At 43.6% G+C, this 72,089-nt stretch overlaps 1 protein-coding gene across 2 annotated transcripts; it reads right to left on the reverse strand.

Moving 5' to 3' along the window:
- Window positions 1-14,647: 14,647 nt before the first annotated feature.
- Window positions 14,648-58,575, reverse strand: cdc25b (cell division cycle 25B). 2 transcript variants are annotated; one of them, XM_069923531.1, is made up of 16 exons: window positions 58,200-58,575; window positions 56,666-56,739; window positions 53,278-53,329; window positions 47,616-47,657; window positions 47,010-47,040; window positions 45,907-46,020; window positions 44,967-45,077; window positions 42,045-42,170; window positions 35,376-35,462; window positions 35,110-35,286; window positions 33,758-33,859; window positions 28,255-28,317; window positions 27,402-27,500; window positions 25,401-25,531; window positions 17,365-17,482; window positions 14,648-16,729 (listed from the first exon to the last, which is right to left on the reverse strand). In XM_069923531.1, the coding sequence occupies exons 1-16, from the start codon at window positions 58,388-58,390 to the stop codon at window positions 16,589-16,591; spliced, it is 1,659 nt and encodes a 552-aa protein (XP_069779632.1). In that variant the 5' UTR covers window positions 58,391-58,575; the 3' UTR covers window positions 14,648-16,588. The 2 variants fall into 2 exon arrangements, with proteins under 2 accessions (XP_069779632.1, XP_069779633.1); XM_069923532.1 differs by lacking the exon at window positions 28,255-28,317.
- Between the last annotated feature and the right edge of the window lie 13,514 nt (window positions 58,576-72,089).

The following is a 72,089-nucleotide window of genomic DNA, read 5'->3' on the forward strand; positions in this document are numbered from 1 at the left end:
TAACTCATGTCCTCTTGTTTCATTCTCTCCTACTCGTAACGGAAATAGTCTATCCACATCCACTCTGTCTATCCCTTTCATAATATTAAATACCTCTATCAAATCCCCTCTCAACCTTCTACGCTCCAAAGAATAAAGACCTAATCTGCCCAATCTCTCCCTGTACTCTAGATGCTTAAACCCAGGTAACATTCTGGTAAATCTTCTCTGCACTCTCTCTACTCTGTTTATATCCTTCCTATAATTAGGCGACCAGAACTGCACACAGAACTCTAAATTAGGCCGCACCAATGCCTTATACAATCTCAACATCACTTCCCAACTCCTATATTCCATGCAATGATTGATAAAGGCCAGCATACTAAAAGCCTTCTTCACCACCCTATTCACAACAGTTTCTACCTTCAGGGAACGATGTACCGTTACTCCTAAATCCTTCTGCTCTTCTGTATTCATCAATGCTCTCCCATTTACTACGACCAATTTCTTTAATAAATGTAGATTATAAAATTATAGCAAAAGTGTTAGCAAATCGGCTTGCTAAATACTTACCTAAGTTGATACATATTGAACAAACAGGTTTTATTAAGAATGGGAATGCATCAGATAATATTCTTTGGTTGATAACATTGGTCAATGCATATCGAAAGCAGCCCAACCACCCAATGGTGATTGTGCTGGATGCAGAAAAAGCCTTTGATAGGGTTGAATGGGATTTTTTTTAATTAACGTGTTAGAGAAGTTTAAATTGTCCTTTTTTATTGGATGGGTTAAAGCTTTATATACAAACTCAATTGCCAGGGTGGTGACAAATGGTCAAGTTTCTTTGCAATTTAAATTGACACGTTCGACGTGACAAGGTTGTCCATTGTCACCAGCCTTGTTTGCATTGGCTATTGAACCGTTAGCTCAGACAATAAGATAGAATGATAAGATAAGAGGGATGAGGGTTATGGATGTTGAATATAAGATTAATTTATTTGCAGACGATGTGTTGATATATTTGACAGAACCAAAACAGTCGTTTCCACAGTTACAAGAATGCCTATTGCAATTTGTAGAGCTATCTGGACATAAAGTTAATTGGGATAAGAGTGAAATCTTGCCAGTTGAAGAAGGTGATTACTCAGAATATAAAAATATCATAAAATTAAAATGGTCAGATAACATTAAATATTTAGGAGTAATTGTAAATCCTGATTATCAATCTTTATATAAATTAAATTATGTTCCTTTATTAAAAAGGATTAAAGTGGATTTAATTAAACAGAAAGATCTTCCGTTAACCTTAATTAGTCAGGTAAATTGTATTAAAATTAATATTTTTCCTCGATTTCAATATTTGTTTCAGTCGATACCACGTTTCCTTTCAAAGGGTATTTTTTAGGATTTAATAAAGTGGTGAGGGAGTTTTTATGGAAAGGTAAATTACCTCGATTAGCATTGTATAAATTCACATGGAAATATGCATTAGGTGGACTTCAGTTACCTCATTTACAAAATTATTACAAAGCAGCTCTGTTGAAATTTGTTAGCAGGTTGATAGACATGGATCAACCCCCAAGATGGGCAAAAGTGGAGATGGCTTGTATTTCTGAAGTTGAGGTACATCAATTTATATTTCAATGGAATATGAATTTGCTGTGGGAATGTAATATGCCGGTATTAAAACATTTGTTAAAGGTCTGGACTAAAAGAAATATGGTTTTAGGATTGAAAGGTAAATTATCAATTTTAACTCCATTATATAATAACCATTGCAGTATGGCAGTCTTCAGCTGATCCCAGAGGGTTTCAGGGGATGAGTCCGTGAGGCAGATTGCATCCTCGAGCTTTGCTTTGAGGTTTGCCTGGAAGTTTCCTCTCACTTCTAGTTGCCCACTCAGAGCCAGCTCTTCAGCGCCTGACGTCCTGTTTCGCAGAAACTGCCAAAATGTTTGGCCTGGAGGTCAGCCTGAAGAAAACTGAGGTCTTCCATCAGCCAGCTCCCCACCATGACTACCAGACCCCCCACAGCTCCATCGGGCACACAAAACTCAAAACGGTCAACCAGTTTACCTATCTCAGCTGCACCATTTCATCGGATGCAAGGATCGACAACGAGATAGACAACAGACTTGACAAGGCAAATAGTGCCTTTGGAAGACTACACAAAAGAGTATGGAAAAACAACCAATTGAAAAACCTCACAAAGATTAGCATATACAGAGCCATTGTCATACCCACATTCCTGTTCGGCTCCAAATCATGGGTCCTCTACTGGTATCACCTACAGCTCCTAGAACGCTTCCACCAGCGTTGTCTCCGCTCTATCCTCAACATTCATTGGAGTGACTTCATCACCAACATCGAAGTACTCAAGATGGCAGAGGCCGACAGCATCAAATCCACGCTGCTGAAGATCCAACTGCGCTGGGTGGGTCACGTCTCCAGAATGGAGGACCATCACCTTCCCAAGATCATGTTTTAAGGGATTTTAAGGGTATAAAGACATTGCAGGATTGTTTTGAGGAAGGACAGTTTCTTTTAATCAATTGAGGGAACAATTTGATATATCTGTAAATTCTTTGATTGAGTACTACCAACTTAGAGCCTTGGTAAAAGATAATTATGGTAAAGAGATGAATTCACCTATATTGACAAAATTTGAATCTTTGATTTCCTCTATACCAAAGAAAGATTATATTTCAGTTACGTATCAAGTGTTACAAGATAGTATGGATAAACTGGAATGGGAGAAATCAAAGCTTAAATGGGAAAATGATTAAATGTATATTTTTCTAGAAGATAATTGCATGGATATGTGTTATGATAAGTGTAACTAAATTGACACTACAGCAGTTATATTTAACTCTGGAGAAATTGAAAAAATATGGTTTTCGTAATTCAGATTCTTGTTTTAGATGTGGTTTATGTACTGGAACTTTTTTACATGCTATTTGGTTTTGTGTTAAAGTACAACCATTTTGGGAAGGAATTAGGTTAGTTTTGGAAAAATTATATAACATTAAATTACCATTAGACCCATCGATTTTTTTATTGGGTTATATGGTCTCTTTGAGAGGATGAGGATTGGATAAGTTTCAAATTGCATTTGTACGTTTAGTGTTGTCTGTAGCACGAAAATGTGTACTAGTACATGGAAAGATAATATAGAGATTAGTATAATACGCTGGCATAATGAATTGAAAGCTGGTATTATTATGGAAAAAATTACATATAACTTGCATGACAATTATTCTTTTTTGTTAATAAGTGGTCTCCTTACTTGGAGTATATGTATTTAGATATACTTTGATTTATTGTAAATATTTTCCGTTTTGTCTTTTTATCCATATCTTTGGCTCTCCTTAAGAAAGCTGGCTGTTGGGGTGAGTGGGTGGGGTAGGATTTTTGTTTTATTTTTTATACTTATACAAAATTGATTTCTTTTTGTTATTGGACTGTATGTTGTTTTTTTAAAGATCTATTAAGTAAAGTTTTTTTTTAAAAAAGGGATGTAGGTGCAGCTGTCTTTCCCAATGAGAGCATACGTCTCACCTTTCTCGGCTAAGATCAGGTCCAGAGCCATCTTGGTTCTGTGTCATACTGCAATCATTTCCCTAGTTATAGCTGCTATTTGACTGCATTTGTTAGGGAAAGGGCAGTGCTGTTTGCCAACAGCTCAAATGGAGCTGCTACAATTGATGATCTCTCATGAATTTCTGACTGTCCCATAGAGGGGGTAAGGCATCATCCAAACCCTCTTCTTCTCTGAAATAGACCATCGCTGTCCATCCAAATAGGGATGGTCTCATAATTGGGCTAAGATCCTCAAATTGGAGACCATAGGAAAATTGACCCCTATACCACCATCATCACATGGAGAACACTCTTTTGTGCCCGAAGACCTCAAAAACTGCCAATGTGTCTTCGTCCGAAGAGGAACACATGGTCAACCTTTTCAGATGCCCTCCGAAGACCTTATAGGTTACTTAAACTAGGTTGACCTGCATTGAGGACATTGGAGGGAAGCCGGTCTTTCACTATTCCCACTGCAGCAGCCAATAGCCAATCGCAGAGGTCGACATCCTAAAAGACAGACAACCTTTCTGCTGGTTCGGTGGGGTGGGGGAGGCATCTAGCAGCACTATGGCGGCACTAAAACTCATGGGAGGCATCAAACCGGCCATGTGACATCAGTGTGTAATGATGTCAGCATGTGTTGAGAGTGTGATTCTGGCTTTTAAAAGGTTGTGTGAGTGATGAAGAGGAAATCAATTTGATTCACTCCAGAAAAGCATTGTGTGGTTATTTCATCATGTCCACTGTGATTCTAGTGGCCACAGAACTATGTAAACCAAATAGCAACAGCCATTGCTTATGGCCAGGTTGGTCATCCCTCTGGTTTGCAGTTTCCCCAGAGAGCCAGGTGTAGGCTCGAGCGTCATACAGCCAATAGATTCCATTCATCAGCCGGGGTAACGCACTAACAGATGTGCTACTAGTTGAGCAGCTATTTCCCAAAAAGATCGTATCACCCTTCTCCTGGAAGTTACAGTAAAATTCAGCATCCATTTTGCCATCGCTAGAAATCCCGTGCACCCACATGTACAACTAGTGGGCACAATTCACTTTATAATGTGTATAATTGTAGAGCTCGTCGAAAGAATCAAAGACTTGTTGATCCAAACCAAGGCTTTTATTAGCAAAAGACAGGGGCTCTTCACAGGTGGCCAACCAATCCGGAATGATCCGACCTGGCTAGGGACACAACCCTTTAAGGCCCAGACAATAGGTGTGGCTTAGCTCTCAGCCAATCGCTGTAAGCACAGTCTAGATACTGTAACTATATACACTATGTACATTGGTGATAGATCTGTACTATCACAATAATCTATAAAGAATCTGAGATACCATCCCTCAAAGCATTGAATCGTTTTCTGTCCTCCGGCAATTACATGCCTCACTCTTTCATGGGTAATTTGATAAAGCCCAAGCCAAAAGTAATTCACTTTTATTAAGCAGGACTACCAATATCAGGATCATACTGTTACCATGCAGTGGGAATTTGGTACACACCCAACACTGTACCCTACTTACTATCTTAGGAAAGTACAAACACAGGAGAGGAAAGTGTTCTCATCTCCTTTCTATAGAGGGGGAATGGTTGTTTCAGGGGTGGCATCCTGAGGGGGGTGGGGGTTGTTGAATTCTGAGGGACATCATAGGTTTTATGATTTATGTTTAACAATTGTGGACTCTGCATTGTGATGGTTCCATCCCAAGGAGAAAAGGAGTAACAGGAAGCTCATATTGGTGTTTAGTCCATTTAATCTTGCTTTGACCTTGGAGCGCCGATCCGTTTAGTTGCTGAATCAACCTGTGGTGTCCCTCAAGCTTCACTGCCATAGGGGTGGTGACCAGGACTTGGACCTTCCACCTCAGGCCCAATTTCTTGCATTCCCAGTTCCATGTAAGCACGTAGTCCCCTGGCTGAGTGGAGTTTATGCCCTGGACTTCAATGGCTACTTTCTGTTGTTACGAGTCCAAAGAACCCCAAATCCCAGCAGCAATAGATATTCACCATGACAAGTAATTACTTAAACAAAAGTTGTTTTTAATTATCTTTAAACATGAAAACAGAATCAAACTTTGACTTATCACTGTTAACTTAACTAACCTAACTTAACCCCCTTCTAATTCTAAGTGCACGTGTATGGCTAAATTTAAGAAAAGCTCTTTAGTTCACAGTTCAATCTCACTTCTCCTTCTTCAAAGTTGACTGGTTGCAGGCAATTCTTATACTGTGCACAGAATTTAACATGTATAAAGTTCACCAGGTTTTGATGCTCGAAAGGTAAATGTTTACCGCTCAGATAGGTTCTTGTAGGTTTGCACAGAGAGATGTGTTTTTCCAGGATTTCCACAACTGAGGTACCACTATTAGTCACCTCAATGTCTCCCTGATGAAACTTGCCCCATCAGGGTTCTCCAGATGATAATCTCTTTCTTTCAGGCTACCAAAGAGTTTCTTTCTGTTCCACTTATTACAAGAAAACATCAGACAGATAGCACTTCCAGCCACCTGCCACTCTAGAGCTTCTGTTTCAGTTCCAACAAGCTTCTCCTGGCTTGTTACAGTTTTCTGTGTCACATCATCAAAGACTCCCTTCTGTCTCTCATTATCTGAGATTCAAACTGCCAGCAGCATGCCCTTATCTTTCTCACTTGCAAAACCTCCAACCTTCTCCAGCAAACAAAAGGAATCAGTCTTTTGGTCCATCTGTTGTTTTAGGTAAACAAGAACCTCTCAATGAGCGAGCACTTTGTAGAGAGGTCAAAAGCCTTGCAAAAATGTCCAAAACAGACAAGCTGGCTCTGGTTGTTCTTCCAAGACAATAGTCCATTAATTTCATGATATCATTTCAATTAGCACCTACCTGTGAAACGTGCATAGCATTCTCCATAGTTTCTGTAAAGTCACTGAATATGAATTCTTCAGTATTTCAAATAAGATCTGTTTTAAAGTGTGTGCATGTATGTAACCCTCTCTAATTTTACTAATTTATCTCCCAAAAACATTCCCAAATATTCCATCGCACTGTGTTTCCATGATCTGTAAATGTAAAGCTGGCAGGATATCGGTCAGTTTCTGTATGTACTCAATCATCCTCTCACTCAAGGCATTTAGATCAAGAACAACCTCCACATTTTTCTCTTTCTAACCCCCCCCCCCCCCCCACCCACCTAGACAGGGTGTGCAAGGCATATTACCTGTACTGGTGTTAGTCCTGTCACTGAGTGAGGAGTTCCCATAAACTTTTCTCATTTACTTTTAATAATTAACCTTTGAAAATATGGGATCAGAAAGGAATTAAAACTGTACAAGATTGTTATGAAGCTGGTCATTTTATTTCCTTAAACAATGAAAGAAAAATATGAAATACCGCAAAATACCCTTTTTTGTTAATATCAAGTTAAAACTTTATTATTGGATCATTTTGGACATGCTTTAAAGATACCAAGGCAGTCAAAATTTGAAATTCTACTTATGGAAGGCAGGAAGAAAAAAATTGTATCAGAAATGTATTTGTTATTACAGAATAAAATACCTAAGATAGATTTACACAAGTCTAGATTAAAATGGGAAAAAAATTTGGGAATAGTAATTGATCAGGAAGACTGGAGAAATTTATGTAAAGATCATATGACTAAGATAATTAATGAGAGATTATAGATTAGTTCATTATAATTTTATACATCAGTTATATTTAACTCTTGAAAAATTTAATAGATATGATTTAATTTCTTCAGCTTTATGTTTTAGGTGTCAAAGTAGGTTCTTTTTTTTACATTCAACTTGGTCATGCGACACTTAAACCTTTTTGGATGCGACTTAAGGTTTGAGAGAAAATTTAGATTAAATTGAAGATGGAATTCTTTACCTGAATCTTTTTCAAATGCAGTGATAACAGTAATACCTAAGAAAGATAAAGACTTATTGAAGCTGGAATTGTATAGATCTATACACACACACAGACACACATCAAATGTTGATTATAAAATTGTAGCTAAAGTTTTGGCAAATAGAACAAATGAACACTAACCCAAACTGGTTCATTTAGATCAGTCTGGATTTATTAAGAATAGATATTCAGCTGATAACATTAAAAAAATGATTAGTTTAATACATTGTGCTCAAAAACAAATAGAACCGGCACTAGTTTTGTCTTTGGATGCAGAAAAAGGTTTTGATAGATTAGAATGGAAGTTTTACAAAAGTTTCAATTTGGGTCAAAATTTAATAATTGGATTAAAGCTTTATATAGTAGTCTGATGGCCAAAGTAGTTACTTAATGGACAACTTTCTTCATCTATTCCTTTAACACGGTTGGCAAGGCAGGGTTGTCCCTTATCTCCTGCACTGTTAGTTTTAGCAATTGAACCATTGGCGCAATGGATAAGACATTATTTTTTATTAAGTAATGTTAAAATGTTGGGTTTGAAATTGAGATTAAGTAGGTATAACATAACATAACATAACAATTACAGCACGGAAACAGGCCATTAGGCCCTTCTAGTCTGCACCGAACCAAACATTGCATTTTTGAGATTAGCTTCAGCTCTAGCGAGAAACTGTATAGCGATCATATAGAAAAATGAGATCGATTTAAGTTTGCAATGACAGCATATGGAATTGAGATGAAGCATTCCATTGGAAAAGATAACAATTTACGTGATAAATTATTTTTTTTTAAAAATCGGAAAATGTGGAGCTTTAGTTGGATTATACGAGTTTAAAGTTTTGAACATTGTTCAGCACATTGTGGTGTTGTTACCCTATTCCATTGCATTTAATTATGTCATTGATTAGTGTATCTCCTTTCTTTCTTTTATATTTTACAGTTGGGGGTAATAGGGAGAGGGAGGAGTATTAAAGTGGAAGGAAGGGAGTGGAGGGGAGGAGTGATTCGGTATATATCTCATTTTTTTTGTATGTGAATTATTATATTTGAATGTAAAGTGGTTTAAAATTTTAAATAAAGTATATAAAAAAAGTGAGAAATTCTCATTTCAAACAGTGCCTATGGAAAGACTCTCATTTCAATCCCATTCCCTCAGTCACTTTAGCAAGATTTATCTTTAATGTTCCGTTGGCTTGTTCCACTACCCTTGCTGCCTGTGGGTGATGGACACAGTGAAATTGCTGCCTGATTCCAAAATGTTGGAATATTTCCTCATTTATCTTAGCCGTAAAATGCAGCCCATTACCAGAATTTATGGTAACTGGTAAACCAAATCTAGGGATTAATTCTTGCAATATTATCCCCACCATTATTTCTGTGGTTGTGTTTACTGCGGGTACAGCATCTATCAATTTGCCGAAGATCCATCATTATTAAACAATATTTATAACATTGGAATCTGGGTAACTTCAATGAGGTCGATCTGTCTGCTCTGAAATGGCCTTTGTAGCATGTTGTGTTACTCCCTTCGGGCATAATGTCTTTCCAACATTGTTTCTTCTGCAGATGTTACATTCTGATACCCATGTCAGGGCTTCTTGACAAAATTTTTGTTGCCACCATGTTTGCTTGGCATTTTTACCATTCCCTTCTTACTCAAATGTGTCAATGAGTGTATATAGGTGAGTGAAGGTAGGAAGGCATCAGGTACACAAACTTGTCCAAGAAGGGTGAGTGAAAGACTCACCATCGATGGCACACCACTGTGAAAGTTGCATGGCAGGGGCATCCCTTTGCATCTGTTCTACCTCCCCATGTCAGGAATAGCCAGTCTATTGACCATTGGTCAGATTCGTCAGAATCTGTGATGAATCCCGGCTCCTCAGCCTTATAGGCCTCGTTTACTTCTAGGGTCACATGCGATGCACCTCCCCCAGGAAGCCAAGAAGGGACTGTCCTCTAGTGGTGTCCTTTGCTACCTCATCCACAAAGGCATTCCAGAGGGTGATGGGATCGGCACTGTTAGCGTGGGCGTCACATTTAATGACAGCTAGGGACATGGGAAGGGAAATGGCCCGTAGGAGATTCTGTGCAAAAAATGGATTTAAAAAAAAGTAAATCGGGGTCCCTGAGGATGTCAGGTATCCAACCCAAACACCCTGTCCATGAAGCCACAAGGCCCCAAAGTCATATGCCACCCCAAAGGCATATCAGGAGTCTATGTTCAGAGACTGACCTTGTCTGAGAACGCAAGCACAGGTTAAAGCAAATAACTCCACTTGTTGGGCAGAGGTGGGTGCTTGAAAGGCTGGTGCCTAAAAAAAAAAGGTACCTTTACACTAGGATATCCTGACTTCTGGTCAAACCCATCCACATAGGCAGATTGATCCACAAACCAAGGTTTGGCTCCCAGCAGAGGGGTGGCCTGTAAATCTGTCCTTGCTTCTGTAAGTAGTTTGTTCCTGTTTGGAACATCTTGTTTGGTTGGGGGATGGGTCAGGAAAGCCAACAGGTTGATAGCCGAACAATGATGGAAAGAATGGCGGTAGAGGTTGGAAAGAAGTTAAATCTTGTAATGGCTCAGCCTGACCTGTGGTGGTGTGTCAGTTCAGATGTCAGCATGGTAGCAAAAGAGTGTGAGTGTAAACCTGAACTGATTGGTGAAGAGTGGTATTTGCTGGAGCCATCACAATGGCATGCAAGACCAGGATTATCTGTACACAGCAGGAGTCCCTGGACTACCAGGTTCAGTTTCACTAGGCCCTTTCAAGCTGCCGTGTAAAATTTGCCCGATAAGCACCCCAGTTATGCAGCAGTTAGAAAGGTTCTGACCCGGTCACCGCCATCAGAATCCAACCAGGTCCCTGACCTACCTCAGAGGTAGTCAGCGAACCCAGTTAAATTTACCTAGGTCACGTCCACAGGTGATTTGAAAATGAAAATGGCTGACTCGCTTCTTCCGGTGACGTCAGTACTTGCGTGCATCACTTGGCAGCCAGCATCTGGCAGTACGTTACACGTCATTGCAGGGGAAAGGTTCCTTTAAATCACCAGGTTGCCAATTTAATGGGTAGATCCCCTGCAATTTTAAAGGTGCTTCTAGCACATTTACCTGAGTAATCGCACCCAGGTCCCAGAAGGGTGTTGCAGTTTAAAAGAGGCTACTGACATCCCCATGATACTAAGTGAGGACCACCATAGCACATCCTCTGATTGTTACATATAGCTGAAATGGGCAATCATATAATGGGTGTCCTGCAGCTGGGTGCTGATGCCCAGGGCTGCCTTTAAAGCCAAAAAGGAAGTTTGGGTGTAAAATAAAATCAAATTATGTGGAGCATTTGGTGAAGCTAAGGGAGATAAATGTTTGGTGTGGAGCACAATGTCGGGTATCTATTGTTAGCAGAAGTTTACCAACGTCAAAAAGACACACATTTGTTTTGGGGTCTGCAGGCATTCAAACCTTGCAAGAATCTCCAGACAAGAAGGAATCAAGTCACCTATATGTGGCACTCAGAGTGAATCTGAGGAATTTAACTGCCCCCAGGTCACCTTGTGTTGAGGGATCATGTATCCCCAGTTGTGGAGTGGTTTTAACAGACTTGGTTTTCCTCATCTCTTGGACTAGCCACATACTGCATTACAGTTGATCCCCTGGGGAGTCGATTCTTCCAGCTGTCATTGTAATATCTTGGAAAATAAGGTAGGTGAATGCACAAAGCCCCGTGGCAACCAGATCTACTGCTGTCCCTTGTAAGAGAATGCAAAAAGATATTGAGTGTCCGCATGCAGTGGGATTGCAAAGAAGGCATGTTGCAAATCTACTACTGTAAAGTTAGTGTTCACTGGGACCAGACAATATTGTGGCAGGGTTTGGAACAATCAGGTGAATGATTGCCACCACATCATTTATAGCACACAAGACCTGCAAAAAACACCAGCTGGTCCTCCTTGGCTTGGGAACAGGGAACATAGGAGTATTGCAGTGATTGGCAACGGACTAAAATCCCCTGGGCCAACAGGGACTGAACCAGTGGCCGAATTCCTTCGCCTCCGGTTTTCGTGGGTATTTTGGGATATCTGGAGCACAAATGGTCTTTCCCACCTCATATGGAGGGGGAGACGATAGCTGTCCCATAATTTCATCAGTCAAGTATACTCAATGTTGGGTGACAGTTCCTTAGACTATCATCACCTGGGGCCACAATTCAACATTCCCTTGCAGAAATGTCTGGGGTTCACAAGAACTTAAATCAACTCGTCAGAATCTGATGAATCCCGGCTCCTCAGCCTTATGGTCTTCATTTACTTCTAGGGTCACATGGGGTGGGCTAAGCCAGAGTACCTTGGTTACTAGTGCCATTCCAGAGGGACCTTTAACCATTCCATGGATCTGGACTTCAACCTGGCACCCTTCAAAGCACACAAACTGATCCTCTTCCTTCCTATCTACCCCCGATGGATCATAGCAGAGAGCAACGTGGGGTTGGGAATGTTGAGAAAGGTAAATGACAGCAGGAAGTCCACTGGCCACCACTGGGGAGGCATTAACGGCAGTTTGTTAACATAGACCCCTTTGCGCAAGCAATTTCCAGTCCAACTCCCAATTGTAAGTCTCACCCAGCCAGGTTGCATCCCAATCAGTGGGTTATGGAGAAGGGTAGGCAGTGTATCATGCTTCCATATTCTCCATTCCTCTAGCCCAGAAAGGCAGATGGTTTGGACACTGAAAACCCTATGGTTCCACAAGCTCCTGATCCCGGGTTGAATAGAGTTGCTCCAGTATTAAATCAAAAATGGAATTGGGATTCCCTGTCCTTTCATTTCCATTCTCCCTTTGTCATTAGGGGAACATGGGGGGTGGAGATGGATCCTGCACTGGTCATTGTCTGAAGGGGTTCTGCTTGCCTGCCATGTGGGACATTCCTTAGGCTAGTGCCCTCTCTCCCCCATGCTTGAAACAGTTATTAGTAGGGCAATTAGGGTGGCAGGCCATAATCCTCCCTCATTTTTGGTCATTCCTTTGGTTTATTTGCATCAGGGGCCTTCTTCCCCACTCCTCTACACCCTGGGGACAGGTGGCTGTGCCCTATGAAACAAGACCTGACTCTTACCCTCCCTGGCTGCTTCTCTGTCATCCTAGAATCTGACCAATTGGGACAAGTCATACATTGGTTAAAATTAAGAGTCAGATCGAATGGAGAGGAAATTCATACTTAATGTTACTGGTTCTTGTTCCCTGCCACTAGGTCAAAAGCCCAGAAGTGTTGTTGGTCTGTTAAATCATCTGCCCAGTCAAAACTTCTGCTTTAATATAAACTAATCTCATCAGGGAGTCTGTTAAATCATCTGCCCAGTCAAAACTTCTGCTTTAATATAAACTAATCTCATCAGGGAGACACTGCATCAATATGGTATTAAACTGCATTGTCATTTCCCCATTGTTATAGATCTGGTCACCCATGCATGTCCGATAAGCAGTTGTAAATCTCTCCCCACAATCCTGCACCATTTCCTTAGGAAGGGGGCATCACTCAATCACCTTACTCATATCTGTTGGGCACTTCAGGCACTTGGGCAGGCCTTCAAGTATGCACCGAACATTCAGTGTTGCGAGTTCGGACTCCTATCTGGAGCATTTTGGGCTATAAATAACATTTCTGGTTTCCAAAAGGAGTGCATACTTCCACGGCATCGTGCTGGTTTGCCTGCCCTGTTCTGCCTTTTTGTCTTCAATTTCCTCATTTGGGGCACATTCTCACTTCCACTATTCTCTCTTTTACTTCATCTGAGAGGCGGGGCCATCGCAATGGGGCAGGCCTCTGAACTGGAGGTGGGAATCCCAACAATTTCTCTTCATCCTCAAAGGGTTGCTATGCCCCCAGGCTTCCTTTCCTTCAGGTGCGTTAATTTATCCATCATCTGGTGCCCTCGTCTCCCCGTCTGTTCTCTTTTTCTCTGGTTTATTGTACCAGTCACACTGACTTCAATACCTGCCAGGTTTCCTGGTTCCCATCCTGAGTACATACCACTCTCTCCAGCCTTTATTTTTTGACTCTTCCCACTTCTAGTGGGCCTCCTCTTTCCATTTCTCAAACCATTTTTCGCTGTAGCTTTTTCCTCCAAATTAATTCTTCTGCCGCTTCTAATATTGCCTGTGTTTCACATTCCCCCTACAAGCTATATCTCATTTCCTAATTTTACTCAAAACCACTGACAAATGGGAATCCTGACCATGGTTCAGATACAAATAACACTTTCGTTGTACCCCCATCACTTTCATTCATAGTGTGTCCCATCTCCCTAGCCTGACTTCCAAAGTGATTCTCATTTTAAAATTTACCCAGGCCAACAAATTTATGCGACAAGCAAAAATTCTATTCTTACATGGTCTTCACTCTTGGGTTCTTTATCGGATCTCGGCAGGGAACCATATCAACCTTGGATGAGGGACCACAGTGTTCCTAGGCTATGGAGTCCAGGCTAAAGGGTCCCGGAGGCGGCACTGTGCAAAGTCAGTTTCTTTGCGGCCTCTTACTTCATCTGTGGCAATCATCCCAGCGAGATCCTGACAACTAATCTGGTAGTCAGCCCACATTAACAGCAGAACCACAGAATACATCAGCAACTTTAGATTACACTAGTACAAAGAGTACACCTTGCACTGAGCCTTACAGCATTTGGCCCACCTTGTATGGTTCTTTTGGTGGTGCACTTTCCACAATTTTATTACACAGGTGGTTGTTTTGAGGTGGATTGTTCCTGTTTTTTTTTTTCAGTCCTTACATATTTAAGGTGATGTCTTGGTGTTTTGTTTAAGGTACATCATGCAGCCTTGATTTCGGTCTTGTCCAATACAAATTCTTTAGCTGCAGGTCTAATCAAATCTTTATCACAGAGGAAGCTTCCCTTAGTTTTTGACATTCCTGTGTGATATATCTGCATCATTTTATATTAATCGTAGTTGTCTATCTGCAAGACTAACAAATCTGTCTATACAAGGCAGTGGCTGCTTCATGTTGGTTTTCCCTTTACAGGGGTTGGAGGTTAACTGGGGAGCATAGGCTCATGGGCTGAAGAGGCCTGTTACTGTGTTACATTTCTAAATTTAAATTAAAATGTTATAGCACAGGTTTCATGGACAAACCCAACAGCAGGGATACAAATGAAACTGGAGTCTGACAGTCAAGAGACGAATCTTTCCTCATCTGTAGCCATTTATTTCTCTGCACTTGTGCAGCTTGGCTGGATTAGATACATCTTTGCACAACATACAATTAAACCACTTATTACAGCCACATGCAAAACACACTAACCACAACTCCCACCCCTTGCCCCACTCAATTTGCATCGTTTTCTTATCAACCTCTAAGGCAGTAATAACCAATGTACAAAAGTGTTTAATGTCTTTTGGATCACTGAACAAAGGCAGTACAAAAACAAATCTACAACTTAACATGGTAGTATATTATAATGGCACAAGTTGGGGATAATTGGTCAGCACTGGGCACTTACTCTATAAGTAGAATACGTTGGTTTAGAGATGAAGAACTCATGTGCTTAAAAGATCAAACTACCAAGATGTCCCCATGGGGTCAAATCAGGAGAGCTGCAAAATGACAAAAACAGTAGATACACTAAAAAAAAATTAACCAATATTTTGGACAAATTTTAAACAGCCACTGCTGTTAAAACCAGGCTGTTGTGTCAGTGGGGAAACAACTTCTGAAATTCAGACCTGTCAATAGCACAATTTCAATCAACTCCATATTAACCACAATCCCACAAAAATGAGACAGGTTCACTTAATACAGATGAAGCAGGAAGGAGATTCTGAATGAAGGAACTTTTTTTAATTCGTATATGATAAAAGGCTTTGCATTAAAGACTTCAGTGCTCAGAGCCATAACCAGAAACTCTGGAGAGTCAACGCACACCACTGTACAAATTGTGTATTGAATAGAGCATAGTCTCAAGGTTTCCTTCCTCTCCAATTCAATCTCCTATTTCTCCTTGATTTTTCTTTCCTGTGGTACATGAAAATGAACTTAATATCAAAAAAGTTATGAAAGTGGAAATTTAGAAAGGATGATTTTGAATTGTCCAAAAGCAGCAAAATCCTACATGAAATCCACGACTTACCCTGGTACTGAAACAGCAAGGTTTACCACATCAACAATTTGCTGCATCCTTGTGCAAGGCCAGGAATTGGGTATGCAAAACCTCAGCATGCTTATTGACCTGATTGAACTAAAATCAAATTTTAAAAGAAATGCCAAGCACAAAGTGTTCTACAAGGTTTTTTGCCCTCTTAAAATGGTCTGTTCCAGGTGTTTAGAATATTGCAAAATATTGATGATTTTAGTTTCAAATGCAAGGAATGAAGCTCAATTTTAAGTGCTATTAAAAATGTAATGATAGTTAAAGAACTTAAACAATTTGCCAGATAGGAAAAGTTAAACCATCATGTGCTTGACAAAAATAAGACTAGTCACTTAATAGGCAGGCACAAAGTAGAACAGACCAGTAGTCTCAAGTGAAAGCTGGTCTGATTACTTCAACCCATTTACAAGAAAAAACGTTACTATTCACAATTCAAGGAATGTGGAATTGCAAGTTAACAGTGATCTTAAAATCTTTTTTTTATATAAAAAGGTTACAAATCCAATTTATTGCAGTGGGCAGATTTACATGATCAGAGATCATGGCCACCAAGACCAATCAAGTCTTCAATTATTCATGCAATTAGCCCAAAGGCCTCTAGTATTAGAAAGTGACTGGTTCTGGAATTAAACGCACATCACAAGTGCAGGGGATGTGTGAAACAGCCAATGAGAAACCCATCGTTGATCAGCCCTTCCGACAAGTTTACACAATTTCCATCAACTGGGGCTATATGACAACATGGTTGTTAGATAATCAACATCATCCCAAACACAGGGCTTGACTGAAATAATGTGGTCCCTGCCCACGTCACTGATTCAGTTTGCAGAATGATTGTACTGGAACACCGCTGAAGAAACTTGGTCTTGCGTCCCAAATAACAGCAGTATCCACTGCTGACAAGCAGGTGTAAATGTTTGGTGCAAGGAACTAGCCCGGGAGTTCAAAATGAAGGAACCTCATCTGTGGTAAGACCTTCATAACTTCTTAAGCCGGCTATACATGTCTCTCTTGCTTCGTTCTCCTGCCCACGTCCTGCTCTTTAAGCGAAATTTCCGATAGTCATCTTTGAAATCTTCGTGATTCATTGGACGATAACCCTGAGGCTCGCAGTACAACTAAAATTAAAAAAGGCGATATTGTATTTAAACCTTGTTTAAAAAAATAAACACAATTAGAAATTTTAGACAGTTTATAATCAGGAAAAAACAGCAAGTGCTCCTCCTATTATCAACATCACTTTTGTAACTAACCACAAGGGGAGACAAACAAGTTAACACCTCATCATTCAAGACCACAACAAAAAAAACATTAGCACTACATGAGCATGAATGTGGAACTTCACAAGTTCAGCTAAACAACGTGTTCATATTGAATTTTCCATTTTTACACAGCCTATTAATTTGGCATTGAATATGTAGCTTTCCATTGATGTAGAACTAATCTCAACTGCAAAGTCAACACAGCAACAACAAACAGGACCAGGGTTTGAATCCCATGCTAATCACAAGGAGTTTGTATATTTTCCCCATGTCTACGTGGGGGCTCCTGTTTCCTCCCACTGTCAGGGTTGTAGATCAATTGGGGTGAACGGGCTCGTTACCATGCTGTTATGTCTAAAAAAAGACTGCCAGCCACCCAAGGCTTTTGGAAGGCAGCTTCAGTAATTCACCATTGGAAAGCAAGTTCAGTCTTATTGAATCAAGTTTGCTGGTAGTAAAAAAATAAATAGATAAATATAGAAAATTCTTACTTTAAATTTTGGAAAGAATTCATTGTAGCCCCCTTTCAGAACATAGAGCTCTGGGTAGTGCAGTTTTGGGTAGTCTGTCCCATTCACCTCCCGGTCCTTTTCTCGTAAAAAACGGCACCTGAAAGGCATGCTCAGTTAAAGTCAAGATCCAAAATGATTTGTTTTTAACTCATTATATAGCTTTCATTTGTCTTGCATTATAACTAAGCCAAATTAGAATGTTTATCAAAACACTCTTCCACCCATCTCTGATCAGGCCTGTTTCACTGAAGCCTGTTCTCTCAATTGCAAATGGCACACTCTGCCCAAATTAGTTACCCTGAATGTAATTTGGCAAATTTACCCACTATACCCATTTTCAAACATAACTTTTAAGCACCCAGTTCATTTTGGTAACCAAATTCTCCAATTTTGTATTTAGAAACTCACCTCAAATCGGTACTCTTCCTGGAGGACTATGCAGTTAGGGGGGGGGGGGGGGGGGGGAAGCAGTCAGGATAAGAAAGGCAGCACTGGCTCTACCTCTGGCACAGGGTCAGCTTCTGTAGCCCAGAAGGGTAGGGAACAGAAGAAGAGGAGGGTGATAGTTATGAGATTCGATGGTCAGGAGGACTGATAGGTTTTTGTGGACATGATAAAGACATCCTGAAAGGAAGGGTAAGGAACCAGAGATGTGGTACATGTTGGTACCAATGATAAAGGGAGGAAGTGGTCCTAAAGGATGAATATAGGGAGTTAGGTAGGGAACTCTGAAGAACTGTAAAGGGAGCAATCTCTGGATTATTTCCTGTGCCACGTGATAGTGAGGGCAGAAATAGAATCAGGAGATTGAATGCGTGGCTAAAGGGGTGGAGTAGAAGTCAGGGATTCAAGTTCTTGGATAACTGGGACCTTTTTTGAGGAAGGTGAGACTTGTACTGTAAGGACGGGTTACATCTGAATCCCAGAGGGACCAGTTTCCTAGCGGGGCATTTTCTATGGCTACCGGGGGGCTTTAAACTAATATGGTTGGGGGAAGGGGTCCATGTAAGGAAGCAGAGAGTTATTGTAGTAGAAGGGAAAAGGATTATATTCACAAATTTTGGGGGTGGAACAGCAGTTGATTGAGGAGGAAAGGGATAGATGCTATGATGGGGAAGGGAGGATGGTAACAAATGATTGTGTGGATGGCAGAGGGGGTGAGGCAGAAGATAGGATGTGGGAAGTCTCTGCAATGCATTTACTTCAATGCAATGAGTGTTGTAAGGAAGGTGGATGAGCTAAAGGTGTGGATAGACACTTGGCAGTATGATGTGGTGGCGATTAGTGAGACGTGGTTGAAGGAAGGTTGTGACTGGCAGTTGAATATTCCAGGATTTCGCTGCTTTAGGTGTGATAGAATTGGAGGTGTAAGGGGAGGGGGTGTGGCATTACTTGTCAAGGAAGATATTACAGTGGTACTGAGGTGTGATAGATTGGAGGGCTCGTCAAGGGAGGGGGTGTGGGTGGAATTAAAAAATAAGAGGGGAGGTCACGATTATAGGGGTGCATTCTTTCTTTGGCTTGGCTTCGCGGACGAAGATTTATGGAGGGGGTAAAAAAGTCCACGTCAGCTGCAGGCTCGTTTGTGGCTGACCAGTCCGATGCGGGACAGACAGTGCATTACAGACCACCAAATGGGGAGAGGGAACTCGAAGAGCAAATGTGTAGGGAAATAGCTGAGATGTGCAGAAAGCACAGGGTGGTGTTAGTTGGGGATTTCAATTTTCCTAACAGAGATTGGGAGACACAGTCAGTGAGTGGGCTGGATGGCTTAGAGCTTGTAAAATGTGTAAAGGATTGCTTTTTGCATCAATATGTTGAGGTACCCACTAGAAAGGGAGCAGTATTAGATCTACTGTTGGGGATTGAAATAGGGCAGGTGACAGAGGTGTGCATTGGGGAAAACTTCAGATCCAGTGATCATAGCACCATTAGTTTCAGCTTAATTATGGAAAGGGATAGGTCAGGTCTGAAGATGAAGGTCTTTGAGTGGGGGAAAGCCAGATTTGAGGAGATGCGAAGGGACTTGCAGGGGTAGTTTTGGATTACCTTTTCTGGAAAAGACATTGAGGAGAATTGGGAAGCATTTATATGTGAGATTTTGAGAGTGCAGAATCTATGTTCCTGTCAGGACAAAAGACAAAGCCAAATATTCAAGGGAGCCATGGTTTTTGAGAGATTAGGAAGATGGTTTGGGATAAGAGGGAGGTCTACATTAAATACAAGAAGCAAAGGATTGATGAGATGTATAGATAATACATAAATTGAAGAAAGAATCTTAAGAGCGAAATTAGAAAGGCATAAAAGGTATGGGGGCTATAGCAAGTAGGGTGAAGGCAAATCCGAAGGGTTTTTACAAATATGTGAATAGTAAAAAAGTTAAGGATAGAGTGAGGAACCATACGAGATGGGGAAGATATTGAATATATTCTTCTGTGTTCACAAAGGAAAGATATTGTGTAAGTGAGGCAAAAGGGTTAGTTATGGAAAAGATAGGGATTAGTAAAGAGGGGATTTTAGAACTTCTGGGGTGTATAAAGGTAGACAAGTCCCTTGGTCCTGTTGGGATTTTTCCCCAGGTTCTTAAGGGAAGTCGGAGGAAATAGCAGAGGCTATTGGTCCTGACAGTGATTTTTCAACGGTCACTGGAGGAGGGTGTGGTGCCGCAGGATTAGCGGGTTGCAAATGTGGTTCCGCTGTTTAAAAAGGGCGGAAGGTGTAGGCCAAGCAACTATAGGCCAGTAAGTTTGACATCGGTGGTGGGGAAACTAATGGAAGGAATTCTTAGAGATAATATGTACAAATATCTGGATAAGCAGGGATTGATCAGGGACACCCAACATGGGCTTGTGAGGGGAGTCATGCTTGATGAATCTTATTGAATTTTTTTCAAGAGGTGACCAGAAAGGTTGATGAAGGTAGGGCAGTTGATGTGGTCTATTTGGATTTTTAATAAGGCTTTTGATAAGGTTCCAAAAGGAAGGCTAGAGAAGAAGGGATTAATATAGAGATAGTCAGATGGGTTCAGGAGGTGGCTGGAAAGATAGGCACCAAGAGTCATGGTGGAAAACTGTGTCAGGATGGAGGCTGGTGATGAGCGGTGTGCCTTAGGGAATCAGTGTTGGGTCCTTTGTTGCTCGACATTTATATTAATGATTTGGATGACGGGGTGTTAAAATGGGTGAGTAAATATGCAGACGATACAAAAATAAAGTTGTGGATAGTGAAGAGGGTTTTCATGGACTACTGAAGGATTTGGACTGTTTGGAAGGTGGGCTGAAAGGTGGCAATGGAGTTTAATTTAGATAAGTGCGAGGTGCTTCATTTTGAGAAAAATAACTAAAATAGGACTTATGCAGTGAAGGGGAGGACATGGAGGAATGCAGAGGAACAAAGGGATCTTGGAATAATGGTTCATCATTCCTTGAAGGTAGATTCCCATGTAGTTAGGGTGGCGAAGAAGGCTTTTGGTATTCTGGCCTTCATAAATCATAGAATAGAATACAAGAGCTAGAAGGTGATGTTGAGACTGCTTAAGGCTTTGGTGAGGCCAAGTTTGGAGTATTGAGTGCAGTTCTGGTCTCCAAATTAAAAGAAGGATATAAATAAGGTAGAGCAGGTACAAAGAAGGTTTACAAAAATTTTGCCTGGATTGCAGTATCTTTAATACGGAGAAAGATTGAATAGACTGAGACTTTATTCCCTGGAGCGTAGAAGGTTGAGGGGTGATTTGATAGAGGTATTCAAAATTATGAAGGAGATCTTTCTCGTCTTTGGCTTGGCTTCGCGGACGAAGATTAATGGAGGGGTAATGTCCACGTCAGCTGCAGGCTCGTTTGTGGCTGACAAGTCCGATGCGGGACAGGCAGACACGGTTGCAGCGGTTGCAAGGGAAAATTGGTTGGTTGGGGTTGAGTGTTGGGTTTTTCCTCCTTTGTCTTTTGTCAGTGAGGTGGGCTCTGCGGTCTTCTTCAAAGGAGGTTGCTGCCCGCCGAACTGTGAGGCGCCAAGATGCACGTTTGAGGCGATATCAGCCCACTGGCGGTGGTCAATGTGGCAGGCACCAAGAGCTTTCTTTAGGCAGTCCTTGCACCTCTTTGGTGCACCTCTGTCTCAGTGGCCAGTGGAGAGCTCGCCATGGAACACGATCTTGGGAAGGCGATGGTCCTCCATTCTGGAGACGTGACCTACCCAGCGCAGTTGGATCTTCAGCTGCATGGATTTGATGCAGTCGGCCTTTGCCATCTCGAGTACTTCGATGTTGGTGATGAAGTCACTCCAATGAATGTTGAGGATGGAGCGGAGACAACGCTGGTGGAAGCGTTCTAGGAGCCGTAGGTGATGCCGGTAGAGGAACCATGATTCGGAGCCGAACAGGAGTGTGGGTATGACAACGGCTCTGTATACGCTAATCTTTGTGAGGTTTTTCAGTTGGTTGTTTTTCCAGACTCTTGTGTAGTCTTCCAAAGGTGCTATTTGCCTTGGCGAGTCTGTTGTCTATCTCGTTGTCGATCCTTGCATCCAATGAAATGGTGCAGCTGAGATAGGTAAACTGATTGACCATTTTGAGTTTTGTGTGCCCGATGGAGATGTGGGGGGGCTGGTAGTCATGGTGGGGAGCTGGCTGATGGAGGACCTCAGTTTTCTTCAGGCTGACTTCCAGGCCCAACATTTTGGCAGTTTCTGCAAAACAGGACGTCAAGCGCTGAAGAGCTGGCTCTGAATGGGCAACTAAAGCGGCATTGTCTGCAAAGAGTAGTTCATGGACAAGTTGCTCTTGTGTCTTGGTGTGAGCTTGCAGGCACCTCAGATTGAAGAGACTGCCATCCGTGCAGTACCAGGTTAGGGGGCAAAAATTTAGGAGTAATACAAGAGAATGCTTCTTCACTCAGAATGGTGGCTGAGTGAAATGATCGACCAGAGAAGTAGTTGCCGCAGGGTCAATTCTCTCATTTAAGAGGAGGTGAGATGAGTACATGGATGTGAGGGGATTGGAGGGTTATGGGCATGGGAGCAGGTAGGTGGAACTAGTGGAGTTTCACGTAAATTAGTGCAGACTAGAAGGGCCGATATGGCCTGTTTCTGTACTGTAAATTCTTATATGGTTTTATGTTATATGGTTAAATCTGAGCAAGTTCACCCTTGTTTTTCACTTCAAACCATAAAACCTCATTTGAGAAAGATCACATTTCTTGACTTAACATTGGTTCAAAATCCTCCAATGAGGAATTTCAAGCTGCCTTGAAGCACATTTCTAGAATAGCCACATCATACTTGTGTCTGTGGCCTTAAATCACCTGGCTTAATTTAACGTACTCGTGTTGTAAAAGAGGCAAGTGCTGCATTGCAAGAGGATAAGGACCAGTCCAGTGAATATGCCCATCTCCCCAAAAACTGATCCTAATATCCTAGGAATCCAAGTCTCTTTCAGCACTGTACACTCAAATGTAGAGCACCAGATTTAATAAAGCCAGAGGACTTGCTTCCACCTTTCCAAAGAGCAGGATCTTGCATGTGTTGAAGAGATCCCTCTTGAACTGGATGTGAAAGCAAGAAAACAACCAACATCCAAAAACGATAGAATCATCTTCATTTATTGCTTTATAGCGGTGGCTACACCTGCTCCTGCAATAACACACACACAACCAGACGGGTTGAGCTCAGTGAGCAGACTAGTTCATTGCAGGCTGCTGGGCTGCATTTATACTCCCTGCCCAGACCTGGCCTGAGAACTGTGCTGGAGGACGCTGACGTCACCGGGCATCATGTGGTCCCCCAGCGCGGGTTTCTGAGCCCTGTGCTGGAAGGAAGAGAATGCCCCCCCCCCCCCCCCCCCACCACCACGGCGCCATTTTGGCCTGCTGGCCCGCCACGTGCCTTACAAACGGGGCTGGTTCGCCTGCCTTGTGGTGAGCCACCACATAGCCCCCCCCCAGGACTGGCGCCATTGTCCTTTTTCGCCAGGCGGCCTCACTTCTTGGGCTGGGCAATGACCATGGGCTCGGTGGGATCGAGGTGGGCTGGCTTCAGCTTGTCTATGGCAAACAGTTACCGCCTGCCGCCAATGTCCAGCATGAACAGAGCCGGAACACTGTACGACCTTGTACGGAACCTCGTACAGTCACTGCAGAGATGCCGCGGTCGGGCCCTGCCGAACGAAAACATACTCCGCGGAAAGCAGTTTGCCAGGAACGTGAGACGGCCGGGTGCCACGCCTGGGCGGCGGTGGGGGGGGGGGTTGAACGAGTCCAAGTGTGCCAAGTAGTTTGTGCGGCGACCACTGGGGATTGTGAGGAGCATTGACAAACTCACCAGGTAGTGCCAGCGCATGCTCCGTAGACCAGCTCAGCTGATGATGCCTGCAGATCTTCCTTGGGAGTGGAGCGGATGCCCAGGAGCACCCAAGGCAGTTCATCCACCCAGTTGGGGCTGGTGAGGCAGGCCATGAGTGCCGACTTAAGGTGGTGGTGCAGACATTCGACCAGTCCATTGGCTTGTGGGTGGTATGCCATGGTGCAGAGCAGTTGGATCCCCAATCTGTTGGCAAGCTGTGCCCAGTGCGCAGATGTGAACTGGGTGACCCGATTGCTGGGGAGCTGACCCGGGACGCCAAACTGGGCGACCCAACATTGCAACAGTCCTCGGATCTAGCATCAGGAACACCTTGGGCCAGCGAGTGGTGCGGTCCACCATCGTAAACGATTGCCCCGGGAAACAGGTAAGGGCCCGACTATGTCATTGTGAATGTGGCTGAACCATTCCCGAATGTGCTAGAACTACTGTACTGGTGCCCTGGTATGCCTGTGTACATTGGACGTCTGGCAATCGGTGCATGTTCTGGCCCAGCCCGTGATCTGCTTCCGCATCTCATGCCATACGAATCGTTCTGCCACCATGCAAAAATTGCATTCTGGTGGGCGGAGCAGGCGGCTGAAATATGCCAGTGGCTTCCAATGTCCATTCACCTGCTGCTCCAGGACGGCACTGACGGCTGTGGCAGAGGCATCGACAGAGAGTGCCATATGCAGGTTGGTGTGCGAGCGTGGACCTGATGGACGGATGTGAAAGGTAGTCGATGTGATAGAAGACCTGCCTGCACCACTACTGGGGAACCACTGGCCGTGGGGTGACCGAGGAGATATTGCACAGGATGGTGCCATCGCCAATCGGAGTTAGGAAGTCTTGGAACCGCAGGTCCTTGATGGCGGTCTTGAAGGCCCTTGTCTCATCAGATTCCTGGTCCCACACGAGCTGGTCAAGGCCAGGCGTCAGTGCGCAGATGGCCGATCACAAGAGTGCATCGGCAACCATTGACCTTCCCCGCCTTGTGCCGAATGTCAGTGGTAAACTCCGACACGAAGGAGAGGTGACGCTGCTGGCGGGCCGACCAGGGATCCTTTGCCATCGCGAGCGTCTGGATGAGGAGTTTGTGGTTGGTGAAAATGGTAAAAGTCCTCCCCTCCAGAAAATAGCAGAAATGCTGCACCGCCAGGTACATGCCCAATGACTCAGTCAAAAGCACAAAAATTGCATTCTGGTGGGCGGAGCAGGCGGCTGAAATATGCCAGTGGCTTCCAATGTCCATTCACCTGCTGCTCCAGGACGGCACTGACGGCTGTGGCAGAGGCATCGACAGAGAGTGCCATATGCAGGTTGGTGTGCGAGCATGGTGGCCTTTGCAAGAGCATCCTTGGTGGCCTCGAATCCGGCACAGGCTTCTGGGTTCCAAGCAAATGTCTTGTGTTTGGCTGCAATGAGGGCAAATAGTGGCTGCATGATGAGCGCAGCTCCCGGGATGAAGCGGTTGTAAAAGTTGACCATACCCGTGAACTCCTGCAGTCCCTTGAGGCTGTCCGGGCATAGGAACTCTATTACAATTAAACTTGCATACATGTCCACGTTGCCTTACAGCTAGACTTTTTAAAAATCACACATAAGTAAATAAATGTTATAAATCAGTTTTTGGGTAACCAACAAGCTCATTAAAAAAAAAATAACACAAAAGTGAAACTTACATTCTTGGACCCCGCTCAGATGAGAACTCACAGTGGAAAATAATAATTACTCTTTTTGCCTCATCAACTGGAACAATGGGTTTCTTCAGAAAATACTCCATCTCATCCTCCATGTGCAAATTAAGGGCACCCTGAAGGAAAAGGTAAAAAAAAGTTTCAAATGCTCAAGTGTCAAATGCATTTTTTTTCCTATTTGTAGGACCCAAGCATCTAGTATTTATTACATCCCTAAGTATCAGAAAAAATAACAATTTAAAAAATAAAGTCACATTATTTGAACAAATTTGGGAGCTGTACATGGAACGTAACAGAGAGGGCTTGCCTCGGACCTCAACCCCCTAAAATGATAAGACAAAATGACTTGATCCAGTGTCTAAAAGTAGAGGACACATTTTTCTTGTTTATTTTCATTGTGTTAAGATATTGTTTGATGGGTTTATTGTATTGTATATGTTGAATGTTTATTGGTTTTGGAGGGGGGAGGGAAGGTAGGGGGGAAAAGGGGAGAAAATGACACTGTATATTTAAGAGGGAAGTGTTTGTATGTATTTTGGTTGATATGGTTCACAGTGTGAAAAAAATTATCGTCATGAGATTCGGTGTTTTAACAGCAGCGTCACAGTGCAAACATTCATATTATGAACCATCTTGCAACACTAATAAAATATAAAAATAGTGCACTAAAAATAAGGCAGAGTCTTTGGTTCATTAATTATTCAGGACTAATGTCAGCAGGGAAGCTGTCCTCGGGCCATTGAGTGCTCATCTGGAGGTTCCTGTACCTTTTTCTCCCAATGGGAGCAGGGTGAAGAGGGCGTGGCGTGGCCTGGGTGGTGGTGGGGCCTTTGAGGATAGAGGCTGCTTTTTTTAAAGACACCACCTCATGTAGATGTCCTCAGAGTGAAGTCTGGTCCCTGTGATGCCACAGGCCTCTGCAGTTTATTCTTGGCCTGAGACTTGGCGCCTCCATACCAGACAGTGATGCAGCCAGTCAGAATGCTCTCTAGTGTACACCTGTAGAAGTTTGAGTCTTCAGTGACATACAGAATATCCTCAAGCACCTCAAAAGTCTAGCCACTGGCAGGCCTTCATGATTGCATCAATATGGAGGCCTTGGAGATGTTGACATCCAGGAATTTGAGGTTCTTGACCCTCTCCACCATTGAGCCCTCGATGAGAACTGGGCCGTGTTCACCTGACTCCCCCCTGAAGTCCACAATCATCTCCTTGGTTTTCCCAACATTGTTGAACCCAAGGTTGTTGACGTGACATCCATCTCCCTCCTGGACACTTCCTCATTGGTGTTTGTGGTTCTACTATCAACTGTGGGGTCATTGGCAAACTTGTATTTCAGGCGAGGGCAGCACACCACCACATAGAACTTGTGCAGACCTTTGTGTTCCCAGCTCAGACACTAGTGTAATTTACAAAATCGGGAAAGGGACAATACTTGGGAGGGAAGTCTTCAGAAGCTGTAACCTGCTTCCCTTCATGGGAAAAGTTATGGTTTCAGGTTGTAGCACACAAATCAATTCTTCCCAAGCAGAACCAAACATCAATTCACAGCACACATCATGATCAAATGGCTTAGTCCACAGCCCAGGCATCATTAGTACTTCCTGAATTAGGCCTTGAAGGCAGAAACATACATGTGTGTGTGTGTTCTAAAATATAGCGCATCCAATAAGATGGTGGTGACCAACATCTGTAAACAAGCTTCAGGACATCAAACTTTTTTAACCAGAGAGATTTGTGGTTCACTTCTCAAATCGGTGCAAATTCAAGCCAAACCTCGGCCTGGCCAGTTAGAACTAGTCCTTTGTTGAGTGTGAAAGAGGATAGAAATTCCAAATGGATATCAGCTTGTAGGCATCTGCTGTAAAGTTCACTGCAAGGACAAGTGGAAAACACCAGAGATCTGGAAACAGATGCAGTCGTAAATACTTGCTGGTTGAAGCAGAGGTTTCAGTATACAGTAATAGTCATGCTTGCTGAACCTACCTTAATATGTCCCCCATCATATTCATATGGGTATCGGCAGTCAAAAAGCAGGAAACGCTCCACAACTCCATCGAATGTTCCATTTACCAATTGAATCACCTGAAATGCAGCAAAATATTTCTTTCACTACTCAAAGCTCAAGCACTGTAACCTCACTTGAAGGCTATGAACTCAAATACTCAGCCATCTACAGGACTTAAAGGCAGAATTAGGCCATTGAGCCCAACAAGCTTGCTCTGAATCGCATTCCCATCCTTTTCCCATAACTTTTGATGCATTTATCACACAAGAACCCATTAATCTGCTTTTAGCTAGCTCGATGCTATTACAGGGTTAGTGACCCAGGTTCCAATCCAGCGATGTCTGGAAGGAATTTTACATTCTCCTCATGTCTGAGAGGGGTTTTCCCTGGGTGCTCCAGTTTCACCCCACTTGTGCAGGGGCTGTAGGTTAATTGGGCATGTTAGTGTGCTATAATTTTTTGTAAAAAAAAAAATTAGATATACCAAAGGACTGGGCCTCGACAGCAGACTGGACATCAAATTCCAGATTCACCACTGATGGAAGTTTTTCACCCATCCTAAAAGGACACCTTTTGAATCTGAGAACGTGCCGCGGGTCTCTCCCACAACAGGAAACATCTCCACATCCATCTATCTAGCCCTTTCATCTCTATACCCACGATTGAGCTCTTTCAAATGTTTCATTGAGATCGTCCCTCATCCTTCTAGAACTCCAGCGAGTACTGGGCCCAGGTCATCATATGCTCCAACAGCATTTCAGAACAGGACAAGGTAACATCGGGGTAACAAGGGTTTTACTCTTCTGAATGAGTGAGTCTATTGGAACTTACCATCTCTGGTGTTATATATTGCAGCTCTTGGTGCCTTCCTTCTACTGTAGGCAATATATATGGCTGTAAAGCGAACCACCATAAATTAAGGGAAGTTATGGCAACAGATCTGTACAATTACAATAATTATTGGCGCTCCCTGGGATTAAAAACATCCCCCCCCTCCCGACCCCAACACCAAATTTCAATCTCACCAAAATACCAATTGCATGACATTTTGGTAATTACTTGATAACTGCACAAACTGCTTTTTCAAAATTCTAAGATCAGAAAGACTTGTCCCTCCCAAATGCCAACAGCTGCCTTTTTTGAGTCAGTTCTGAAGGCACTCCAACACTGCTGGGTAACAAGGTTCAGGATTCTGACCCACTGGTGAAGAAACAGCAATACATTTCCCAGACAGGGTGGTGCTTTCATTGTTTGGCAGCCCAGTGCGATGTGGCTGCACAGAAGGAAATGTAAAATTACAGCTGAATAATTAACACCATTTGTACTCAAGACAGTCCAATAAACCAATAATTCTTTAATGTGATTACATGAAACCTGGTTTGTCAATTTACACAACCACAGTAAAGATGGAACTAGATTAACCCTCCACACCTCTCCCGTCCATAGACCTATCCAACTTTTCCCAGAAGTTCAATCCACACCCCCACCACCCTCTGTGTGAAGAAATTCCCCCTCAGTTTTCCCCTTGTACTCTCAATCCATGTCCTCTTGCTTGAATCTCCCCCACTCTGTGGAAAAAAACTGTCCACATTGACTATCTGTCCCCCTAATAATTTTGAATCCCTCTATCAAATCAACCCTCAACCTTCTACGCTCCAGAGAATAAAGTCCCTGCCTGCTTAACCTTTCCCTGTTAATCAAACCCTGAAACCACGACAGCATTCTCATAAACCTCCTCTGAACTCTCTATTCTGTTTATATCCTGCCTGTAATTTGGGGACCAAAACTGCACACAATATTCCAAATTTGACCTCACCAATGCCTTATACAACTTCAACAACATCCCAATTCTTGTATTCAATACTCTGATTTACGAAAGCCAACATAGCAAATGCCTTCTTTACCACTCTATCCACATGTGATTCAACTTTCAGGGAATATGTTCCATGAATCCCAAATCCCTTTGTTCCACTGCACTCAATTGTCTAACAATCATGTCCTATTTTGATTGGTCCTACCAAAATGTAGCATCTCACATTTATCAGTATTAAACTCCATCTGCCATCTTGCAGCCCACTCTTCTAACTGTCCTATATCACCCTGTGAGCTTTGATAATCTTCTTCACTGTCCACAACACCACCAACCTTTGCATCATCTGCAAATTACTAATCCAATTTGCCACCCCATCATCTAAATCGTTGTTATCAGAGGACCTAGTACCAATCCCTGAGGCACTCCACTAGTCACCAGCCTCCAATTCAACAATTTTACACCACTAATCTCTGGCATCTCCCATCCAACCACTACTGAATCCATTTCACTACTTCGTCATTAATGCTTCCACCTTCCTTACTAACCTCTTATGGGGAACCTTGTCAAAAGCCTCACTAAAGATCCCTCAACCATTTTTGTAACCTCCTCGAAAAACTATAAGATTTGTTAAACATGATCTGCCCCATAAAAAAACATCTTGACTACTCCAAATCAACCCCTGTCCTTCCAAATAGTTGTATATACCTACCTTTAAGAACACTTTCCATTAATTTACCCACCATGAGACTCAAAGGCCGATAATTAGCAGGTCTACTTTTGGATCTTTTTTTGAACAGCGGGGTGGCCCTCCAGTACTCCTCTCGTGGCCAGTGACTTTTTAAATATTTCTGTCAACGCTCCCACTATTTGTTCAATAACCTCCCTCAGGGTCTTAGGGAATATTTTGTCAGGACCTGGAGATTTATCCATCTTTATCTTTTTCAATATAGCCAATATACCTCCTTATTAATCTTTATATTATCCATGAGCTCCCTACCATATTTCTTCACTTCATCTGGCTCAATATTCTTTTCCTTACCTATAGAAATCCTTTGGCTTTATTTTTTTTTTACTTTGACTGCCAAAGCAGCATCATCTCTCCTTTTGGCACTTTTAATTTCTTAAGATTTAAAAAAATACACTCAAGCAGTTCATCTGTTGTACACATCCCTCTTCCTCCAAACCAAGTTTCCAATATCTTTTGAAAACCAAGGCTCCCTACAATTTCTAACCTTTTCTTTAATCCTCACGGGGACTGTGCTCACAGTTTCTCCCTTGAATATCCTCCATTTATCTGCTACATTCTTCCCTGAAAATATCTCATCTCAATCCACACCCTCCAGATCTTTTCTCATCCCCTTGAAATTTGCTTTCTTCCAATCTCGAATCTCAACCTTTGGCCCATCTCTATTGCCCCCTCGAGTCAGTTCTTCTATGTATGGATTACGAAAACTTTCCTGAACACAAACTCTACCCCATCCAGGAGTCTTACTCTTTTGGGCATCCCAGTTAATGTGCAGAAAGTTGAAATTTCCCAAAACTACCACCTTGTGTTTATTGCACATGTATTCAATCTCCTTACAAATGTGTACCTCTAATTCCCTCAGCCCATTTGGTGGCTATAATACACTTACTATCCACAGAGCACCTATTATCTAGCGGTTAGTAAGAGATTACTTCAGGAGGTATGAGGGGGAGGGAAGGTTAAGAACCTCTTCTAGACAGAATTCTGGCAAACAAAGCCAAATTTAAACATTTAGATACAACACTGAAGATGCTTCTGATTATCTCAATGCGCAGATGTCCAATCAAAACATTTACATTAACTCAAGTTGGCACGTCAGCTAATATCAAAGGATTTTTGTTTACTTAGCACCATCTTAGACCTGGGCCATGGCAAAAAATACCTTCCTTGTCAGTGCCAATAATTTGGTTTGGGCATCAATTTAAATTTGCAAGTTTCTAAAGCAAAAACTTAGTGGTTTGAACTTTTCAAACATACCATATATGGCATTCTGACATGCCAAGCACTGTACTTCAAAACCAGTGACATTTAACATAGCACACATTTGTTCAGTACAACATGATGACTGATTAACATGGGTGACTAACTTTAAAAGGGAATGACTCAGATGCAGACACAGAGACATGAGAGACCATCCACTTTGGTGGAAATAAAAGCAATGTAGCTAGATTTAAAAGGAGAGTGTTTGGATAATATTGATGTTTTCAGGGTACAAGGGTCTTTCTTCGCAAGTCACTGAAAGCCAACATGCAGAGCAAAGGAGGATAGACCCAGCTTTATACAAAACTAGAGCATTCCTACGAAACCTTTCGTAAGCCAAAATGGTGTAAAGAGACCCATTCACTACTACTGAAGGCTACTTTTGTAAAAGCAAACGCGTTTCTTCATAAAAAGAAATTTTTGTAAAGCCAAGTACTTGTAAAACAGGGTATATCTGTACTTGCCTTCATTACAAAAGGACAAGCTCAAAAGCAAAGACTTTCTGCTGTAATGGCATTGGGTCTTTATGAGACCGCACCTGGAGTATTGTTCAATTTAGACTTCCTTGCTCAAAAAGGAAGCATTTTCCAGAATGGGAACATGATGAAAATACCACCTCTTATCAGCTCCTCCTGTCAGTCATCTCTCACCCTTCCTAGTTTCACCAATCACCTCATCCACCTCTTCTACTGGCAATCTCTCCTCTACACAGTCTTGAAGGGTTTCAACCCCACAGATGCAGCAGTTACTTTTTAGGTTTCTGATTCCAGCATTTGCAGTCTCCACTATGAAGGTTTTCTGCCTCCACTGCAAAGCAGTTTTACTCACCACATTTGTACCAGGGGCCCACCTATCCATGCCAAAGCATGCCACTTGCCTCCAGAGAAGCTGCTTTTAGTTAAGGAAGAGTTTGCCAAGATTGAGAAACTAGGCATAATTCGTAGGTCTGACAGCCCCTGGGCATTCCCATTACATATGGTCCTAAAACACAATGGAGGTTGGTGACCATGTGGAAATTAGAGGCAGCTTAACGACACAACCATCCTGGATCGTTATCCGATACCTCATTCATGATTTCTCATCTAAATTGCAGGGAGCGAAGATCTTCTCCAAAATCGACTTCATGCGTGGCCATCACCAAGTACCGGTAGACCCGGAAGACATTCCAAAACAGCAATAATTACCCCGTTTGGGTTGTTCGAATTTTTACAGATGTCATCCAGATTAAAGAATGCTGCTCAATCATTTCAACAGGAGATGGACGCTTTAGGACATGGTATGACCAATGTCTTCATTTACCTCGATGACATTTTAGTGGCTAGTGCATCCAAGGAGGGATATTTGGAACACCTTCAAGAATTTGGACTGACCATCAAATTGGATAGATACATTTTTGGACAAGAAATTATCGATTTCTTGGGGCATAGCGTTACTCCAGAAGGCATGACCTCACTACCATCCAAAGTTGAGGCTACTACCAAATACTTAAAACCTGCTACAGTCAAAAGCCTATAGAAATTCTTGGGAATGGTAAATTTTTAACTGTTGGTTTCTTCCAAGAGCAGCTCACATCATGAAGCCTCTTTTCGATTTACTGTCCGGAAATGCCAGAACTATCCATTGGACTGAAGTGGGAAACAATGCCTCTCGAAGACAAAAGATTTGCTGACTCTTGCCAGTATGCTCAGCTACCCAGTTTTAAATGTAGCCACTGCCCTTTCTACAGATGCTTCAGATATGGCCGCAAGAGATGCACTTCATCAATATATCAACAGGCAATGGAAAGAGTCAGGATTCTTCAGCCGTCATCATGAAGCAGAAAAATAGTGCTTTTGGTAAGGAGCTTTTGTCCATTTACTTGTCTATTCGACACTTACATTATTTTTGTGGAGGGCAGAGATTTTACTATGTAAACTGACCACATTTGCATTTTTCCAAGCTCGCAGAGCCCTGGTCAGCACGACAACAGTGGCAATTATCATTCAATCCAGAATTTTCCACAAAAATACTACATATTTCCAGAAAACACAATGATGATTTGAGATGATTCGAGATTTTGTCTCTAGGTCAAGGTATTGACTACACAGCTTTGGCTGCAGCCCAAGAACATGACCATGAGACCAACGCTCATCTGACTGCAATCATGAACCTGCAATTGAAGGATGTCCAGTTTGGAGTCAATAGCAAACTACTCCTGTGATAGATCAACAGGACACCTACACCAGGAAGGCAGACTTCCCAGAAAACTATCAGGTGAACCAACTTTATTGCTACAGGCAGTGACGCTTAGGAACATCAGTCCTTATGAGGTTCCAAACTTCCAGCAAACTAGATCTTTGAAAACAGGTTTAAAGCTCATCAGGCAATAGATTAAGGATTTAGGACAGTTTAGTCAGGGAGAAGCCAAGAAGATTATGATAGGTCAGCAACAGTGTGAGAGGTTGGCTTCCCAAGCATTGGCTTTTGCACTTAATATCCAAGAGTCAAACGCCAGGAAAGATAAAGAAGTTGGTTACCTTTGAGAAATCTCCAATCATGCGTCGGCTGTCGTCAATTGCAAGCACTTTTTCAATTTTAGTGTCACAGAAAGACTTGGATCGCAATAATGTGTGCTGATTCTATAAAAAGAGCAACACTCAAATCATGAATGGAGTTAGCCCAGGTACCCATTATATAATTCAGCAAGTTTTCATCACTCTTCTCCCACCTCCCATGGGAGGGAGAGGAGGCAGAGTATGAAAGCATATCATCAATTTTAAAAAGTTTCTTCCCCAAAGCTATCAGGCTACTGACTGAACACAGTTGTGTCAGGACGCTGTTCTTGCTCGATCCTTTCATTAGATCTTGAAACTTGGTGCTTGTTACACAGTTGTACAAAATACTAGTTGGACTGCTCACGGGATGGTTAGTACAGTGGCGTGGCACTATTACAACAGCAGCCTGGGTTCAAATCCGGCAGGTGTCCAGCAGTTTGCACATTCTCCTCAGGTCTAGACTTCCTCTGGGTGCTCCGGTTTCCTCCCACCCTCAAACATGGTTTTAGCTTAATTTGACTGTAATTGGGCCGCACCAGTTTAAATGGCCTAAAAGCTGCTTCTAACGTGTCGCAAATAAAATTTTAAAAGAAATTAAATTCAAGAACATTTCCTACTTAATATGGTCTAGTGTAGCAAACATCAACATGTTGGCCACAAAATTACCAGTGATTTTAGGCTCTTTTCACCCCCCACCCCCCCACCCGCAGGGTAAACATTATATATTTAATGAACAAGGTTTTACTTCTTTTAAGCATCACTATTTTGATGCAGCACAAATCTTTCAATCCAAACTCTTTTTGAAAAACTTATTTATCCCAGACAATTTTCACAGGTCAGAGCAAATCCAGGCCTGGAAATTGCACTGAGGAGTCAAGAGGGAAAAGACCCATCTGGCTCAACATCCTTCAGGTCGGGGATGAGCAGTGGCAATGCTAGTAGAGCTGCGGCCTCAGTTCCAGCAAACCGGTCCAATTCCATCTGTGTGGAGTCCGCAATTCTCCCCACGATTGCATCGGTTTCCTCTGGGCATTGCGGTTTCCTCCCCGCGTCCCAAAATAGTGGGGGTTAAATTGCACCCAGCATTATGGCGAGGAGTCTATGGGGAATAGAGCAAATGTTTGAGGGTTGATGTAGATTTGGTGAGCTCGGGGATCCAGTTCAGTGCTCTCACACTCACGGATTGACCACTGAAGCGAAGCTGTCAAAGGCCACCAATTCAAAAACCGAATCACAGAAACAAACACACCACCTCCAGGTGCACACGTTTCTGGAACTTTACTCCTGCTGTATCCCGCTCAAAAATGCATCCAAATCCTGCCACTTTTCCTTACCGTTTGATCTCCACCTGCCCCCTCAACAGTTGTGCCAGCGAGACTCCGCCTGCGTTTATTCTTCACGGGTGTGTCGTCATCATTGCGTTGATCCTGTCGCTTCAGGACGGGTCTCAATTCAAAGGCTGACATAGATGACTTGAAGCTGATCTCACAGGATTGTCTATCAGGAGCCCCCTTGTATTTAAAAAGGATATTTTATTCAAAAATTGCAAGTCCATCTCTTGAAGCATTAAAATCTTTGAACCCCACCACAACAGACTCACGTCACTGCCATTTTCCAGGAAGTCCGTCCTTGTCACGATTGGAGCATTCAGCAAACTTGCCATGCTAGAAGGTACGTCGGCTTCATTCTGCCAGAAGAAAAGGACAAGGTGACATTGGAAAGTGGCACGGGAACACTGCATCCTTTCTTTCCCAAAAGAATGGCAGGTCCTTGTAAGGTGGCAAGCATCACCTCTCAACCAAGATGTCGAGTAAGCCAATGCAAAATCTAACACCCAATAATCACATCGTACACATTGTGCAATGTACACAGCGCCCTCCATAATGCTTACTTATCCAATTTACCACCCCTACTTCCAGATCGTTAATAAAAATAACAAACAATAGCGGACCCAGGACTGATCCCTGAGGAACTCCACTAGTCACCGGCCTCCAATTGGACAAACAATTTTCTACCAGTACTCTCTGGCATCTCCCATCCAACCATTGCTGAATCCATTTCACTACCTCCTTATTTACACCAAATGCCTCCACTTTTTTTCCTAACCTCCTGTGGGGAACTTTGTCAAAAGCTTTACTAAAGTCTAAACAGACAGCATCCACAGCCTTCCCTTCATCAGTCTTTTCTGTAACCCCCTCGAAAAACTCTAAGGTTTGTTAAGCATGATCTACCCCTGACAAAACCATGCTGACTACTTCCTATCAATCCCTGTTCTTCCAAATATTTGTAATTGCCATCCCTCAGAACACTTTCCATCAACTTATCCACCAGACGTCAAATACACTTTTCCTTCATTTTCCCCTGTGCTCGTTTTAAATTTGTAATCAAACAATTTACATGTGGTTAAAGTGCATACTCAAGGTTATTTGCACATATTTTGGTTTTACCATGTAGAAATTACAGTTTTTAATACGTCATTTCAGGGCACTGTAATGTTTGGAACATGAGACTTCACAGGTTTTTTTTGTGAGTACTCAGGTATGTTCATTGGTGCAGGCCTGCTTCAAAGTTTTTGATCACCTTTGAAGCCTTTAGTTGTCTTTTTTTTTTAAAAAGACGAGGACCAGAGTTGTGCCCAATGAAAGTCAAAGAAGCTATTAAGAAGCTGAAAAACAAAACTAAGATACATTGCCTAAACTTTATATTCAGCAAAATCAACCATTTGGAACATTAAGAAAGAACATACTGGTGAGCTCACAAGGACAGGTAGGCCAAGACCTTCACTGCTGATGACAGAAAAATTCTTGTAATGAAGAAAAAAAAAATTCCAAAACATGTCTGGCAGATCAGAAACACTCTTCAGGAGGCAGGTGTGATTACTGCCCACAGAAGACTTCATGAACAGAAGAGGCAGCACTGCAAGATACGATCCACTAGTTAGCCACAGAACCAGGATGGTCAGATTAGTTTGTCAAGGAGTAACCATATACAGCACAGAACAGGCCAGTTTGGCCCTACGGGTCCATGCCGGAACAAATCCCCAACCTCCTAGTCCCACTGACCAGCACCTGGTCCATGCCCCTCCAATCCTCTTCCCTCCATGTAATTATCTAGTCTTTCCTTAAATGTAAATAACGTCCTTGCTTCAACCACCTCTGCTGGAAGCTTATTCCACATCCCAACCACCCTTTGCGTGAAGAAATTTCCCCTCATGTTCCCCCTATAATTTTCCCCCTGCAATCTCAAACCATGGCCTCTGGTTTGAATATCCACCACTCTTAATTGAAAAAGCCTATCCACATTGACTCTCTGTCCCTTTTAAAATCTTGAACACCTCCATCAAATCCCCCCTCAATCTTCTACACTCCAGAGAAAAAAGCCCCAGGCTGCTCAACCTTTCTCTGTAACTCAAACCCTGACATCCTGTCAACATTCTCGTGAACCTTCTCTGCACTCTCTATTTTGTTTATATCCTTCCTATAATTCGGTGACCAAAACTGTACACAGTACTCCAAACTTGGCCTCACCAATGCTTTGTACAATTTCATCATAACATCCCAACTCTTGAATTCAATACTCCGAATTATGAAGGCCAACATTCCAAATGCCTTCTTCACCACACCATCTACCTGAGTATCAGCCTTGAGGGTACTATTTACCATAACTCCTAAATCCCTTTGTTGATCTGCACTCCTCAATTGTCTACCATTCAATGTATATGACCTATTTAGATTTGCCTTTCCAAAATGCAACTCTTCACACTTATCCGTATTAAATTCATCAGCCATTTCTCAGCCCACTCCTCTAGCTTTCCTATCTCTTTTTAAGCTACGGTAATCTTCCTCATTGTCCACAATACCACCAATCTTTGTATCATCTGCAAACTTACTTATCTAATTTACCACCCCTTCTTCCAGATCATCAATTTTTATAACAAACAATAGTGGACCCAAGACCGATCCCTGATGAACTCCACTAGTCACCAGCCTCCAATTTGACAATACCTAATACCTCCTTATTTATACCAAATGCCTCCACTTTTTTTCCTAACCTCCTGTGGGGAACTTTGTCAAAAGCTTTACTAAAGACCAAATAGACAACATCCACAGCCTTCCCTTCATCAGTCTTTTCTGTAACCCCCTCGAAAAACTCTAAGGTTTGTTAAGCATGATCTACCCCTGACAAAACCATGCTGACTACTTCCTATCAATCCCTGTTCTTCCAAATATTTGTAATTGCCATCCCTCAGAACACTTTCCATCAACTTATCCACCACAGACGTCAGACTCACAGGTCTATAATTTCCTGGCTGACATTTGGACCCTTTCTTAAACAGCAGAACAACATGAGCCACCCTCCAGTCCTCTGGCACTATCCCCGTGACCAGTGACATCCTAAATATCTCTGTTAATGGCCCCACTATCTGATAACTAGTCTCCCTGAGTGTTCTTGGGAATACCTTGTCCGGAGATTTGTCCACCTTTATCTTTTTTAACACAGCCATCACTACCTCCTTGGTTATCCTTATATGATTCATGACCACCCCACTATTTTTCTTCACTTCAACTGGTACAATATTTTTTCCCTAGTGAAGGCAAAGAAATCATTCAAAATTTCCCCCATCTCCTCACATAGCCTATCCTCCCTATCTACAAGGGGTCCAATTCTATCCCTCACTAATCTTTTACTTTTAATGTACCTATAGAAACCTTTTGGATTTATTCTTACTCTGTCTGCCAAAGCCTTTTCGTGCCTCTTTTTGGCCTTTCTATCGAATTTCTTAAGACTTTTTCTACATTCCTTGTAGTCCTCTTTCAACTTCTCATCACCCTGCTGTTGATACCTCTTGTACACCTCCCTCTTTCTCCTAACCAATTTTCTAATATTCCTCGAAAACCAAGACTCCCTATGACTTCCAGCCTTTCCTTTGATCCTCACTGGGACATATCTACTCTGTACTCTCAAAAATTCTTCTTTGAATATTCTCCATTTTTCATTTACATCCTTTCCTGAAAAAAATCATGTCCCACTCAATACTCCCCAAATCCATTCTCATTCCTTCGAAATTTGCTTTTCTCCAATCCAGAACCTCAACTTTAGGCCCTTCTTTGTTCTTCCCTATAACTAAGAGTTGTGATCATTAGACCCAATTTGTTCTCCAACATTAACCTCAGACACCTGACCCATCTCGTTCCCTAACAGGAGATCCAGTATTACACCGTCCCGAGTCGGTTCCTCTATGTATTAAGAAAACTATCTTGCACACATTTGAAAAACTCTAGCCCATCCAGCCCTCTTACTGTATGGGTATCCCAATCAATGTGAGGGAAGTTAAAATCTCCCGTGATCACAACCTTATGTTTATTACACATATATGCCATCTCCTTACAAATTTGTTCTTCCAATTTTCTTGCCCCATTTGGTGGTCTATAATACACCCCTATTAGTACCCTCATGCTTCCTCCACCCCTCAATTCTACCCAAACAGCCTCACTGGATGATCTCTCCAGATCATCCTGCCACCTCACGGCAGTAATGTCCTCCTTAACAAGCAGAGAAACTCCTTCCCCTTTTTTACCCCCTGTTCTATCAGATCTAAAAGATCTTGGACAGATGAGACCAAGATTAACCTTTAACAGAGTGATGGCAAGAGCAAAGGGTGGAGGCATAAAGGAACTGCTCAAGATCTAAAGCATACCTCCTTTGCCATGGTTTGCATCTGAAGAGAAAACTCAAGGGGAAAAGCACCCAAAATCAGAAGGAGCTGAAGGTGGCTGCAGTACAGACCTGGCAGAGCATCACCAGAGAAAATATTCAGCACCTGGTGATGTCTATGAATCACAGGCTTCAAGCAGTCATTGTCCCTCACATGCAAAGTACTAAACATGACTATGTTAATATACACATCATTGTTATGTTTCAAATATTATGGCACCCTGAAATGAGGGGACTATGTATAAAAGGTGCTATGATTTCAATGTGGTCAAACCAAAAAGTATACCAACCACCTTAAATAAAATCTGGAATGTGCACTTTAATTACTTGGCCATTGTTGAGGGAGGAAGGTTAGTGTAGAAATTGCTGGGGCTCCAGCAGAAATATTTAGTGTCCTTAGCCACAGGTGTGGTGTCAGAGAATTGGAGGGTAGGTCACATTGCTCCGTTAGTTAAAAGAAGCTCCAAAAGTACCTTGGAAATTACAGGCTGGAGAGCCTGACATTAGTAGGTAAATTATTGGAAGGTGTACCAAGATATTGGATATTTATAAACTGATTAGAGATAGTCAGCATGGCTTTGTAGGTGGTAGATTGTTTTTATCCAATCTTAAGAGTTTTGAAGTTATCAGGGACGTTGACAAAAAAATGTGAATGTTGTCTTCATGGACTTTATGGCCTTTGACAAAGTTCTACATGGGAGGTTAATCTGAAAGGTTCAGACACATGAAGTAGTGAACTGGATTAGACTATGGCTGGACGAGAGAAACCAGAGTAGTGGTGGATGAGTGCTTCTGACTAGAGGCCTGTGACTAGTGATGTGCCTCAGGGATCAGTGTTGGAACCATTGTGGTTTGTCATCTATATCAATGATATGGATGATAAGGTGGTAAATTGTATCAGCAAATTTGCAGAGCACACCAAGATTGGAGGCGTTGTGGAGAACGAAGGTTTTCAAAGCTTGCACCAGTTGCAAAAATGGGCTGAAAAATGGCAGTTGGAATTTAATGGAGGCAACTGAGGTGTTGCATTTTGGAAGGACAAACCAAGAAAGGACATTCACAGTAAATGATAGGAAACTGAAATGCAGGAGAACAGAGGGATCTGGGAATATAGATACATAATTCCCTCAAAGTGGCATCACAGGTGGATAGGGTTGTAAAGAGAGCTTTTGGCATATTGGCCTTCATAAATCAAAGTATAGGAGTTGGGGCGTTATGTTAAAGTTGTACAAGACATCGGTGAGACCAAATTTAGAATATTTTGTGCAGTTTGGGTAACTTAACTACAGGAAAGATATCAATAAGATAGAAAGTGTGCAGGGAAGATTTACTAGCACATTGAACAGACTCCAGGCACTGAGTTACAGGAAAAGATTAAATTGGTTAGGACTTTATTCCCTGGAGTGTAGAAGAATGAGGGGCAATTTGATAGAGGTATTTAAAATTATATAGACAGAGTCAATGCATATAGGCTTTTCCCACTGAGGGTAGGTGAGATACAAACCAGAGAACATGGGTTAAGAGTGAAAGGGGAATTTTAGGGGGAATGTGAGGTGGAACCTCTTCAGTGGTGGGAGTGTGGAACGAGAGGGTGAATGCAGGCTCAATTTTGACATTTAAGAATTTGAACAGGTACATAGGTGGGAGAGTTATGGGGGGGGGGGGGCTATGGGTGCAGGTCAGAGGAACTAGGCAAAAAAGGATTGGGCACAAACAATGGCTGAAGGGGCTCGTTTTTGTGCTGTAATGTTCTAAACAAATTCAAAACTGTGGATCCCGGGTTAAATAAATGAAAATAGTGTCTTTGCCCCAAACATTATGGAGGGCACTGCATGCCAGAAATTCTTGTATTCTTAGTGTTTACTGCCACCCAAAAATACAACCCACCTACTAGTTCATTCATTCATTAGAATAACATCTGTAAACCAACTTTGTTATGAAGCAGCTAGTTTTGAAGGTAACCAGCACATAATGAGCTTGTAATATGGTGCTAGATTACCACCATTTCTTTCCTCTCCCCACCCCCAGTGATTCATAACAAATCCTACACTGAACTGCTTGAAAATACAGTTGCTCCCCCCCACCCCACCATTTATTCACAGCAGACATGTTCCAAGATCCCCCCCCCACCCCCCCAGCAGATGCCTGAAACCACAGATAGTACCAAACCCTACAGGGTATGTGCCGCTTAACATCCACGATACATTGTGAAATTGGGTGTTATGCACTGCAGACATTGTGCAGATACCATATTATATACTTAGAAAAGCTATACGAGATATTGTTGGGTACCTGTAAACTTTTTATTTGCAAGCAGGGATCGGTGTGGGGACTGACACTGGGCTGTGGGCAGAGAGTGGGATCAGTGCGGGGACTGACGGGGGCTGTGGGGAGAGTGCGGGGCAGTCTGATCAGTTACAGACCGTGACTAACAAACTGCAGAAAGCGAAACCAGATAAGAGGGACCACGGTATTCATATACAAGTATGAGGGAAGAGTGCAAAAGGATTGCTCTCGTTACAGGGTTCCCATCTTAGCACAGTGAGATCTTTACTTCAACATCTTCATCGAGCAGCTCCAAAAATCCATCATCGTTGTAATCGACAGAACAGGTTAGTGAAGACTGGCGCAGAGAGACTAGGCCGCCAACATCCATGGAATTACTGCTCGCACTAGACAGCTACATTTAAAAAAAAATAACAGTCTTAGCAACAATCAAAATCCACTGAAGTTTATTTCCATTTATGATAAATCGGTAATCAGCAGTAACTCAATTGGCACTCAACTTCATTCCAAAGTGGAGAATTAAGAGTAGCAAATGGAAGTTAAAAATCTCAAAACTCACAAAAGTAATCAAAGGTGGCAAATAATAAGCAGATGCTCAAAGAGGGAAGGGAATGAAACACGAATGGTCATGCCAGCAGAACAAGCTGCTGGGATCAAACTTGGATGCAAAAATAAGTGAAGCAGGTCTAAAAATGTAGATCTGAATAAAGCAATTCCTCACCTTTCAAGCAAATTTATACAATCAAATTTACGTTCAAAATATCGATCAACAGGTTTCCCAACTCAAACAGCTTTGATGCAGCACAGGCCCTTTTGTCCACGATGTTGTGCTGACCTCTATATACCTGGCAATAAACTAAGCCCTCCCTTCCTCATAACCCTCTTTCTTTCACCTATGTGCTTGTCTTAAGAATCTCTCAAATGCCCCTATTGTTCCAGCCTCTACCATCACCCCTGGCAATACATTTCAGACACTGAATGTTGTATTACAAAAGCCTCATGTCTCCCCTTAACTTGCCTCCCTTCACGTTGTGTACAGTTGTCCTCTGGCATTTGCTACTCCCGCCCTGGGAAACAGGCACTGGCTGTCTACCTTATCTATGCCTATCATGTAGGCCTCTATTAAATCACCCTTCACCTCCTAGGTGAAAAAGGGTAACCTTGCCTCAGGAGACATTTTCCAATCCAGGCAACAACCTGGTAAATCTCTTCTGCACCCTCTCAACAGCTTCTACATCCTATATGCAAGGAGACCAGACTGAACACTATATTCCAAGTGTGGTCTCACCAGAGATTTGTAGATATTGGCTGCATCTGTCCAAGCTGGGAACATGGCACACCCGTGAGTTAATCAACTCCTGGTACACTTAACACCAAAATAAATGACCAGATTTCTAAATACAGTAAACACCTCCCCCATATCCAGAATTTAAGCAACCTGCAAAAATATTGTGCAAAGTAAATAGGTAAAAAAAGTTTTAAATTGGCGCAGCTTTCCATTAATTCGCCAATCATGAAACAAGCAATGTCAACTAACCAGAAAATACACTTATCTGGCACCTACCAATCCTCAGATGCTGGATACCAGGGGTTTCACTGTACCTGGTTCTGTCTACACTATTTTCCTCTCCCAAGGAACTAAAATGACAAGTTTTTGAAAGTAGGAAAACAGGAAAAGAAATTAAAAAAATGAAAACGATGAAGAGCAAAAACTATATAGACACTGGATTTATGAAGTAAAATCAACATGCTAGAAGGTACATTCAGACAGCATCTGAGCAAAATAGACAATTCAGTTTGACGATCCTTTTTTAGAACAAGTTGGTTTCACGTTGCCAAAGGGGGGAGAGTGACAAATAAATCATCTCCTATAGAGCAAAGGCACAAATTGTAAATGAGACCTCAGGCTAGAAGGTTAATGAGAACAGATGGAAAGAGAATAAAGGAAGGCAGACTGTGCTAATGCAGAGAGAAATACAAAGTCAATTATCAACCAGGTTGCAATACAGAGTCAACTAAGTTAATTCATCAAAATATGGAAAGTTGCATTGTTCTCAGACAGGCGAGGTGCTATACCTCAGATGATGTTGGGCTTCTAACATTTCAGAAAACCACACGGTTAGAGAAAAGTGGCAGACAGCAGAAAGCAAAAACAATGCCCGAGAAACTCAGCTCGTCAAAAAGTTCACATTATGTAACCGATAAAGAAGCACAAGCAACATTTCAGGCTTGAGCTCTTCATCAAGGTATGAAAAAATGTAGGAAGGCAACAAACAAAATGGGGGGGGGGGGTGGAGAGGCAAGGGTAGAGTCTGTCCCACAGGCAGGAGGATGAGGGAGGGAGGGCACACCAGGGAGGGAGGCTCAGTGAATGGCGAGCTGGAGGAAAGACAAATGGAAACAGAAGGGAGGGAGAGCAGAGAATAGGCAAGCAGAAGCCAGAGAAGTCACCATTAATGCCATCTGGTTGGAGATTTCCCACTCAGCAGGACTTGAATCACCCTGCAAAGGAACTCAAAGGCTGACCACTGAATTTGGTGTTTGACAATGAAACACATCATCATCACCAAAATGCAGTGCACTATGTAGGAAGATGCCACTCCACTTAAACAGGATCGTGAGTGTCTCTCAGCGGCTGGAAATGCTTGGAAAACATTGCAAGGGGAATGGCTGATGGAGGCAGAAATCAAAAAGCTGAAAGGAGAGCAGAGGGAAGATGTTGAATGCAAAAGGTGAGGGGATTGAAAAATCAAGACCATAAACTCCACCCTTTTACAGACATGTTAGAAACTATTATCCCACCTGAAAGCAGTTGTGGAAAGAAAGTTAATATAAGAGGCTTGGGATGCCTCAGACTGAGGGGGTCCGGCTCTGTAAAGTTAGCTTTCTTTACAAAGATGCCTGACCTGTTGAGCAATCAAATTATTTAAATTTCTCGTATAACCAGAGTTTTTTTTTTCTAAAAATTTTCTATCCTACTTGGAAGAGCAGTCATATGGGAAATAAGAGTTGACCTCTACCAGAAGGGAGCCATCTACATGCAATCTTAACTCTGAAAGAAAAGTTCAACACTCAGGAAATGGAGCAAGAGAATGCAGTCCTTGCAGAAGGCAGGATGAGATAGCCTCATTGTTAATGCAAAAGATGTCATTTCAACAATTCCTAACTCACAAGGCACTATATTACTCACCATCAATGCAGGTGCAGAATTGGGTCGGTGTTCTTGGCCCTTTCCACCAAGGAAGGAAAAGAGGCGGTTTCTAGAAACTGGTCGAACTGGCTTCTTGAATTCAAATACTTCCTGCAAAGAGGGATAAAAGCAACAAATGAGAACCAATACCACAAGAGACTGGAGTGGAATTAGAGCAGTCGGCCCATTGAGACCACCCTACCACTCCATGATGGACAATTTATTATTCTTTTCAACCCCATTTTCCTGCCTTTGCCCTGAAACGTTTGATTCTCTTTCAAATCAAGGACTTGTCTCTCAGTGGTCCATCCACAAGCTTCGGTGATTTGGGGTTAGCAGGTTTCAAAAGACAACTCCACAGAATGTTGTGAGAGTGGGGTGGTGATGGAACAATCAGGATTGAACCCATTTTGTGTTAATGACTGCACCATCAATATTATTCAAGACAGAAGAATGAGCAAATTCTGCAGGTGAGTATTCAAACCTGCAACCATCGGGAGATTCTGAAGTGTGGCTAGAAGTATTTTGACAATATATCTGACTGAAGGAAACAATGGGATTTAGAACAGCCGTGAAAGAGGATCGAGCACCAGTAGAAGAAGTCAATAGAAAAGAACAAAGCCTACATTCCACCAGGTTTGCACAAACAAAAAAATATAAATATGGCTATTTTAGTCTTAATTCTCAGATTGTTCAAGGGTGCAATTTAGTGTTTTTTGTCAATTTATTTACCTCCATTCTTTTCATGTGCTGAAGGGCTCAAGCCCATATTGGTTATGCTATATAAAGTACACTGTTTCACATTGCTGAGTTTCTCCAGCATTTCATTATTATTTCCTAGAAAAGGTCAACAGATCAATTTGCAAGATCCCTAATGCTCCAGAATTTGAGCCAACAAAACTACATTCAAGTTCATCTTTGATTGAGACAAGGAACTTACATTTTCTTTGTTTCCTTCACTTGAGTGGATACCACCACTTTCTGAGCGAAATACCTCAGAATCTGGAGAGTCGCAATGGATTGGCTTCAGTGCAGGACTTGATCCAAGATTGAGCTACAAAAAGAAAATGGTTGGTCCAGCAGCAAAGCACTGGTGAATCAGGACAAAGACCATACAACTCCAAATCAGAGGACAAACTCCAAACAACTTAGTTCAGTACCTCACTTGACTATTAGTGAAGGGTTTTTTTTTATTTACACAAAAAGCAAACTCTTTCAAGGCTTGGATAATCAAGAAACACTTGTTCAGGAAACTAGCCAAAGCACGCAGCTTGCTTTCTGTCATAACAGAAGCAGCTGTCCACCTCACCAAAGCAGCAACTGCAGGGTTGACTTGTTCACAGCAACTGCTTTCTTAAGCTCAATTGCACATCGTCGAGAAACAGGAAACTGGAGGCTGGTGCTTTGCCGATGCAGCCACTCACTTGGGCCAATTTTTGCCAAACCAATATGACTGAGAAACTCTTGCTGCGCCCTGGGCAAAGAGGATTTCAGGAAGAATTGCAAGTAAAATAATGAATCCATCAGAAATAATTGTGCTTGGGGACAGATGAATTATTGCCATCTGAGCAATCATCCAACTCCATTACTTTTAAAAAAAAATAGACTAAAAATTCATACTGAGCAGTCCATCGGAAAGGACGACTCCAGAATGAAGCAGCACCCTTTGAATAAGACAACACCCCCCCCACACCCCAAAATCTGGCACTTACCACTGACCAGTGGATATGGTTGAAAGCAAATCACAATATTTTAATAAAAAATTGAAACCTTTACAGGGCAATTTGATTTGGATATTTTAAAATAAATCACTGCCTTGCCAGCTCCTGTAACAGGCCATTTAATATCTGTACAGAAGTGTCTGACATGACTAAATTTCATGTCCTCTGCCAGCCTGTGGTAACCCCAACATGCAGCAAAAGTACTAGATCTAATTGAAGCCAGTCTTCATGGGCAATATTATGCAGAACAAAATACAATCACTTTAGATTTAACCAGGAAATGTAAGCCTGCACATTCACTTAACCAGTCGAGATAACTCACCGGAAGGGAGTTCATTCTTCTAATGGGGAATCTGCAGAAAAAGCAGGAAACAAGCATTTGTAGTGATCAAGTACTTCTTGTTTCTGTTGTTCACCACAAGATAATGCTCACATGCTCCAAAGAGCCAAGGTTCTGCGGAATTGCCACCTCGCTTCAGATCAGACAGTTCTGGAGGATCATTTGCATTACCACAGTTCAAGGAAAATTCAATTTGGTGGATAATTTAGTGGGATTAGTGAACGCCACGCGCAATCTCCGATATTAAACAAATTCTCATTTTTTTCCAGTGGTGTGCACTGATGCCGTACAATTCCAGATGTTATTAGTATCGCCCGAGAATTGTTAACAGCTAGCTAAGAAAAATCCACAATTCTGAAATAAAACTGGGAGTTCAATGCTGTTAAGACGCTAGCGACCTGGGTTCGAATCTGGCGCTGTTTGTAAGTTTTTATTTCCAGCATAGTCTCGATATCACAGAATTCACACTTGCCACACAAACACAGCAGAATAATGAATCTGAAATGGGCCTTACTTGAAGGTGTATTGAATGGTATGGCGCATACAGACAAAAAAATCAGGTATGTCAGACAACAGGGCTAAGTTTACCTGTCCATCAATTTTCCAGCTCCCAATACTGCTTTTTCAAACCTGTAAAAAGGACAAGAAATCAAAACTGATGCAAAAGCCACTTAGAAGAAACGAATGAGAAAAGTTGCAACTTCTAAACAGAGGTATCAATTACAGAAGGGGCAGGCACCCATCCCCAGTCAAAATGCCCAACATAAACCACAAGTCTGAAGGCCTAAAGGGTTCTGTGGGTTCGTCCTCAAATTTCATAACATTCCCACAAGTAAAGCAAATCATTTGAATATCATGGGACTTTAAGATTCTACTAACAAGGCATAAATGGTCAGCTTTAAAAGCTCAGTCCTCTATTGGTGGACAATATCATAATGTTGGCAGTCTCAAGTGCACTTGCACTTTACCTGGAGGACAATTGCTCAGCCTTGCATCAGTCCATGAACAGCATGCAAGCACTGAAGTCTGCAATGAATGCAGGGAGTCTGCACAGATAATGATGAAAAAGATTCCAAGTGTTCACAGCTCAAAAAGGATTCAAAGTTGCCATTTCCATAGTGATAGACTCTGGACTCTCTGGATACCACCTATATGCAAATAAGTCCCTTTGTCATGGAGAATAGACCCAGCCACCATATGCCACCCAGGGAATCCTACAGCTGTCACCATTTAATCATTACTGCAGAACAAAGAGGGAGCATAGACTAGCTGGTCAAACAGAAAGGGCAGGCTCGTTCCTCAACACATTACTTGCCCTGCCCAGTAGGTCAATCAATAAATTAACAGATGGGGTGGCACTCACCCCGGAATTAAGTGGAGGTCATAGATGTTTACTCCATTAACATGAAGCTACAAGTCTTGAAGAATTCTGGCACATCAGTAAAATTTCAATTCTAAACCTGTCTTGTCTGGTTCTTTGGGCAGGGAATCGCATTAAAATCTTCATGTTTCTGCAAAGTCCAGTATATGGGTGGGGGTTTGAAATAGTTAAAATGCATTTTTAAATACAAAGTGAACAAAAAGCGTTTTCCAAAGTATCGCCAATGCAACATCTGCAGGGATTAGCTGAACACGTAGCGATGTCTTTCAAAACACGGCAAGCAGATCTGGAAAAAACTGAGATTAAGCTGAAGACTAAGGGAGAACAAAGGGAATCATCTAAACAAACTTGACAATTTCACCATTCAAGCTACTGCAGGATGGCAGAGAGATTGGAGCTGCAGGATTATTTAAAGCAACTTATTCAGGAAGTTTAATCTTACAGAAACAAAAACCCACATAATGATTGGTGCTGTGGTTCCATACTGGTCCAATCCAGTGAGGGTGGTGGTATTGCGTGTAAAGAGAAAGCAGCCAGAATTCAAAAAACAAAACATTTTTGGTATAGGAGGTGAATTAATGTTTATTTATTCCCATACATAATTTCCACCAGTGGCTGTCATGAACCAGCTTTTGGAAAGAATTCTGGAATTTACATACACAGAACTGCTGGAAGAACGGCAGAAACGCAGCATCCACGGAAAACATTACACAGCCAACACTTCAGGCCTTGGGTCTGTTTTAGGCATGCTGAATATCAGACAGGCACCTGGATAAGATGGGGGAAGGGGTGGGAGATGAGGCGATGGGGAGGGGGACAGAGAAAGAAAGGTGCAGGAGAGCAAGAGGGAGTCAGAAGGATGAGAGAAAGCTTGAGAAGTGGGGGGGGGGGTGTTGCAGAAATTGCTGATTAAACCAAGCCAAAACATCAACTGCCTATTGTTTTCTATGGATGCTGCCAGAGTTCCTCCAGCAAGTCAGAATGTGCACCAATTGACAGGCATTCTACTTTTGTAGAAAGGGGCAAATCGTTTTCTAAATGGGGAGAAAATTGAAAGTGCCCAGATGCAAAGGGACCTGGGAGCCCTCATGCCCAAAGGTAAATTTACAGGTCAGGTCAGTGGCAAAGACAGCAAATGCAATGCTGTACAAGGGCAGGACTGTGATGACAAGGGTTTACTGAAACCTCATTTGGACCAAAGTGAGTCATTTTGGACTCCTTTAATAAGGATGTGCTGACATTGGAGAGTGTTCAGAAGAGGTTCACAAGGATAAATGAAAGGGTGGAGCATTTGACAGCTCTTGGCATGGACTCGTGGAGTTTAATAGAATGAGGGGGAATCTCACTGAAACATATTGAAAGTAATAGATGGTAGAAGAGTTGCTTCCAGTGATGGGAGAGTCTAGGACAAAGAGGGCACAACTTCAGGGTTGAAGAGTGTGCGCTCAGAACAGCTGCAGGTGGTGGTAAATCTGTGGAATTTGTTGCCACAGGCGGTTGTGGGGGTCAAGTCATTGGGTGTATTTAATGCAGATTGATAGGTTATTGATGAACCAGGGCAAAGGTTATGGAGAGAAGGCCAGACGGCAGGGATGAGTGGGAAAATGGATCCACTCATGATTAATGGCAGAGCAGCCTTGATGGGCCGAACAGCCTATTTTGTTCCCATGTCTCATGATTCAATTTAAACACAGCTTTGAAGGAACAATGTTGTACTGTGGAGGGGAACAGATGTTCCATACACCTGAAAAGACCTACATTCCTATTCTACGAATCTACTGTTTAAAAAGGCCACACAAAAAAGATGGGAATCCAACTTGCATCACAGAAGCATGGGTTGCATCAACCAGCCCATGCTGTTGGGTTCCAACACTTCATACACCAATGAGAAAGGCTCTTCTAGATATTAGGGTGACCACAATCGATTCTCCTCCTTGGCCTGACAAATACATCTGAAGAACACAGAAGCATGCTTGTAAGCCACAACCCAGATTCCCTGGCTGCTTTCAAATGTGTTTAACTTCACAATTAGCAAAAATATCTGTCTCAAATTAAAAACTTGGCAGAATAAAAACTATAAATTTAGTCAACTCAGGGAGATCTAGGGCACAGCTGTTATCTTGGAACATAGGCCAGGATGTGGTCAAGATGTTTGCTGCAGCTCCACCCTTATAATCTGAACGAAAAGGTAATTAAAAATACTGAACAGTAATCAAAAGTTTACGAAGTAATGATATAAGTTTGTCCACAACTCTCCAATAAAAATTTCCAATGCTATCCAAGATGATAGCATTGGAAAACACACCACAGAGAACACACTGTGGTCAAATCATTCAAAGCACCAGGCTCCCAATTTTCATTGCCTAAGTGATCGATGGAGAAGGTTGGTTCAAGATTCTGGCCACTTGCATTTTCGTAGATTAAATTTGAACTTCTGCAACAATATCAGACTGGAATTCACCGCAATTGCTGAATATTTATTCTCGAGGACAATTTCACTCTGATTTGCCAATTTCCAACTGAGCCTCGAGCTCATCCACTTTATTTCTTGTACTTTGTGCATTCATACAAAATACTTTTAACCCATTACTCACCTCCCCTTTCACATTGATTCCTATTGCACTTGGCCATTGTCTCTGATCCCTTCCTGAGCTTACTGCCCTGTTAATTCTGTTGTCTATTTAAAACTTTTTTTATTCTCTTTCCCTTTAACTCTATCCTTTATTTCCAGTTCATCTCCTTCCCCCCCCCCCCCCACCCCCCTTAGCAGGGGCAGAATGCTGGTCCTCTGCCAGTTGGGTAGTTACTCAATGTGTACTGGGCCTCAAAACTTGGCAGAAGGCCAAAAGGCCACAGGGAAGGGCTGAAGGGGGATGCAGAGTTGAACTGGCAGGCAGCCAGAACTTCAACTCACTCTAGTGGGCTGAAGGTAGATGGTCCACAAATGTACTAATTCAAGGGTCTGAATGCCAGGATCAAGTCAAGATGTCTATTGTCATCTGATTGTATAAGTAAAACCCCAAATTGCATTCTCCACTCCACAGTGCAAAACATGCACACAACCAGACATACACAGGTACTGACAAGCAATGCTGATACAGGGAAAGTGGCAATATCCAATGGCACATTCTTTGGCTTGGCTTCGCGGACGAAGATTTATGGAGGGTGTAAACGTCCACGTCAGCTGCAGGCTCGTTTGTGGCTGACAAGTCCGATGCGGGACAGGCAGACACGATTGCAGCGGTTGCAAGGGAAAATTGGTTGGTTGGGGTTGGGTGTTGGGTTTTTCCTCCTTTGCCTTTTGTCAGTGAGGTGGGCTCTGCGGTCTTCAAAGGAGGTTGCTGCCCGCCAAACTGTGAGGCGCCAAGATGCACGGTTTGAGGCGTTATCAGCCCACTGGCGGTGGTCAATGTGGCAGGCACCAAGAGATTTCTTTACCTTTTCTTTGGTGCACCTCTGTCACGGTGGCCAGTGGAGAGCTCGCCATATAATATGATCTTGGGAAGGCGATGGTCCTCCATTCTGGAGACGTGACCCATCCAGCGCAGCTGGATCTTCAGCAGCGTGGACTCGATGCTGTCGACCTCTGCCATCTCGAGTACTTCGACGTTAGGGGTGTAAGCGCTCCAATGGATGTTGAGGATGGAGCGGAGACAACGCTGGTGGAAGCGTTCTAGGAGCCGTAGGTGGTGCCGGTAGAGGACCCATGATTCGGAGCCGAACAGGAGTGTGGGTATGACAACGGCTCTGTATACGCTTATCTTTGTGAGGTTTTTCAGTTGGTTGTTTTTCCAGACTCTTTTGTGTAGTCTTCCAAAGGCGCTATTTGCCTTGGCGAGTCTGTTGTCAATCTCATTGTCGATCCTTGCATCTGATGAAATGGTGCAGCCGAGATAGGTAAACTGGTTGACCGTTTTGAGTTTTGTGTGCCCGATGAAGATGTGGGGGGGCTGGTAGTCATGGTGGGGAGCTGGCTGATGGAGGACCTCAGTTTTCTTCAGGCTGACTTCCAGGCCAAACATTTTGGCAGTTTCCGCAAAGCAGGACGTCAAGCGCTGAAGAGCTGGCTCTGAATGGGCAACTAAAGCGGCATCATCTGCAAAGAGTAGTTCACGGACAAGTTTCTCTTGTGTCTTGGTGTGAGCTTGCAGGCGCCTCAGATTGAAGAGACTGCCATCCGTGCGGTACCGGATGTAAACAGCGTCTTCATTGTTGGGGTCTTTCATGGCTTGGTTCAGCATCATGCTGAAGAAGATTGAAAAGAGGGTTGGTGCAAGAACACAGCCTTGCTTCACGCCATTGTTAATGGAGAAGGGTTCAGAGAGCTCATTGCTGTATCTGACCCGACCTTGTTGGTTTTCGTGCAGTTGGATAATCATGTTGAGGAACTTTGGGGGACATCCGATGCGCTCTAGTATTTGCCAAAGCCCTTTCCTGCTCACGGTGTCGAAGGCTTTGGTGAGGTCAACAAAGGTGATGTAGAGTCCTTTGTTTTGTTCTCTGCACTTTTAGCTTCAAACTAAATCACACAATATTCATGAGGGTCACGAATCTATGGAACTTGTTGCCGCAGGCAGCAGTGGAAGCGAAGTTGTTGGATGTATTTAAGGCACAGATTGACAGGCATTTGTTGAGTCAGAACATCAAGGGTTATGGTGAGAAGGCCAGGAAGTGGGGCTGAGTGATAAGGATCAGTTCATGATTAAATGGCAGAGCAGACAACGCTGATTGGCCAACTTCTGCTCTTGTATCTTGTGATCTCATTAACAGCATTACAACGTGAAAAGCCATAGCTTCAATGGAATTGAATAAAATCCAAAACTCAATCAAACCCGAACACCAAAAAAATTAGTAACCCAGATGACTCACTTTTCATCGATTTCCTTTTCATTCATTGGACTTGGTGAATCCATACAAAGCCCTGTGCAAGACAAGAATAGTTACTAAACCCATTGACTCTATCAGCACATTGTTGCATCCAGAATTGATTTGCCAGGGATGTGTCTCACCCCCGCCTCCCCACCTTGATGACTCTCCCTGCCACCCCTTCACCCCTCACCCCATTCCAGCCATGCTCCACTTCTCCCAAGACCCATACAAACCAAAGATCCTGACCCTTGTTAACAATGGGGATCCAACTTACAGGCATACATGGTTTCAAAAAGCGTGGGTCTTGATACAACAAGGTTTGAAATTTCTGACCTGCAGTTTTAAATTTACATTAAAGTTTTTATTGTTGTTGCTATTTAAACCACCTCAATACTTTACAAGACTAGTTTAAAATATTTGAAATATAGGCCCTGAGCTGTGTTGAAAGTCATTGCTGTCCCCACTGTGATCGGGCTCCCTGACTATCCCGCAGCCTTACACTGATGGAGACGTCTTTTTCGCCCCTGCTCTGATGTGGCAGACTAGCCAGTTTCCAAACCACTGAACAACACCAATTTGTATGGAGGGGAACTCCCAAGAATTTGCTGATGACTAGAGGTAGTTAAGTGGCTGCGTCGAAAGTTATTGCCATCCCCTCTCCGATTGGGGCCTCCTGCACTCCCGCAGCACCGACCTACCTAATTTTGGTGGGAATCATGGGCGCTTTAATGTACATCTAGATGAGACAAAATTTCTTAAATGAACAATGATCACTTATTGCCAATAAAGATCAGTTTTATATATCCCATTTATAGAAATGGAATGTATTACATTAAATTACATTGTAATTACAGTGGAGTTTTCCATAGTACTGAACTTTCAAGCGTTTTAAATAAGGTATGCCTGTATTTTACTCCCATAGTGAATTCACAAAATATTTTTGATCACACAAAGATTAATAGGCCACTATAAAGATTCACATCCAAGGTATTTCCCCAAATCCCAACCGCCATGACTCTAAGGTGGGAAATTACTCCTGAAAAACAACCACTTCAATATTTGCCCCATGAATTTCCCAAGGACACATCTCAGTGAGCACTAACCTTCAAGAACGCTATCTTCTTGCAGAGGTGCACTCAAAGCAGAATTAAATCTCTTTTTAAAAAAGAAATCACCAATAAAATCCTACCTTTATACAAATATAATCAGGCAAAAAAAAATTACATTACAGTCATAAACTAAACTACGTACAACAATTGAACATGGCCAAAACTTTGGGAGTGTTAACAGCTGCAACTTAAACTCCTTATGACTATAGCCACAGTCTCACACTGCAGGAGGGGGGCTTGCAGGCGAGGGAGAAGAGACAAAAAAACAGGCACAATAGCAGTTACAACCAAGGGCTACACCACACAGGCAGAAAACTGCAATCACAACCCCCTTGGTTCAGTATACCCTCAACAACAATCTGGCACACATCAAGGTGCTTCATTTAAAAATCCAGCTGCTTTCACATGCAAAGTTTACAGCACAAAGCAAAGTTTATGCTCCATTTAAGATGACCCATCACTTAGATTCCTTCCCTTAATGCTTCTTTTTTATTTACTCCTTGCAGCAGCAAGTTCTTGCCCTTTAACTACTTAAATTAAGGAAATGGATTGAGGGGTTCCATACAATATAGTAGGGACCCTCAGCCCCAGCCCCCACACAAAAAATTGCAGTCACAAATGTTTAATTTTCCCGATTAAAGTCTGGTCTCCAGTCTGGTATACGACAGGGTGCAAGTTTCAAGTAAAAACAACTATATTCAGATTTGCACGCAATCACCCAGTCAATTGATCCTTTAATTTTCCAAAACTCTCTGCAGAGGACAACTCAATGGAGTTGAGTCCACAGACACTGGAGTCAAGCATAATACACAAACAGGCTGGGGGAAAAAACTCAGGTCACGCAACATCCGAAGGATGTAAAGGGTAGCCATTGTTTTGGGCCTGGGACCTTTGTCTGGAATGAAACATTTACAGATTTTAGACTGCAGGCATGTAACAACACAATCAAAGAATTTGGATGCTACATAAGCAGTCTAAAAAAATGTGCAGGAATTTTGAGTCTATTCCTGCACTGCAATTTATCCTGCAGGACCCAACTTTTTGGAGCAAGCCTGCAGTGTAAATTGTACTGGGAAAACATTTGTTGACGGTCATTCACTCTACTGCACGTCCAACCACCATGACTGCTGCACTCAGGTACTGGCAGTCTAAAAAGACGCCCAGTGTGAACAACCACACCGGCAGTAATCATTTTATTTTTGCGATTTTCCCAACATTGCAGTCTAAAAAACCATAATTGATTACCCTTTATTTATGGATGCTGTGTGATCTGCTGAGTTTCTCCCACCTATTTGTGCATTGCACGGGATGACACGAGGCCATCGAAGTGAAATCTTCCCCTCTTTCAAGCTTGAGACAGCAGTGGTGGATTTCCCAGCAGCGTGGCACATCCTGCATGGTTGCTGAAGTCTAATGGAGAGACAACTCCACCTTCACTGCTACAATGGGTAAATGCAAAACTATAGCAGTGCCACTTAGGAAAATTACCAGTCACCTCCTTAGACATATTTGGTCAGTACCACACTAGTTGACTATTAATATTTAACAGGGAGCACTGTGCCACCTCCCTTACTAAACAAGAAATATTCTTTGTCAGTTTCTTTACAAAATGGGATTTCACATCAGACAGTTAGCACCTTCTCTAAATGCAACTGATTACACCACAAGATAAACACTTCAATGGAAGAGGCTTAACAATTTAACCCAGTATTGCATTTTATTTTCCTCTGGAGACTGACAGAAGACAGTAAAAGCTGGACCCTGAAGGCAAACAATCTAGGTAAGAACTTAGCTGATTCAGTAGCAATAGTGAGGGTCAGGGGTGGGAGAGAAGAATGGTCAACACGGAGGAAAAGTTACCAAGACTGAGAAATTGTAGAAGCCACCAGGGTTTGAAATACCAACCATTCCTTTTCTCCCCAGGTACTCTGACTCAGAGGTCCTGTTAATGCTTTTTACCTCACTTGCTCATTCCAGACACCAAATGAGGTGCATGTTTACATTTAGTTTATTAAATTGTACTGACAATAACCACACCAGCATTGCGAGAATAAGACAGCTTTAATAAACTAATATGTACACTTAAGTGGTCTTGATGTCTGCAAGATGAACCCTGGAAGGCTAGACTGGAGCTCTGGACTGCTTTATATACACAAGGTAACTGGGATGATCCCTGGTGAACTAGTGGTGCAATCTCCCAACTGCATACAATATACAGCTAAAACACAAGAGATTGAACTGCAAGTCATTATTTTGACCAGAAGCCTCATTACACATACCTGCATCAGATTCTGATGAAAGAGACTTAATGAGCAACGGGGCCCCATCTGGCCTGCGTTTTGGTGTGTCGCCGCTGCCATTTGCAAACAAAATGCAAAGAAGAAACAGATTAAACCAGCAATTGAGAAACAATTTAAGTTTCTCAAAGTTTTCATAGAAAGACACTGAATTAACGTGACCCAATGATGTGCATGTTTGTATAAAACCAGACCCTTACACTCCATTCATCCAGCTCAAATTTGCAGCATCTGTAAAGGCATCTGACAAACCCTTTGCGCATAGACCTAAACTCAATTTGCAACAAACCCCCCCCCCTTTGCGCATAGACCTAAACTCAATTTGCAACAAACCCCCCCTTTGCGCATAGACCTAAACTCAATTTGCAACAAACCCCCCCCTTTGCGCATAGACCTAAACTCAATTTGCAACAAACCCCCCCTTTGCGCATAGACCTAAACTCAATTTGCACCAAACCCCCTCTCTTGTGCATAGACCTAAACTTCATCTGCACCAAACCCCCCCTCTTTGCATAGACCTAAACTTAATTTGCAACCAACCCCCTCTCCTGCACATAGACCTAAACTTAATTTGCAACCAACCCCCCCTGCACATAGACCTAAACTTAATTTGCAACCGACCCCCCCTGCACATAGACCTAAACTTAATTTGCAACCAACCCCCTCTCCTGCACATAGACCTAAACTTAATTTGCAACCAACCCCCTCTCCTGCACATAGACCTAAACTTAATTTGCAACCAACCCCCCCTGCACATAGACCTAAACTTAATTTGCAACCGACCTAAACTTAATTTGCAACCAACCCCCCCCCCCCCCGCACATAGACCTACACTTCATCTGCACCAAACCCCCCCCCTTTGCGCATAGACCTAAATTTAATTTGCAACAACCCCCCTTGCATATAGACCTAAACTTAATTTGCAACCAACCCCCCCTTGAACATAGACCTAAACTTAATTTGCAACCAACCCCCCCTTGCACATAGACCTACACTTCATCTGCACCAAACCCCCCACTTTGCGCATAGACCTAAATTTAATTTGCAACAACCCCCCCTTGCATATAGACCTAAACTTAATTTGCAACCAACCCCCCCCTTGCACATAGACCTACACTTCATCTGCACCAAACCCCCCCCCCTTTGCGCATAGGCCTAAACTTAATTTGCAACCAACCCCCCCCCCCCCCCCCCCTCTTGCACATAGACTTAAACTTAATTTGCAACCAACCCCCCACGCACAAGGACCCGGGCAAGCTCTTGAATCGGTTACCATCAGGAAGGAGGTCCAGGAGCCTGAGGGCGAGCACTCAAGGCAGCTTCTTCCTCTCTCCCTTCAGACCCTCGCCCCTTTCTCCTGCACGCTTATTTTCTTACTTAGAGCAATGTTGGCGCTGTAACTCATGCCACGTTCCGACTCTATTCTCCCTCGCACCCCCCCCCCCCCGCCAGAGGGTCGCAGCGCTTTGCCAAGCCCCCCCCCCCCCACCCCCCCCCCCACCCCAGCCCCCTTTACCTGCCCAGGCCTCTCAGGTTGTCCATGTTGAGGGCCAGGTGGGTGACGGGGCTGAGCACCGGAGGCTCCCCGCGGGAGGCGGCCCCCGTGCCGGGGAAGAGCGCCTTGCACGGCCGAGCCTTCGGCAGGGCAGCGAGGCCAGCGAAGGGCCTGGGGCCCGGGGCGGCTCTGGAAGGGCCGGCTTCGCTCATGTCCGCCAGAAGCTGGGGGGGGGGGGGGGGTGGGGGGCGGGGTCGAGGAGGGGGGGAGATAGCGGGGTCGAGCCTCAGTCGCCGAGCCCCGGCCGCTCCATCCAGTCGGGCCCGGGCCCGCTCGCCGCCGCCGCCTTTATTTCGAAAATCAACACCGCGCCGAGCCCCGCCCCGCCCCGCCTGGGTCCCTCTGCCAATCAGGCGCCCGGACCTCCGAGCACTCCGCCAATGAGACCAGCCCTTTCCAGTGACGACGGCTCTTCCGGCGTCCACCAATCGCAGCTGCTCTTCCATCCGAGCCCCACTGGGGCCAGTCCATTGGAGAAAGTGGGGGGGGGGGGTTGGATCTTCAAAGGTACTTTAAACCCGCAGGATATTGGCACTTTAATCTTCAGTTAACTTATTTCCCATATTTATAACATAGATTAGAAGGTTCGGCCCGTAAGAATGTAAGAGTCGAATATCTTTCTCTTTAGAGCGAGCAATATTATTGTGTCTCCCCCCCCATTCTCAAAATGCGGGGTTCGGTTTGTATCCTTTTTATTCCCGCGGGGAACAGCTGAGTCCAGATTGTAAACCTCACTGGGGGGGTGGGGTGGTGTGGGGTGGTGTGGGGGAGTGGGCGGGGGAGTGGGGGGGGTGGGGGGGTGGGGAGGGGGGGTGGGATGTGGGGGGGGTGGGATGTGGGGGGGGTGGGGGTGGGGGGGGTGGGATGTGGGGGGGGTGGGATGTGGGGGGGGGTGGGATGTGGGGGGGGTGGGGGTGGGGGGGGGTGGGATGTGGGGGGGGTGGGAGGGTGGCAGAGCCTCTTGAGAAGTCACTGGGACTCCTGCATTAAAATATCCACCTATCCCTGCACCATTCCCCACTTCGCTTTCCCGTGGAGGTGGCGGGCGGGCGGGCAGGGTGGGGGGCCCAAGTGACGGAGAAAAGCAGTCACTCAGAATTTACGGTCACGGACCTGTCACGGAGTCCGCGGCATCGCCGCGGCCCAAACGTTTCAGCGGGACCTCATTTCAAAGATAAAACTGCGAGAAAAAGGCAAAGCGGGGTCGTGCCCGTGGTTCCACGCCCGCCCCCCCCCCCACTCACGTGCCTGCTCTCCCACCGAGTCCGCCCGTGAATGGGAGCAACGGCGCTTCATCTTCCGTCACGGCGTTCGCCAACCGGATGGCATCAACGTCGAATTCTCAGGGTTCTGCTCACCGGCTCCCTGTTCTCCCTCCTTTCCATTTGTCTTCTTTCCTCCAGCTCTCCATCCATTCACAGAACCATCCCTCCTCCCCCTGTTTGTCGGTGTGCTCTCCCTCCCTCCTGCCCGTGGGACTGGGCTCCTTCCCCGGTCCCTACCCCCCCCCCCCACTTTTAGTGTTCAGGCCCCTGTCGCCATTTTTCCATACCTTATGAAGGGCTGAAGCTCAAAATGTTGGTTATCTTTATTTTTGCTACATCAATTTTTGCACGATTGTGTCTGGAACACAGAATCTGCAGACTTTCACATCTATGGTTCAATTTCTGTTCAGGAATCTGATGGCTAAGGGGAAGAAGCTCCTGTACTTCCTCCTTGATGGTAGCAGAGTGAAGAGAGTATGGCCTGGGTGATGGGGTTCCTTACCACCTCTTGTAGATGTCCTCAATGGACTGAAGTCCAGTGCCCATGATGTCACAAGCTGAGTTAACAACCCTCTGGAGTCTTTTCCAGTCCTGTGCATTGTCATGCCCATACCAGACTGATGCAGCCAGCCAGAATGCTCTCTACAATACACCTGTAGAGGTTTTCGGGAGTCTTTGGTGACCTACCGAATCCCCTCACAATATATAGCTGCTTGCAAACCTTCTTCCTGATTACATCAACAATGGAGGTTCCAGGCAGATCCTCCGAGATGGTGACACCCAAGAATCTGATGTTCTTGACACTCTCCACTGCTCATTCTCTCCATGGGCAATATAACAAAGAAGACAGTACTTTCTCAAATCTAAGGAGTCAAGAAATTTGTTTTCTCATTGGCTCAGTTTCAGACCCCAATAAATCTATCAAAACACAAAATATCAAATTCAGCATGGACAATTGTACAAGTTCTTAAGGTTCCAGCTCCACTTTAGAGATTGGGGAATGAAGGTCTGCTGCAGTTCTGAGGAAGTGAAGCTGAGTATTGTTAGGTCTGCTTTGTTCATGAATGAGTGAGACAAACACCAGGCTGAGTCGAAATCAGGGTTCTTTGTTCTTTATTACACTTGCGACTAACCATGTTAGTCGGAGAATGCATTCTGCCGTTATCAGCAAAATGGTGATTTTTTATACCCTTGGATATGTGCTTAGAACATCATCATATCATTACTTGTCCAATGACTAAAACTGTTGCTATCCTTTCCCTGCTAGCTTCCTGCCTCTCAATCCATCAATGTCTCTCTTATCTTGTAAGTACAAGGATGCATTCACATCTTGTTACAGCCCTGTACATTCCCATCTCATGATGTTTTACCTAACAGGAGTACAAGGACACCTCCCCTTCTTGTTACTGCCCTGTACAGGGTAACTCCCTACACATTCCCATCTCATGATGTTTTACCTTACAATATGAAATGGTCTCTACCGTGTGGGGGTTCTAACTATTCTCTGAAGTTGCTTTTTAAAGAAGACTAATCTTTATCCTTCATAGGTACTTCTATGAATGTCTAAGAAGAATTTTCTCAGAAACCATGGATATCCTAGAGCTTTACGGTGAAGAAATTTTTTTTTTCACTCTCCTCATCCACATCAACCATAGGTAGTAGGCCTGTAATCCTGTACATCTCTACTATCCAGATACTGTCCAAACACATTTGTATCTGCCTCAACCATCTGACAGCTCAATCCAGATGAGCCTTTAAATCTCCCCCCTCTCACCTGCTCATTACTCCAAAAGGGGTTTAACCAAATGTTTTATACAGTTGCAAGGTAACAATTTAACTGCTATAATTAACAACTGTGAAGGGAGATTCCCACTTCACTTCTTTGTCTCACCGTGTCCTCTCTGCGACCTGTGGATTTGCATCCCATCCATACACTAAAGCACTTGAGATCCTGATTTAACGGCAGCACTGTTGCTGGTGCAGACCTGGGCAAAGCAGTAGAGTGGAGTGGAGTTGTGGTCTCCCAGCGCTCCTACGCAGGGGCCTACTTCCCGGCCATTCCACCTGTGCTTTTTTTCACATCGAGGATTGACAGAGTCTGGCGCACAAGATGGTGTTGTCCAGGCTCAGCAACCTTGAGACGTTGCGGGCTTTGGGATAGTAGAGGACTGGCGCAGGGCACCAGAGTGGGAGAACACTCTGCTACACTATAGGGTAGGGAAACACAGCAGTGGACCAGCCGAAACACACACACCAGGCTGCAGGATACTGGAGACTGGCTTCTGGGAACCAGGCATTGGAATTGGGAGTAAAACATGAAAGTTTACAGACACCATGGCTAAATTATAAATACAATGCCGGAGAAACTTTGCAGGTCAAACAGTGTACTTTATATGGCAAAGATAGAGATACATAACCAAATTGTCAGGTTTGAGCCCTTCAAGATATGAACAAAGTGTAGGCAGGAGCAGCACAGTCCCACAGGCAGAAGGTAATAGGTAGATAGGGGAGGGAGGTTAGACCAGCAAATGGGGGAGGGGAGAAAGTTCTTTGAATGGAGATGGAGGGGGCGGAAAGAAGACAGAGAAATAGGAAGAGAGTGAGAATTGGGAGTAGGCTAGCAGAAACCGCAGGGGCTGATATTAATGCCATCCGGTTGGAGAGTGCCCGGCTCTCAGTGTCTCTGAAGGGGCCCCCTCGTGTTTTTTTCTTTTTCATCTTGAGTGTGGCACTGGATTACGAACACTTCTCAATGTCTTTTCAGGGCAAACGAAAGAAAATAAACATTGTGTACGTGACAATAAAGGACTCTTGATCTTGATTTTGCGTTTTATTTCACGTGTATTGGCAAAATTTGACCCCACAAAAGTCTGCAGATGTTGTGATTGTAGTAAACACACAGAAATGCTGGAGGAACTCAACAGATCTCTCAGCATCCAAAGGAGGTAAAGATACATTACTGACGTTTCGAGCCTGAGCCCTTCCTCAAGGTATAAGCAAAGAACAGGAAGACATCTGAATAAAGACTGAAGAAGCGTAGGGGGAGGAGTCCAGACCAACAATCAAAAGGCATTAAATGGATTGGATGAGGATTTTTTTGGCTCTGTGAAAAGTGAAAGGAGACAGAAGGCACTTTCAGGTGGCCAATTGCCCCGCTTGTAAAACCACATATTTTGGCAATATGCGGCTGTTCGGAGGCCACGTGAATGTGTAGGATGGACTTGCAAGGCGAACTTTGTAACCCTCCTCCAAGAGGGATAATTGCCGCAGTACAATGGCCTCCCCAGCCATCTGAATGCAGCCTCCTAATTGCGGCTGCATTCGGGATGACAGTCAGCTGACGAGCGCCTGACAGCTCCTCTCCCAGCTGCCCCTTCCCCGGCGCAGGTTGTCGGGGCAGGGGCAGCTGGCTGGGCTGTCAGCGCAGGGACTGTAGGGCTAGAGTGGCCGGCAGGGGAGAAGGGGGCTAGGCAAAACAATGCCGGTTCCCAACTCGAGCGCTGTACTCACCTGCCGGCCACTCCAGCCTCCTTCTCACCCACCAGCTGCTCCAGCTCCCTTCTTCCCCGCCTAGGGGAAGAGCGATCAGTGTGGGGACATTCCACGGGGGATGTCCCTGTGTTGATAGCCAGTGCTGGCTATCCCAGCTGACAGCCAGCCATCCTAACTTGACAGCTCAAGGGACAGGAGCTGGAGTGCGCTCACATGCGCTTTTAGCACTGACACCAGAACGGCAAATCAAAGGGGGGCTTTCTCTTCTTCAGGCGCATTCTTAGTGGAGAATCCACTTGAAGAAGCCTAGAGGGAAAAGGGAGAGAGATGAAACTGTGGAAAAGGCAACAGGGGTAACAAGAATGGGGAGGGGGTTTAACAGAAACCGGCAAAGTTGATGTAAATTCCATCTGGTTGGACAGTGTCCAGATGGAAGATAAGGTGTTGTTCCTCCAATTTGCAGGTGGTCTCAGTCTGGCAGTGCGTGAGACTATGGAGAGTCGTGGAAATAGGTTGAAGAATTGAAGTAGCTGGCCACCGGAGGATCCACACTGTTGAGGCAGACAGAACCGAGGTGCCCAACAAAGTGATCTCCCAGTCTGCTTTCAATCTCTCCGATGTAGAGGAGACCACAACAGGATAGAGTAGATAACCCCTGCAGCTTCATGAGTGAAATGTTGCTTTACTTGGAAGGATTATTTGGGGCCCCGAAGGGTGCTCCAGAAGAAGGTGTGGATGCAAGTAGAGCATCTCTCGTGGTCATAGGTGTAGGTGCTGTCACATTTGTGGCCCGAAATGTGAAGTTAATAAAACATTAAACACAAGTTTTATCAGGTAAACTACTCAGTGTCTTTATTTTCCAGTTTCCTTTGTTCTCCTGCTTGTGCTCGTATCTCTCTCTCCTACCATGTGACTTCTGGTACATCTCATACATATTCATTATCATGACATCCCTCCTTTAATCAGAAATAAACTTTACCTTCACTTACCAATATCCCTCGGAAACATACAAACATCGTAACTAATGGTAATACTATAACTCAACTACATAAAATATACTTCCTACAGCACTCATACATGCACTTTATGATATAAGATTAAAATACCGTCCCAAAGTTCTTATTAAAACTATGGCACAAAGTCTTCGTATCGTTAGGGCGCTTTCCGGTTTCGTTTCGGCCTGCCTACGATATTGTCGTCGCTTCTCAGTTGTTCACTCTCAGCGTCGAAAATACTGCTCGCCACGGCTTCGAGTGTTTCTGGCGCTCTAGTCACATCATCAGGAGTGCTGGTAACTGCCTCTGGAACATCATCAGGTCTCTCAGTTTCAGCATCTCGTATTGGCCTTTCAACCTCTTCACTCGATATATCTCTGGACTGGTACCTTTTTACACCTGATACATTTCTCTTATACAGGACTCCAGTCGGAGACTTGACTGTCACCATACTGCCACTTCTGGATACGACAGTATAGGGTTGATGGTAATAAGGTGTGTCTAGCTTACCACCAGTTTCATGCCTCACTAGAACATTATCTCCTGGCATGATGTCTGAGTACTTGGCTCCACGTTTCGAATCTGTGTACAGCTTTGCTGCACCTTTCTTTTCAGCATCGTGGTCCCTCATCTCCTAGTTGTCTCAGATTTCCTTTATTTCTGGCATTTTTGTGCGGATTTTTCTCTCAAAAAATGCTTCTGCAGGACTTTTTCCAGTGGTTGCATGAGGCGTTGCTCGATAGACAGCCACATAAGATAGCAATGCTTCTCGCCAATTTTGTCCTTCTGCGTGTGCAATCCTCAATCGTTTTTCAATGGACTGATTTTGTCTCTCTACTTCTCCGTTGGCTTGCGGCCATTTCGGAGTTACTTTATGATGGTGGATACCTGTGGTCCTCATGTATTCCGCAAATGTCTCTGAAATGAATTGTGGACCGTTGTCAGAGTATAATGTAACAGGTAATCCATATCTTGCGAATATCTCTGCTAATGCTTGTATTGTTTTTTCAGTGGTTGTGGACTTCAACACCACGTACTCATAGTATCTGCTGTAGTAATCTATCACTACCATAATTGATTCACCCGTCGGTAAAGGTCCAAGAAAATCAATGGCTACGTCGATCCACGGTCTTGTCGGAAGTTGCGCACTCCGGATCGGTTCTGGCGGATTACTCCTACTTGTGATTTGACATCCGTGACAAGTTTTAACAAATTTCTCTGCGTCTTTATCACAACCTGGCCACCATACCTTGGTTCTGAGGTTTTGCTTGGTACCAACAATGCCTAGGTGTCCTTCATGCGCTAAGGATATGATCTTCGGTCTCAATCTCTGTGGTATCACCAATCTGCAACCTCTTAATACACACTGTCCGATGCAACAAAGTTCGTCTCTAATGGGAATGTAAGCTTTGTGAGTACACTTGTCCCATTGTCCACTCTGTATGCATTCTCTTACTTCCATGAGTTCTGGATCACGTTCGGATTCTCTCTCGACTTCCTTCGTAGTCACAGCTTTCGGTGTCGACTGAATAGCTATGAAGCGTACAAAGCTCTCTGTTTCTGTTCCCAATTCTGACTTGGATTGTGGACCACCATCCTTCACCAATCTGGACAGCGGATCTGCAATGTTTACTTTCCCTGCAATGTGGATTACTTTATATTTGTAGGGTTGTAGTCTGAGTACCCATCTCTCTATTCTGGCACATGGTTTGGATCTAGGTGCATAGATCACCTCTAATGGCTTATGATCTGTGATGAGTTCAAATTCAATGCCGTATAAATATGCATGGAACCTCTCACAGTCCCATACAAGTCCGAGTGCTTCTTTCTCTGTCTGAGAGTATCTTCTTTCCATATCTGATAACGATCTGCTGGCATAGGCAATGATTCTTGGTCCTCCATCATGCATCTGGACCAACCGGGCTGGCATCCGCTATGACTTTGGTTGATGCCGCCGGATCGTAATATCCAAGAGTTTTTGCATCTGTCAGGCTTTGCTTCAGCGCTGTGAACGCTTTCTTCTGCTCAGATCCAAAATGAAATGGTACACCTTTCCTGGTTAGTTTCCTTAGTGGTTCTGCCACTGTAGCGAAATTAGGAATGAACTTTGCACAAAAATTGACCAATCCCAGGAAACTCCTCACCTCTGTTGCATTCTGAGGTGCACGTGCCTCTCCAATAGCTTTCACCTTGGCCTCTGCAGGGTTTAGTCCTTCCCGTGTAAGTCTGTGTCCCATGAAGTCCATTTCTGACACACCGAACTGGCACTTGTTTCCATTCACGGTAAGGCCTGCCTCCTGTAGTCTAGATAGTACACGCCTCAACCGTTTGTCATGCTCTTCCTTCGTTGGTGCATGGACTATGATGTCGTCAGAAATGTTGGCAACTCCAGGAATGCCTTGAATCACTCGATGGATTTCATACTAGTAGATCTCCGAAGCTGCATTAATTCCAAATGATAGTCTCTTGTAACGATACAATCCACAGTGAGTCACAAATGTTGTTACATCTCGGGAACCTGGATCCAGCTCTAATTGATGATAGCCCCATTTCGGATCAATTTTTGAGAATACCTTGCTGGTAGTTAGTTCTTGAAGTATTTCCTCCACTGTTGGTATAGGGTGTCGTTCTCTAATTATAGCTTCATTGGCCATTCTCATGTCAACACACAGTCTTATGTCACCCTTTGGTTTGGGCACAATCACTACGGGACTGACCCATTGTGTCGAATGTTCCACCGGTTCAATAATGTCTTGTTCCATCAATTCTTTAATTTTGGCTTCGACTTTCCCACGAAGTCCAAACGGAGTTCGGCGCATTGGTTGTGCCTTAGGTTTGACCGTTTCATCTACCGCTAGCTTCAATTGTCGACCTTTCAGCTTTCCTACTCCTTGGAAGACTGCGGGGAATTCTTGCTTCATATCCTCGTATGACTGAATTGAATTGACACAAGCTCCAATATGAAGTATTGCCAGGTCTTGCGCTGTGCTTGTACTCAGCAATGGTTCTCCCCTCTTTTCTATGACCATAAACTCTGCTTCGGTGTACTTATCTCCAGCTTCAACTGTTGCAGCAAAACATCCAATGGTCTGCAATGGCTTGGTTGCTGTGTATGGATACAGTTTCTTGGAACACTTCTTTGAGGTACAGATGATCTTTTTCCTTTTCAACTTCTCCCATAAATGTCGATCAATCACATTACTGTCACTGCCTGAGTCTACAATGACTGCACTGTCTCTCCACCAATGATCACTGGGACCTTCTCATGACGTACTTCATTCAACGTAAATTGGTAACAACTCTGTTCCTCCTGGGTATCATCATCGTCACCGTCTATCTGGCGAATGGTATCTTTCTTTCCTGGATACTTTCCTTTCCCCCAGGCTTTGCCTTTGGAAGTTGTACTCTTCCTCTTCTGGTCTGCATTGGACTTGCTTTTGCACTTCTTTGCAAAGTGGTCCTTACCTCCACACTTTCTGCAAACTTTGCCTTTGGCCGGGCAATATGGGTCTTTTCCAAAGTGACTTCGGTTTCCACATCGATAACACTCCACGTCCTGTGTCGACGTATATCTTGGCTGGTTATGGCGATGTGAGAGCCTCTTAATTTGCTGGCTTGAGTTGTCTTTCAGGGTCATGGTATGAAATTGCCCTTCAACAGCCTCTAATGCAGTAGCAATGGTTAAAGCATCGGTGAGTTCCAACTCACTCCCTCTTTCCAGTAGACGTCTTCTGAGTTTATCTGATCTGCAGTGCTGTACAACTTGATCCAGTAATTGGTTGTCCAAATCAGCTGGCATGTAATTGCATCCAACAGCTCATCACGTACTGAGCAATTGTCTGGCCATCTTCTTGTCTCGCTCTCCGAAAGAAATGGCGTTGAAATGTAGCATTCGGTGTCACTACATAGTGTGCATTTAATGCATCTACCGCTTTCCGGTACTCATCCTTTCTTCCAGTATTCAAAAGTGTCTTAAACGTTTTCCGAACTGCGGGACCAGCAGTGAAAAGAAGTAACGCCCTCCTCTGCGCTTTTTGTTCAACTGTACCGGTATCTAGAAATAGGCCACAACTGTCGGCGTAGGATTCAAATTCTTCCAGCCATGCCTTCCACTTCACACTTACAGTGCTTGCATCACCCGTTGGGTCAAAATGAGCAATTCCACTATGTGTTAGAAAGTCACCGACTGCCCAAGCCATGAGGAAATATTCCAGCCCCAAAAGTACTAAGCAAAGAGAAAATTCTTATCACCTTGAAGTTGTCTGTAATCCTCTGTAATCTTGTTTAGTCTTTAATTTTCTTCAAGCTTCTTTCATCCTCATCGCCAATGTCACATTTGTGGCCCGAAATGTGAAGTTAATAAAACATCAAACACAAGTTTTATCAGGTAAACTACTCAGTGTCTTTATTTTCCAGTTTCCTTTGTTCTCCTGCTTGTGCTCGTATCTCTCTCTCCTACCACGTGACTTCTGGTACATCTCATACATATTCATTATCATGACAGGTGCCAAGGGAGGGAGGAAGGAGTGGGCAAAGAGTCACAGAGGGTGCAGCCCCTGTGGAAGGCGGAGAAGGAAATATGTGTCTGGTGGTGGGATCATGTAGTAGGTGGCGGAAATGGCGTATGTCATCAGGGATTTGTGTTAATAGTGATATTTAGGATAAGGCTAAGCTATTTTTCTTATAAATATGTCTTAAGCACACACACGCACTCACACATATGCGCACGCACATGCATGTGAGCATGCACACACACGTGCCCACACACACATGGTGGGTTTGGAACAAGGTTGCACATAGGCCTGTTTCAGCCATCATTGGGGTCACAGTGTGTAGAAGAACAATACCAGAATGAAACAGAAGAGTTCTGTTTTGAAACTCAAATACCAGATGTGGTTCTTAAAAACAATTAAGGCCTCTTGAACAAGAGAAATTAAACTCAGAACCATGTGAGTGGTATACGTAAGCCTGTGAAACAGAAATGAGGTCATTTTTCGGAGTTGCGTCGTCTACAAAACAGAGGAATGAAAATCACATTGTTTACAGGAAACTGGGGTTGGCAACAGTTTAAAATTCCAATAACTGTTTACATGTTTTGCAAGAATTAAGACTGACTTCACTGGTGATGTCTTTTCATATGAGTTTAAGGGTATATATATCTGAAGCTCAGGAGGCCAGGAAGCCCAGAAGAAGAAAACAGAAGAAAAATAAGATTGACAATACTTCCTGGAGAAGGAGGGGGTGCTGTTATAAGTGGCTTTCAAGTAAGCCAAATCACTTCTGACTGTCTCTTTTTTTGTTATTAGAAGACAACCTCATCATGGACAGGAACTCCAGAACTCTTAAGAAGATCACCAGTGAGAGACCTTAAGAAGGAATCTCCTCCTGGAAAAATAACTCAATAAGATTTGTGCATTGGAATAGTCTAAGGGACTGAGTCAGTGTTAACGAACACCTCATCACTGCTTTAAGCAACAATTTAAAAGAACTTGATGCCTTGTAATCACTTCTGAACTACAATTTAACATATCTTCAAGTTCAACAAGACTTTAAAATCCTTGGCCTTAAAATAACTTTTCTGACTCTAGTTTAAACTGAAATAGTTTGGACTTTAATATATACACGCACACACTTATACAATTACATTTGTGCATCGTGGGGTTTAAGCTTAGAGTTAAGTAAATTTAGAGTTATGTGAGAACTTTTTTGTGGTTAATAATGTTTAATTAAAAAATATTATTTTGAATTTACCACTGTGTGGCGCATCTTCCATGCTGTTCCTGCATTAGTACTAAATTTGGGGGGGGTTGGTTAGTTTGTAACAATGTTGGACATGGAGCCTGGTGGGGTGGTAGGTGAGGACAAGAGGAATCCTGTCCTTGTGGTATGTGGGGATGGAGGGGGCCAGGGTAGATGTGGGGGCAGGATGTATCTATACAAAAAAGTGCCTCTGGTAGGGGTGGCCAATGTGTCCAAATAAACAGTGACAAGGAGATCTAGCGAGAGTTGGCGTTGGTGGCCACCATATTGCATTTGGGTTTGTTGAGACCGATTGTTAGAATGAGGAAGGAGAATGAGTGTACCAAGCATAGAAGAAACGGGTGTGTGTTCTTTGCATGTCCAGGGTGGCAGTGACACTGATGTGAGGGGGGGGGTGTCCCCTTCAAGTGGTGCCCCCCTTCAAGAGGCACCCAGGGAATGTGCCATGCCTCCCATACCCTAGATACATCCCTGGTTGAGGTAATGGATGATATGCATGTGAGGGCCAAGTTGATGGTGGTAGAGGGAAAGCCACATTATTTGAAGGAGGAGGACTTCTCTGATGATCTAGCATGAGAGAACATCCTGGGATCAGATGAGATGGAGGAATTGGGAGAAGGGAATGGAATCCTTACAAGGGCAGGATGTGAAGAAGTGCAGCTGGCGTTGCTATGGGGAACTGGTGGGTTTGTAGAAGATGTCTGTTGACAGTTCGTCACGCGAGATGGAGACAGAGAGATCCAAAAAAAAGGAAGATTGTTGTTTGAGATGGTCCAAGTGAATTTGAGGTCAGGGTGGATGTTGGCAGAAAACTAGATAAAGTGGACAAGCTCATCATGGGTGCATGAGACAGCACCAAGATAGTCATCGATGTAGTGGTGGAAGAGTTGAGGGGCCTTGCCAGTGTATACTTGTAGCATGGGTTGCTCCGTGTAGCCAACGAAAGGCAAGCGTGGCTGGGGTCAATGCGGGTACCCAAGGCAATTGCTTTGAGCTGGAGAAAATGGGAGGAGTCAAAGGAGAAATTATTGAGGGTGAGGACAAGTTCTGCCTTACCACCATCCTCTGGCTGGAGAATTTGTCCTCACCCTCAATAACATTTCCCTTGACTCATCCAACTTTCTCCAGGTCAAAGTGGTAGCCTTGTGTACCCATGTGTATACATGAAGTACACTGGTATTTTCCTTAATCCCACACACCAAGAACATTTCATGACCCCCTTTGGCCATCCTGATCCCCTTCAGACTCTAGAACAATTCAGCACAAGTACAGGCCCTTTAGTCCACATATCTGTGACAAACATGTTAACCTGTTCCTGTTCTTTTCTGCTTTCTTTTTCATTCTTCAAGGCTGATCTCAGTTTTCTGAATCTTACAAGCACAACGCTATTACAGTGCTAGTGAGCAGGACTGTGGTTCGAATCCTGAGCTGTCTTTAAGGAGTTTGTACGTTTTTCCTGTGTCTGTGTGGGTTTTACCTGGGGCCTCCGGTTTCCTCCCACCGTTAAAAATACACCGGCGGGTTGTAGGCCAATTGGGTGTAAATTGGGCAACGTGGGCCTGGGCCGAAAGGGACTGTAACCGTGCTGTATGTCTCCATTTAAATTTAAATATTATTCCTCTTTCTTTTTAGACTAAATTTGCTGAATCTTACCACTCTTGTCTGTCTTCATCATGTGCTAGTCCTGATTTCTGATTAGTTGGTCTTTCCGCGGTGCCCACACGATGAATATGGGCCTACTCAAGAGCAATTGCTCCTAATGTACTCTCCCTGGCTCCTGCCGATTACACTGGAGACTGCAAATATCTCAAGCGAAACACAATCTGCTGGAGGAAATCAGCCAGTTGAGCAGTGTCAGTGGAAGAAAAGAAATGGTTGATGTTTCGAGCCAGAACTCTTTATCATGACTCGACTTAGTTCCACTGATGATGCTTCACCCACTGAGTTCCTCCAGGAGATGGCGTTTAGATCCTGCAAAATGAATTTGTCATTTGCCATCCCCCTATCTCGCCTGCACCATTTCATTGGATGCAAGGATCGACAACGAGATAGACAACAGACTCGCCAAGGCAAATAGCGCCTTTGGAAGACTACACAAAAGAGTCTGGAAAAACAACCAACTGAAAAACCTCACAAAGATTAGCGTATACAGAGCCGTTGTCATACCCACACTCCTGTTCGGCTCCGAATCATGGCTCCTTTACCGGCATCACCTAAGGCTCCTAGAACGCTTCCACCAGCGTTGTCTCCGCTCCATCCTCAACATTCATTAGAGTGACTTCATCACCAACATCAAAGTACTCGAGATGGCAAAGGCCGACAGCATCGAATCCACGCTG

The sequence above is a fragment of the Narcine bancroftii genome, chromosome 3 (assembly GCF_036971445.1).
Source record: "Narcine bancroftii isolate sNarBan1 chromosome 3, sNarBan1.hap1, whole genome shotgun sequence".
NCBI classification, from domain to species: Eukaryota; Metazoa; Chordata; class Chondrichthyes; order Torpediniformes; family Narcinidae; genus Narcine; species Narcine bancroftii.

Bases quoted from the DNA above. Each gene is read 5' to 3' on its own strand.
- cdc25b (XM_069923531.1), bottom strand. From the start codon at position 58,390: ATGAGCGAAGCCGGCCCTTCCAGAGCCGCCCCGGGCCCCAGGCCCTTC. The intron at 53,330-56,665 runs GTATGTGTAATG...TGTCTTGCACAG, and splicing joins TTCATCAGAATCTGATGCAG to GGCTTTGTATGGATTCACCA. The intron at 35,463-42,044 runs GTAAAGATCTCA...TTCTTCTGGCAG, and splicing joins TGCTCGATGAAGATGTTGAA to AATGAAGCCGACGTACCTTC.